We start from the raw sequence: 72,089 nt of genomic DNA, 5'->3' as shown, positions 1-72,089 counted from the left end.
GGGATTAGATCTGATAGACAGAGTGCCTGAAGAACTATGGATTGAGGTTCGTGACATTGTACAGGAGACAGGGATCAAGACCATCCTGGAGAAAAAGAAATGCAAAAAAGCAAAATGGCTGTCTGAAGAGGCCTTACAAATAGCTGTGAAAAGAAGAGAAGCAAAAAGCAAATAAGAAAAGAAAAGATATACCCATTTGAATACAGAGTTCAAAAGAATAGCAAAGAGACATAAGAAACCTTCCTCAGTGATCAGTGCAAAGAAATAGAGGACAACAATAGAATGGGAAAGACTAGAGATCTCTTCAAGAAAATTAAGAGATACCAAGGGAACATTTCATGCAAAGATGGGCTCAATAAAGGATGGAAATGGTATGGACCTAACAAAAGCAGAAGATATTAAGAAGAGGTGGCAAGAATATACAGAACTGTACAAAGAAGATCTTCATGACCCAGATAATCATGATGGTGTAATCACTGACCTAGAGCCAGACATCCTGGAATGTGAAGTCAAGTGGGCCTCAAGAAGCCCACTTGAACAAGCCCACTACAAATAAAGCTAGTGGAGGTGATGGAATTCCAGTGGAGCTATTTCAAATCCTAAAAGATGATGCTGTGAAGTGCTGCACTCAATATGCCAGCAAATTTGGAAAACTCAGCAGTGGCCACAGGACTGGAAAAGGTCAGTTTTCATTCCAATCCCAAAGAAAGGCAATGCCAAAGAATGCTCAAGCTACTGCACAATTCCACTCATCTCACATGCTAGTAAAGTAAAGCTCAAAATTCTCCAAACCAGACTCCAACAGTACATGAACCGTGAATTTCCAGATGTTCAAGCTGGATTTAGAAAAGGCAGAGGAACCAGAGATCAAATTGCCAACATCCATTGAATCATCAAAAAAGCAAGAGAATTCCAGAAAAAATCTATTTCTGCTTTTTTGACTATGTCAAAGCCTTTGACTGTGTGGATCCCAACAAACTGTGAAAAATTCTTAAGGAGATGGGAATACCAGACCACCTGGCCTGCCTCTTGAGAAACCTATATGCAGGTCAGGAAGCAACAGTTAGAACTGGACATGGGACAACAGACTGGTTCCAAATAGGGAAAAGAGTACATCAAGGCTGTATATTATCACCCTGCTTACTTAACTTATATGCAGAGTACATCATGAGAAATGCTGGGCTGGATGAAACACAAGCTGGAATCAAGATTGCTGGGAGAAATATCAATAACCTTAGATATGTAGATGACACCACCCTTACGGCAGAAAGCAAAGAAGAACTAAAGAGCCCCTTGATGAAAGTACAAGAGGAGACTGAAAAAGTTGGCTTAAAGCTCAACATTCAGAAAACGAAGATCATGGCATCTGGTCCCATCACTCCATGGCAAATAGATGGGGAAACAGTGGAAACAGTGTCAGACTTTATTTTTTTGGGCCCCAGGATCACTGCAGATGGTGCCTGCAGCCATGAAATTAAAAGACACTCCTTGGAAGGAAAGTTATGACCAACCTAGACAGCATGTTCAAAAGCAGAGACATTACTTTGCCAACAAAGGTCCATTTAGTCAAAGCTATGGTTTTTCCAGTGGTCATGTTTGGATGTGAGAGTTGGACTATAAAGAAAGCTGAGCACCGAAGAATTGATGCTTTTGAACTGTGGTGTTGAAGACTCTTGAGAGTCCCTTGGACTGCAAGGAGATCCAACCAGTCCATCCTAAGGGAAATTAGTCCTGAATATTCATTGGAAGGACTGATGTTGAAGCTAAAACTCTAATACTTTGGCCACCTGATGTGAAGAACTGACTCATTGAAAAAGACTCTGATGCTGGGAGGGACTGGGAGCAGGAGGACAAGGGGGTGACCGAGGATGAGATGGTTGGATGGCATCACTGGCTCAATGGACATAAGTTTGAGTAAACTTTGGAAGTTGGTGATGGACAGGGAGGCCTGTCATGCTGCAGTCCTTGGGGTCACAAAGAGTTGGACATGACTGAGCAACTGAACTGAACTGAGTTATATGAGATACAAACAAGTTTAGGTTTTGTCTGTGGTGAGGAAAAGGGATCTAGTGAATATTTCTTTATCTCTTATCCGTTTAGGCAAGATTATGTTTCTCTGCACATTAGGCTGCTGTAGTGTGTTGTAACTTATGTAGATCAGCTTTTCAAATTTCTCAGCTGATTGCATCTTTTCCATTCCAGTTGCCTTTTCATATATAGCCCAATACTCCTTCCATCAGCTCTTCAATCAACTGTTCAGTTGACATGTACCTAAATGTCTTCCTCACAGGGCAAATGCAGCTACCCTTCTGTTATCTTCTAGAAGATTAGACAAAAGAACAGAGGGAACCAGATCCCATTGAGAGAGACACCAGCTGGACTAGTGCTTTTCACAGGGAAGGGCCTGGGGTCAGAGCTGTGGAGCTGTCAGAGTGTAACCTCACATCACAGTGCAGGGGCTCTGCTATGCCGTGGGAAATCCCAGGAGCCCTGCTGGAGGTGAATGAGTCACTGGGAGCCTATTTCTGCTGCTGGAGTCCTGAGCTGTCAGGAAGTTGGTTGTCACGCAGACACGTTCCTAAGTGTCCATTGATGACTGAGCCCCACAGAGGACTCTGCCCTAAGTTCCTGTCACACAAGCCAAAAATAAGCTGAGGAACCATATCACAAACTATGTGAAAAATGCTTCAGAGAAAGCATTTGCATTTTTTGTTAGTAAATTGAATTAGAACCCAATCTCTGGCTTAGCTTTGACCCCAGCTGAATTCCTTGCTTCAGGGTTTCAGTGTCTCTGGCTTGATTACAGGAGAGAGAGATCATTAGAAGTTATCTTAGCAATGAGGGGTTCTGCATTTGCTTACACTGTATAGTCTGTCAAAGTAGAAAACAAAACTGTGTGTATTTTGGATTTCCCATCTATTCTTTCTCAGTGATCTGATATAAAGTCCATTTAAGAGTATTGTCCTTAGACTAGGGTTTAGTCTTAACCATCATTCTCAATACTCAAAGTAGCTAGAAAAGCTTCTTCTTTTCCTTACTTGATCCACTTGATCAACGTTAGCTGGTGCTTCACTCAGAGCAGTGGTACCCCATGAGGCATGAGTTGAAGACACGCAGATTGACCTTGGTTTTCCATTGTTTTGATGTATTGACAGTTAATGAATGATTTTGTTGATGAATATGTAAATGTTCACACTTTTGAATCCTACTGGTGTTCCTTTCCAAAACAATTATGGAAGAAATTGAACCTCAGATAACAGTAACATTAGATCCATTGCATTTAGGGGGAAAAATGGCGTAGGTTGTGCTGGGGTTGAGGATATTAAAAATAAATCAGCTTTGTCCCCACTTTCATAAAAATCATAGTCTACATCAGGTGGTATCATGTGAGTTGAATTTGTGGGTTGAGACATAAAAATAGTTAACCCTAGAACAAAGGAAGAAGCTGCAAACTAGATAATGGATAACCAAGCTGGGGGTTGATTAGACTGGATGGAGAAAGATTTTGAAGATGACTGAGAGGTGACCAAGAGACTGAATTTTAAATAATAAATGGGGTCCCATCACATAAGGTGATGAAGTGAAAGGAAAGAATATGAACATAAGCACATAGAACATGCATAAAACCTTTAGAGAACTATGAGCATTCAAGATTTACTAAGAACATGAGGTGTGACAGATGGAGATGGGACCAAAAACATCAGTGAGAACAAGATTCTGGCAGGGTTTCTATACCAGTACTTGGAATTTTTAAAAACATATATTTATTTCTTTGATTGTGTTTGGTCTTAGTTGTGATGCTCAGGGTCTTCGTTGTGCATTCAGGATCTTTTGTATCAGTGCAGAGACTCTAGTTGTGGCCCTTGGACTCCAGAGGGTGCAGGCTCAGTAGTTATGGTTAGTATGCTTAGTTGCTCTGTGGTATGTGGGATCTTAGTTCCCCAACCAGGAACGGAACCCATGTCCCTTGCCTTGCAAGGCAGATTCTTAACCATTGGACCACCAGGAAAGTTCCCAGTACTTGGAATTTTGAACTTCAACTTTGGATTTTAGGAAGGAAAATTTTGTAACACCAGCTGCAATTTCTATTGCTGACTTGCCATCATCAATTTTAAGGTAAAAAAAGACTAGAGCATGCATCTGGTCCCACCTTTCACTTTTCTCACATCTGAATGGGATGTAGAAACTGTGGGAACTCATCACAAGAAAATATAAAAACAGCCTTTCTAATATGATTTCCTACTCACTTATTTTCCTATCCCTAAAAAATATAAGCCAACTTTACTTCATTTGATAATACTGAGGCACTAACCAAAATTGATATTGACAACACTAGAGTGTACAGGCAGCAGGTGACCTCTATCTTCTCATTTTGTGGTTTCTTCCAACTTCACCACTGAACTATAAAAAGAAGTTGAGAGGCCACTTGATGCCAGAGGTAAAACTGCTGTTGGTGGAGACAGAACGGAAATGCAAAACAGGGCTCAACATTTCCCCCTCCCCAGGAAAATGCAGACAAAATTGTTTCCTTAAGACCTTTGATCTAAAGAGGGTCCAGAAGGCCCACCATGTGTCCTTGCCTGGTGCAAGGGAAGGAGCTCAAGGCCTGGAGTTGAGGCTGGTGTCCTAATACAGTTTTTCACATTGAAATGTATAAACTTGGACAAGTCTTTTGATTTTTTAAAATCTATGATGTTCTTGTATTTAAATTGCATGGGACACTAATTGCTCTACTATATAAGTTTGCCAGGGCTACTATAACAAAACAACATAAGCTAGGTGGTTTAAACAGCAAAATTTTAGTTTTTCTCACTTCTGGAGGCTAGAAGTCCAAGATCAAAGTGTTGACAGGTTTGCAGATGGTCACTTTATCATTGTATCCTCATTTGGTCACACCCCTCTGTCTGTGTCTCTGTCCTAATCTTCTCTTCTTATAAGGACACTAGTCATATTGAATTGAAGTCCACCCCAATGACCTCATTTAACATTACTCCTTTAAGGACGCTGTCTCCAAATATAGTCACATTCTGAGGTACTGGGTATGAGGATAACACGTGAATTTTAGGGGGAGGACACAATTTAGCCCATAACACCTGCTTACATTCTGGTGGTTGTTTTTAAGGGACCAGTAAGATGATGTCATTTGGGTAAGCATAAATCTTATTGTGAATCCAGAATATTTGTGATTATGGTTGCCTTTGGTTATAGCTCTACAGTTGACTGAGTCCTCCTTTTGGCCTAATGACCTATTTTCTTTACTATCCTAGAAAGCTGGTGGAGGTCTCTGGGGTTAATTTTTCCTTCAGGTATAAACCCACCTACTTTTGATTATGCACACATGCATGTTATCCATTCTCCTATTTTATTTTAACCTATGTTGCTAGATTTTACACATATTCATTTCTTCTCTGCTTATGAGCACATAGAATACTATACTTCTGAGTCCCTTTATATCTTCCCCACATTATGAAATATAATGTCATTCTAAGGAGATGGACAAACTTGTAAAGAAAGTAGTGAGCCTGATAGCCTTAGAGAAGACCATGCGTTAGTAAGAGGTTAGAAGAGATCACACGGTCCCACAATGGAAGTTTTGGACACAGGGTCCACAGCCACCACTCCTGGGATCTCAAGTGCCAGGAGAAGGCTGCCTATCTGTTCCTTTCATATGGCTGTGGGTGAACCTCACACATTGACTTTCTCTCTTTACCAGCTGGTATTTGTCACCTTCAGCTCTCTTCAAGCAGCCTCCTCTTGCCATCAGACACCACTCAGGCAATTCTGTAGTCAGTAAACAACTATTTGTAAAATCTGCCTTGCTCTTTAAATTCCTCTTGCAATTGTTATTTGTATTCATGGTCTATCTTCAGATTGTTGCCTAATAATTTCTTTATATTAGGGGACATATTCGTTGCATTATAGAAGGAAAATGCAGTAAAAATCTGAAACTATACACTACTGTTGGGTTGGGCATATAACAATACCCATTGAGGTGTGCAATAAGTATTAGGTAATTAGACAGTGGGTAAATGGTTATGTGGGGTCGCAAAGAGTCAGACACAACTGAGCAACTGAATTGACTAACTGAAATTGTTATGTAGATGTCACAAAATATTTTAGTAATACTGGGGGAAAGTGGTTAGGAACACAGGGTAATGTTTTATTCATATTTAAAGTAAAGAAGCATAGGCTCCTACTATAAACATTCACTAGGAGATTTTTAGGGATAGATTCAATTTGGATAGTAAGGGATTCCTGTATTCAACTTAGAAATTTAAAATTCGTGACCAACTTTGATTTTTCATAATGGTGTATGCAACTTGTTTATGCCAGGGAAAGAATAGGAGAGAATGCTCGTCTATCAAATATCTTTCTTATTTTCTCATTTTCTGAAGCATATTTAATAAGATTTGTGGTTGGAGAAAGGTGAAGAGAAGGAAGAGGATGGAGAATGGAACTGCTTTATGGTGTGTGTGCGTGTGTGTGTGTGTGTGTGTGTGTGTGTGCGCGCGCGCTCGCTCTGACTCTGCAATTCTATGGACTGCAGCCCGCCAAGCTCCTCTGACCATGGGATTTCCCAGGCAAGAATATTGGCGTAGGTTGCCATCTGAAGCTCCAGGGGATCTTCTCGACCCAGGGACTGAATCCACATCCCCTGTGTCTCCTGCATTGACAGGCAGATTCTTTAAAACATCCTCAAAATAACTAAGGACAGCCTTGACATTGTACATTGAAAAGGTATTAGTGGACAGTATATACAGTGGGTCCTTTTCAACAACTCAAATATTCAGCCTGATTTTATTATTCACTTTCTGCAATGAAACACACTGGCTTAGAAAGTATACTCTTGCAAATTCTGTTTGAGAACTTTATGGAGTTTATACTATTAATAGTCTCTATGCTTATTTTACTTTATTCTTTTCTGTGTATATTCCCCAGTCTCCACTTGTGGAAAACACTTATGGGAAAATATGACAGCAGTAAATATATTCAATGCTTCTCACATGACTAATAAGTTAATAGCCTATTTTGAGTAGCTGCAATTTTGAGTTTTGCCAAGGTTTTTCTTCCCTTTTCAGTCTTGCTTAACTTCAAAATAGACTTGTTTGACTTTGAAGAGATGGCCCTTTTGTCAGACTATAAGCTTCTCAGCTTCTCAATGAATGATTTTGTTGAATGTGTTTGAGGTCAGATTTTGTTTGTCTCCATTTCATTTGTTTTTGATTATTTTATATTCTACCTCAGCCTCAATTCTTCTCCGATTGATAGACTCAGCAACAACCTTCTACATTGCCCAGTATAGACTGTAGAGAGGAAGTCTGACATTACCTTAAGCAAATATCGTAAACGGCTCTCTGAGGCAAGATTTGTGGATAGGATAACTGGTTATTAAAACTCAAGCTTTAGAAGATCAGGTAGTTGCTTGGAAAGGAATATATAAAAGATTGGATCAATTTCCATTTAGGAAACCAACTTAAGAAAGGGTCCTTTGCCATAGGAAAGGGTACTTCTTGGGAAATTTTCCTAATTACTAGGCTGTTGTTCTGTTTATTACGCCATATAGTTAAGGAATCTTTGTTTCCAGTTCCAAAGAAAAAATTTTATTGAGTCAGAGGTGAAATAGTCATAATATGGAATTCTGTTTACTTTTCTCATACTATTTTCTAAGATATTTTATTTTTGTCATTCATTTATGAACCAGTTTGGTGAAGTGGAAAGAACATTGGACTTAGAGCCAAATAATCTACAAAAATCAGCTGATGTATTTTTCCCTGAAAATATGGCTCTTGAGGAGACAATGAGATATTGTAATTGCATGTACTTGTAGTTTTTATCAAGCTAGAAATTTCACAGATCCCTTTAAGCCTTGATATCTTTCTCCATAAAACAGAAGGGTAGGGTAACAACTGAGCAATCTCTGGCTTTCTCACTCTCACATTGTTTTTTGTTTTTTTAAACTGGAAGAGGTAAGTAGAGTCAGATGTGATATTGAGATTTATAGTAAGAAGTGTGTATTTGGTCTTCATTCAAGTTTATGGCACAGAGCTCCTAAAACCCTTGGAGTTCCCAGCACTGAGAGTAATAAAGGTGTCTTTTGTTATGTTAATGAGACGACTTCCTAAGGCCTGATCCAGTTGCCAAGGAAACCAACAAAGAGAATTAGGGGTTGGAACTTTCATTCCCTCCACACCCAACTTCAGGGAGGGGAGGCAGGCTGGAGATTGAGTTCAGTCACAACCAATTGCTCATGATTTAGTTAATCATGCTTCTGTGATGAAAGTGAAAGTGAAGTCGCTCAGTCGTGTCCAACTCTTTGCGACCCCATGGACCTGTAGCCCACCAGGCTCCTCCATCCAGGGGATTCTCCAGGCAAGAATGCTGGAGTGGGTTGCCATTCCCTTCTGCAGGGGATCTTCCCCACCCAGGGATAGAACCCTGGACTCCCGCACTGCTGGCAGACTCTTTACCGTCTGAGCCACCAGGGAAGTTATGTGATGAAGCCTCCATTAAAACCCCGTAAGATAGGGTTCAGAGAACTTCCAAGCTGGTGAACACCTGGAGGTACTGGGGAGGTGGCAACGTACAGAGGGCAAGGACGCTCCAAGCGCCTTCCCACATACCTTGCCCTATGCATCTCTTCCACCTGGCTGTTCTGGAGTTATATCCTTTTATAATAAACCAACAATCTAGTAAGTGAATTGTTTCTCCGGATTTGGTGAAAATTCATCAAACCCTAGGAGGTTCTATAGAGGTTTTCACATCTATAGCTGGTGGCTCAGAAGCACAGGTTATGATCAGGAGTTGGGATGGGCATCTGAAGTGTGATGAAGTGGGTGTTCTTGTAGGATTGAGCTCTAACCTGTGGGATCTAATGGTATCTTCAGGTAGATAGTATCAGACAAGTGAGTTAAATTGTAGGACACCCACCTGGTGATATCTGAGAATTGCTTGGAGGTGTGGAAAAAACCCATCCACTGGGACTGGGTGCAGAATCCCAAGATGGTATAAAAAAAAAAAAAAAAAAAAATCCTTTCACAAAAGAAGAACTGGAATAAAGAGGCAAAGTGAGTGGCCTGACTGACTAGAGATAAGAGATGAGCAATCAAACACTTTGCCCACTCAGCAGTGTTTTTCCTCTGGTGTCTCAGATGCTGGCAGAAGGAGCTTTGTGTGGCCCTCATACTTGGACAACCTTTCACTGAATGCAAATGATTTTAGGATAGAAAGCAGCAGGTCAGACCTCAGCTGTGTCCCAGAGGAGCTTAGCTTTTTTTTGCTGAGAAAAACTAGCAAAACAACTTCCTTGGGTATAATGGAAATGTTGGAGTTCTGAGCTGCTAGCACCTGTGAAGAGTTGCATGGGCAAGGGGGATTATCTTTCTAAGACTTGTTAATTGTTCAGGAAGTGGGTCTATGAGTTTATTTCCTTTTAAAACTAATGGTTCTTATCATTTTGATCCACGAACTGCTTTGAGAATTTCATGATGGGTAATAAAACTATTTTACAAAAATGCATTTTGAACCAACACAGAGAGTTTTTGTAAATAATCTCAGTGGGTCCAAAAAAAAAAAAAAAAAAAAAAATCCCCTGGTAGCCATACAATAGGTCTCTTAGGTCATTGGTCCTGAAAATTTAGTACACAAAGGAATAACACTAGGACAACATTCTCAAAAATTCTGATTCATTAGATATTAAGGAGCTGGTCCTCGTATCCTGAATTTTTAAAAGCCAGCAAGAGAATTCTGATTCAAGCCAACAGGACTCAATATTAAGAAACATTGTCACAGGGGTCCCTGGCTCTTAGTTAAGAGACACTGTGTCAGACTGTCTTAGAATTCCAGTGTTCCCAAATACATTCCCCAAATTAATATCATCTTTCTCAAATTCAATCTGAAAAAGGGAACCCAAGTCCCCATCAAATGAATTAGCCACACTGGAGCAAAACCCAAACACAAAGTAGATTTTTGTCCTGACTGAGCCACTTTGGCTGGCTTCCTAGTCGGGCATCAACCAGTTGTGTATTCAATTTCCAAGTCCCTAGGTGACAGGATGCCTGGCTTCATACAAGTATGGGAACTTCCCAGCTGCAGGGTACAGTACAAGAACTGTCACATAAGATTGGGCTGGCCTTGGTGAGACCATTCTGGGTTTACTCTGAAGCACAGCATCAAAAGAGTGGTTACAACTGAAAGTTGAGATCAGAACCAAAGAAGTGGTGATCAGCAGATCTCTGAGCAAGGCAATAAGGCAATTCTGTCAACAGAAGGTAAAGCAAGGTCTCAGCAGGACTGACACTCGGTAACAACATTTGAGTGGGATGGAGCAAGCAGTTCAGGATGGAGGCTGTGAACAAAATGAAGTTGTTGGTCTTATCACATCCTGACCAGCTTAAACTTCCCACTAGACTTGACTGGGCACAAAATATTCCCTGTGGACATTTGCTGATGAATGCTTCCTAACAGAGGTTCAAGAAATAAAAACCCTGTGGGTGGTAAAATTCGTCCCTCATCTTCTTTCTGATGACTGTTTCTTAAAAACGAATTTAGGCAGAAATCAAGAATAACTCTTTGTATGTCTTTTTCATTAGCAATCTTCTTTGTTAGGGTATTGTTTAGTTCAGGAGTTGGAAAATGTTTTATCTGCAGTGCCAGATAGTAAAATGTTTTAGGCTTTGTGAACTACAATACAGTCTCTGTTGTATGTGCATCATTTTTTCCTTTTCACAATCCCCTAATAATGTGAGCACTATTCTTGGCTCTCTGGCAGTACAAAAACAAGACATGGACTGGATTTGGCTCCCAGACTGTTGTTTGCTGACCCTCCACTAGATTGTCTCAGTGATAAAATAAGATTATTTTGTTTTTACAGGGCATTTGATATTTTCTGATAGTAAGTATAGTCAATGGAAAAAGTTTGCAGTTATCTGTTCCCCATTGAGAATATAACCCCTCCATTGTGTACTGATAGGAGAGCCTAAAGCCATATGTATGAGAAACAGTTTTCTACAATGAGTCCCCCTATAGCCACCTAATATTAAAATCTGTAAGGGAAGAGTTGAATTTTAACTGGGTTTCGCTTGACATAAAAATTCAGACTTGATAATCTGTTCCCTTTAGGCTCTAATTTTTAAAATTAACTCATATGATTTTGGTTCATTATATTTTAAAAATATATGCATATTATGAATTAAGTAGATGATTATTTCACTGTCTGAGTAATACCCTGAGATTTAAGTCCAAGTAGACGTTTGAGCATAAGATTATTTTGGTTATTAGCAGTGCTGCCTTAACTGTTGCCATGTAATGAGACTAAAACAAGGTAAATTTAGTAAAGGCCAAGTGATGTCACAGTTCTGAAGTCCTTTAATAGAGGAAAAATAGTTGGATATAGGATCATCACATAACATGTGGTATATAGTACCAAACTAGGACAGTCCTAGACAAAAATGTTCCATATCCTTGTTGGAGCAGAAGAGGTTCAGTTTCAGCCCTTTAGTATTTCAGTCACATTCAGTTACTGCTGTTAATTTGAATATTTGAATTTTGGTGACGATATATTTGTAAATTTGTATGTAACTTGTCCCTGTTATGAATATGTATGTATTCACTTTCAATATAGATCAATCCCAAAGGTATTAGGCTATTCCTGTAATCAGTATGAAAATGGGAAGAGCCAGGAACAAGGCAGGTGCAATCATGATGGTTAGAGTGAGTTTGTGCTGGTTGACACAAAGATGCCCTATTCTCTGGGCTGATACTTCCTGTGTTGGGTCAGTGATTGGCTGAAATTTAGCCTCACATGTCCCCTCTACTGGGCACTCGTGTTCAGAGGAATGCTCCTGCCCTGAGTGAAAGAGAATGAACTTGAGAGATAATGTGTCCATATAATCTTTGAGACCTGGTAGCCAATTAAATCTGGGGATCAAGTATTGCTCCCCACTTCTGGCTTTGGTTGGTAAAGAATCCGCCTGCAATGTGGGAGACCTGGGTTCGATCCCTGGGTTGGGAAGAACCCCTGGAGAAGGGAACAGCTACCCACTCCAGTATTATGGCCTGGAGAATTCGTATAGTCCATGGGGTGGCAAAGAGTCCAATATGACTGAGCGAGTTTCACTTTTGCTTCTGGCTTTGGTGACTATTGTTTTAAAACACTATCTGATTCATTGAATCCTTCACACCAGTCACAATAACTTAATATTGACTTTGGGAAAACTTTGGTGTGGTTGAGAAAAACAAAAACCCAGAAAAGAGTATTTAAAAAGGGAAGCACTGGCAGCAATAGGAAGGGACTAGATGTCCACTACAAAGTAGAAACCTAAGAAACTTAACTTCTTCTTTCCTGTGTGTGTTCATTAGGGGGTGTCATAGGCATGAATCCACAGTGTCCCCTACTGCCTCTTTCAGGGTCTGTGCCAACATGGAAGAGCGTGGTCTAGTGTCACCTGGATGGAGGATGTTTTAATGCCAACCTCCCTAGAGGTGGACTTAGAGCTGTGATGCTGAGAAACAGGACTCAAAGTTGAGAAGAACTGGAAGATGCTTCCTTGGGCATAGGGAAATGGGACACAGAGACTAAGCAGAATTTAGCTGATCATCCCTCTCTTCACTTCTCAACAGAAGCAGTTAGAGATAAGAGTTTTGTGCTGGACACTTCTTACATCTTGCAAAGGAAAGATGACAGTCATATAAGAGAACCAAAGGCAATATTCTTCATCCTTTGATTGAAAGTGAAAGTTGCTCAGTCGTGTCTGACTCTTTGCAACCCCATGGACTATACAGCTCATGAAATTCTCCAGGCCCGAATATTGGAGTGGGTAGCCTTTCCTTTCTCCAGGGGATCTTTCCAACCCAGGGATTGAACGCAGGTCTCTTGCATTGCAGATGGATTCTTTACCCGCTGAGCCACAATGGAAGCCCAAAGAGGCTTTAAAGGAGGATCAATCAGGTCCATTTTTTTTTTTTTCCAGTATGGAGAGGAGGAACCAGATATGCTTAGTGGAAAGGAAAGCAAATTCAGAGGCAAGAACAAACAAGTGGAGTTCAAACACAGCAGAGGTTAACAGCATCTCACAGCTGGTGAAATAATACTACTCTCTTAGTAAATGTTTCCATACCAGAAGCCCCAAAGCACCTACAGCCTAGAGGTGTCCTGCCCCCTTAGTGGGGGCTTCTTAATGTTGAGCCAGGCTTTTGTTTATTGAGGCCTGATTACTTTGATTCTTTTCATCTTGAGTTCACAGGCTTAGGCAAAGCTGAGCAGCTGGTATATATTTTTGTCCTCTTGTGATGGTGAGCACTTTAACTATTAGTCTTTGAAGCCTAAAAACACATGGCAGTAGCTTTTACCCAATGTCCTGGAGCCCTTAATCAAGTTGATGTTTTGTTTGGTTATGTTAGAATAAGATTTAAGGACAGTTTGCATGCCATCCTTGCCCTATAATTATAGTCTTTAAATGCAGCCCCAGACAAGGTGTTAAACATTCTTGGAGATGGTTTAGTGATGAAATACTAGGTCTTTCTGACATTAATGGTCTTTGGTGGGACTGACTTAGGAATAGCCATGTAATGGGTGACTTACGGCACTGAAATACTAAAAGGGCCAATTACTGCATGGAGATGGACAAACCTTTAATATAATGATATATCTGTCCCTTTGTTGTTTTCATATATATTAATGCAGAATACTCATCAGGGCAGTGGCAAGACTAGCTCAAAGTCATGTGACAGCTCTGCCTTAGACGATGACCCAGGCTCCATGGTGTAAGTGGGCCTGTGGGTAATGAGTCAGGTTGTCTGTTGGCATCTTGTTTTCACCACTGGTTGAACAACCTTGGGCAATTGATTTAACTATTCTCTGAATGTCGATTGATTCATTATAAAATTGGATCATACTGGTATGTTCTTGTTACAATGGGGATCATTGGAGAGAGCCATTTGTAAATTACATAAGTTAGGCATAAAGTAGGTAGAATATTAGTTTATTTATTGTTGTTGGACCTGTTACTCTCTTGCACTCTATCTGGATTTATTATTGTTTTTTTTATTTTTTTATTTTATTTTCATTCTATAATTTTCATATATATAGCATTATAATTCAACATGTATATACACTACAAAGTGATCACCACTACAAGTCTAGTTACCATCCATCACTGCACAGTTCTATTCCCTTCTGTCAGCCACTAACCTGTTCTTAGTGTCTGAGTTTGTTTTTGTTTTATTTTTCATTTTTCTTAGATTCCACATATGAGTGAAATCATGCAGTAGTTGTCTTTCTCCTTCTGACTTATGTCCCTTAACATAATACCTTCAAGTTCTGTCTATGTTGCTGCAAATAACAGGATTTCATTTTATTTTATTTTTTTAATGGCTGAGTTATCTGGAATTTAATACAGAGATAATGCTCCCAAGGAATATTTTAAAACCTGTAGAGCTGAGTTGTCCCTGGAAGACAGAGTAAAAGAACAGCATTTCTGAAGAATTAATACATCTTGATTAGAAATCTAGTATGTAAATTGGCTACTACCCAACACACATTCCATGTGTATCCAAGATTTCTTGCTCCACCTCAAGGAATATCTACATTTTGGAGGCCTTGGGTTGAATTGCCATCACCCTCTTGCCCAGGCCACCACTTCAATTCTAAACTCAGCCCCTCAACTCTTAGTCTGTAAATCTGACATAAATCCTTTTGGTAAGAGAGACATTTTGAGATGTTTCATTTGTTAGTTGCAAGCTGGGGCACTGACATGTGTCTAAGGCCTCCTCATTGAACAAAGGTCAAGCCTGCAATACATATTTGTTCATGCAGGTCAGACTATTTAAAGTAAAAGTTATTCTGGATAATTTAGACCGTATGGTCACATCCCACTCTTTTCACCACTGAAGCTCTGCATGCATCCATCAATGAGCAGAGCTTCATCCTCACACAGGCCAACCAGCTCTTCTCCCTGCCCCAGAGTTGACTTTGATCTCTTGCTGGTTCTGAATGTTTGAGGAGCTTGGCTTCAGCCTCTTAAAACATGAGCCCTGGAGCACTCAAATGTTAAGATGCCAGAAAGCTAAGGAGGAAGCAGCAAAGAGGACAGAGAAGGATCAACCAACTGATGTAGGATGATGGTAACCAATGAGGGTGTGGTTTCCAGGAGGCCAAGTGAAAAAATATATCAAGGATGCGGGAGGGGCCCTTAATATCAAATACGATTAGTGGATGAAGTAGATGAAAACTAAAAATTGATCATTGTATTTGGCAATGTTGATTAGATTAGTTTTATGGATGAATTTCCTTCTCTCCTAAATTGTAAAATCTCTATAAAGGTAACTATTTTGCATTTTTTGCAAACAACCTGAGATTCAGGATACATCATCTGTGCAGATTCACACAGATAGAAAGTGGCAGAATTGAGGCTTGAACCTAGTTTCCTGATCCTAAATCCCATTATCTCTCCTGTCAGATATTATATTTACATTTTCGTTTGACTTTCAGTTATGAGTTATCTTTTCCTAAGAACTCACATTTACATTGTGGCTGTAACATTTTGTTCCACTTCTATGAATTTTAAGTATTAGTAATTTGGTGGGATAATCTTTTTAGGAAACTCCTGTCTAGGAAAAAATCCAGACATGAGCATGGCTACCTTTAACACAAGCCTCTGAACATTCCTCAATATTGTGTAGAAAGGAGAATGGGAAGAGGAAAATGTTGAGAGAGAGAGAGGCCCCATGCATCCTCACCTGAATCCTTTCCCTGAAGGCAATTAGCTGCTAAGTGTATATTCAAAGCATAATGCGCATGAAAAGACTTGGAGTGAGCATCTGTGTACAGTAGTAAAGTACTGGAATTCAGGCACTAGCATCAAGTGGGTCTTTTGCAACTCGATGAAATCCAAGAAAATGGAAAACTCACATGAGAATGTGCTTGTGGCTTTGGAACAAGGTGAATAGGACTTCTATGATAAGAGACTAATGAATATTTTTGTCAGTTCATGGGCCCAGATGGTTGGGTACACTGAAAAATGCCATAGATATTAATTACTTGAGGATTAAGAGAAGAACAAGGGGGAGATGGCTTTGACTGACTCATTATTCTCCAATTACTTTTGTCCAACATAGGAATTTCTAATTGTTCATTTTTTCTCACTGAAAAAAGAAGTCAATAGTAATTGTAGAAATGTGGTAATGGTACAAAATGACAGAAAAAAGCAACTACAGTTAATTGGTGTATGCATGGAAGTGACTTGCTTCTCACAGTTATCAAATTCACAGTTACCCACCAAATAATTTTAGATCTGAGGTCTTCTTTGTGTATTTTCTTTGCTTTTCCACAAGCCACAAAGGGTAGCTGTCATCATGAGTTTTATCAAAAGCTGAAAAAATTCATACTCAAAGCTTGGCACCATAGACCTCAACAGTAACTTTTAGGATATTCAAGACTGGAAAGAATCTCTTCATTTTAAGACATAAGATAGCAAAATTCTAGAATTTCAAATTTCTAACAAACAGAGTTTACTGAAAACCCAGCATTAATTAAAACAATCCAAGTCATGAACTGCTTCAAAGTTTTACAGGGTTGTTTTGATTAGTTTAAAAACAGAGACTTATGCTAAGTTGAAGTGCCTGGTCCATCCAGAACCCTGTGAGTGTCCAACACAGCCGTAAAAAGGTTGAAGGGAGCCTTTGATCTTGAATTCAGAGCCTGAATGACTGTGCCTATTGTTTGTAAATGTGGTTGGAAACTAGAGCACGAACCTGAAAGGAATGAAACCTGCCTGATAAAGAAAACAGCTTCCAGAATGGTAGGGACTCAAACAGATTCTTTAGGATTGTGAAGACTCCAGCATGTGAAGTTTATGGATGGATGTTAGGTAGTTGATTTGCTAGTGCTTCACGTATTGGTCCAGGGCAGGTGGGGCAGAATGTAATGGCATCAGCTCAAGTAGAACCAGGAATTCACTCACCATTCTGCCATTAAGTAGCTGCTCATCATCTTGGCTCACTCTGAATCTCTCAGTGGTTTTTCCTTATTGGTAGAATACAGAGAGAATGATAGTCACTGCCTCTCCCAGGATTAATGAGGTGGTATTCACAAAAAGCATTGTATTCTTAGGAAGGAGTGCTCTGTGGCAAGATGTAATAGGGCAATAATGTTAAACATGTTTAAAACATGTGCCTGATGTTACCAAATGGATGCCACGGCTGAATAGTCTCGTATCTCAAATATAAACCAATGCATGTGGAACTGCTTACGGGTAACAGATGACAGGCTGGATAAGTGAAAGAATTGATCATTATACGGAAGGTAGTTCTTGCTTAAAAACATGCTTTACGCCTACTACTTCAGCCTTAATACACTGAAGACATACTTGAGAAATCCCATTTAGATAATCACTGGCCATTGATGGCAGAAATTAGAAATGGAGAAAAGGATTGAGTCACTGAGTCTGTTTCCTGGGAGACAATATGGAAGAAGAAACCCCAGAAAACAATGCCTGCATGTTCCTGCTGTGTGTCAACTCAGCTTCACAAACTTGCCTCTGCAACCGTGGCTGTGATAAATGCCAGACTGAGTCCAGGAGGGCTCCCCCTGGACTCACTCTTCATGGTTGCCTGAGATCTTTTGTACAAGGACCACATTGCAAATCTGTGGGTTCCATAAGTAGATAGCAAGGCTCTGAATCAGAGTGGCGCCTGTGACTGCCCCACCATGCTTGTGCTAGTTATTCAGATACATTTCCATCATCAGGGAAATAATATGCCAGATGATTACTCAAGAGCATCTTTCCCAGTATTTGGAGGTTCTAGGATTCATTTCATGAATAATTTGCTGAAATCAGATAACTTTATTCCCTTAAATCCTCTAGTGAATTCCCATTACCCTTAGAAAAGAGATCCCATCTTTTTACCACTGCTTCCAAGGACCTGTCCACGCTGGCCTCCAACCTCCTCTTGGACCAACTGTCTTATTCACTATGATGTGCTTCAGGCTCATTTACTCCCTGACCTGCCCTTGCTGTTCCTTCAGGTGAAAGTGCTCTGTCCCAGGTTTCCATATCCTGGAAGTTTCACATTCTCAGCTCAACTGTCACTTTTGCAAAGACACCTTCCAGGACCATCTGATCTAACATCCTACCCTCCCCTTCCAATTTTTCTTCATCTTATCACCTCATCAGACTATTTTTAAAAGCACTAACACCAACTGCAATTATTGTACTCATTTGTCTCTTGCTTATTGTTTCCTTCTCATGAAAATAGAGAGCTTGACAGTCTTCATCAGTCTTAAAGCCCTTGTGCCTGGGAAGCACATGGGACATAGTAGATTCTTACTAAATATGACTTCAGGGGATGAATTCATGGGCAACATTCACAATTTAGATTTCCAAATTCTTTATTTGTCATATTAGTCACTGTGAATAATTCCTCAGGGTGTTATGCTTGCTCTGATGAAGATTTTTGTCTCATGTGTAGTTGAGATAGTCTGAGATCATTCTTTTTATCATGACTTGGCTTCCAGGGCAAGAGGGAACTTGCATAGTATGGGATCGAGAGAAACAGCTATATTTGGAGTGATTGAATGTGAAAAGACTTCTTATTACCTAGCTTATTTTTAATTTTCTAGATAGAGGATGGAACAGGAGATCTGAGATCAAATTTCAGATCTCATTCTTATGTGCAGAAGGTTGGAAAGAAACTCCATCGTTCTGACTCTGTATTCTCATATATTGCCTTGACTATTCTTGTAACTAGTGGTTCTTATCAGGACCAAGTGAGATACTGTGGCTGAAAAGGCTCTGGGACCTTTCAACTGCTATTTAGATATAAAACATCAGTGTTTACACATAAGCATCTTGACTTCTGTCTTCCTGACAAAGTGATGACATTTTCAGTTCAGTTCAGTCTCTCAGTCGTGTCTGACTCTTTGCGACCCCATGAATCGCAGCACGCCAGGCCTCCCTGTCCATCACCAGTTCCCGGAGATCACCCAAACTCATGTCCATCGAGTCAGTGATGCCATCCAGCCATCTCATCCTCTGTTGTCCCCTTCTCCTCCTGCCCCCTAATCCCTCCCAGCATCAGAGTCTTTTCCAATGAGTCAACTCTTCACATGAGGTGGCCAAAGTATTGGAGTTTCAGCTATAGCATCAGTCCTTCCAAAGAACACCCAGGACTGATCTTTAGAATGGACTGGTTGGATTTCCTTGCAGTCCAAGGGACTCTCAAGAATCTTTTCCAACACCACAGTTCAGAAGCATCAATTCTTTGGCACTCAGCTTTCTTCACAGTCCAACTTCACATCCATACATGACCACTGGAAAAACCATAGCCTTGACTAGATGGACCTTTATTGGCAAAGTAATGTCTCTGCTTTTGAATATGCTATCTAGGTTGGTCATAACTTTCCTTCCAAGGAGTAAGCGTCTTTTAATTTCCTGGCTGCAACCACCATCTGCAGTGATTTTGGAGCCCAGAAAAATAAAGTCTGACACTGTTTCCACTGTTTCCCCATCTATTTCCCATGATGGGACCGGATGCCATGATCTTCGTTTTCTTAATGTTGAGCTTTAAGCCAACTTTTCTACTCTCCACTTTCACTTTCATCAAGAAGCTTTTTAGTTCCTCTTCACTTTCTGCCATAAGGGTGGTGTCATCTGCATGTCTGAGGTTATTGATATTTCTCCCGGCAGTCTTGATTCCAGCTTGTGCTTCTTCCAGCCCAGCGTTTCTCATGATGTACTCTGCATATAAGTTAAATAAGCAGGGTGACAATACACAGCCTTGACGTACTCCTTTTCCTATTTGGAACGAGTCTGTTGTTCCATGTCCAGTTCTAACTGTTGCTTCCTGACCTGCATATAGGTTTCTCAAGAGGCAGGTCAGGTGGTCTGGTATTCCCATCTTTTTCAAAATTTTCCACAGTTTGTTGTGATCCACACAGTCAAAGGCTTTGGCATAGTCAATAAAGCAGAAATAGATGTTTTTCTGGAGCTCTCTTCTTTTTCCATTATCCAGCAGATGTTGGCAATTTGATCTCTGGTTCCTCTGCCTTTTCTAAAACCAACGTGAACATCTGGAAATTCACGGTTCATGTATTGCTGAAGCCTGGCTTGGAGAATTTTGAGCATTACTTTACCAGCATGTGAGATGAGTACAATTGTGCAGTAGTTTGAGCATTCTTTGGCATTGCCTTTCTTTGGGATTGGAATGAAAACGGACCTTTTCCAATGTTGTGGCCACTGTTGAGTTTTCCAAATTTGCTGGCATATTGAGTGCAGCACTTCCATAGCATCATCTTCCAGGATTTGAAATGGCTCAACTGGAATTCCATCACCTCCACTAGCTTTTTACTCTTCTCCATATCTCCAGTGCCATTGTGGTAGGTATTCAATACATTGTCAAATGAGTGAATGCTATTTTAGAAATATAGAAAGGAATTACTATACCTGCCATTTTCCTCATTATCTTTTATTTTCTCATGGTAAACATCATTGACTTTGTGTCTATTTTTCATCCTCTCTTTTGTAAGCTATTTGCCATTAAATAGAACAGTTTCGTAGAAATATCTCTCATTTAATTTGTTATTACTGTCATTGCATATTGTCTGGACATGGGTTTTAACATCCCAGGGCACTATAAAGGAGAGAGGGCATCTGTCCAATTAACAAAGTGAAAGGCACAGATCCACTGGCCATGACCCTATGGGGTAAAACTGAGAATACTTGAGACTTTTATTAATCACAACTCCAGCCCACTCCAATCTATGTACTGTAACCATTGAGGAAATTGAAGTCAAGACCTCAGTGAATCATGTTGTAGTCTGTTGGGCAATACCTTTATTTTGGGATTTGGGCTATTTGTAGATTGCCCTTTTTTGGTATAAATGAGGAGGACTGTTTATTTCCATTTTGCAATAAAAAGCTACTGGCTATTTAGCCAGAAAGCAAATATTTTCACTCTGAATTGCTTTCTGGACATTTTTTCCAACAGCGCTTGATTTGAAGCTGTGAAACACATTACTCCTCTTCTCTCCTAGAACCCCCACCATTTCCTTTCAAGTGGATCAAAACCAGTGCTTTAAAAAAAATAAAGCCAGTATTCTTTGATTGCTTCTTTACCATATGAAAGGATCAGAGAAGCTGAAATAAATGCCTTTTTGGTCCTCAAATGCTGCAGTCAAGGATAGTCTGCCAGCCAACCAGGTGTTCCAGAACATCTTGCCTTAAGCCAGCCTGCCCAGAGACTGGCAGTGAAGTATGTCTGGGCTTTGGTATTTTCTGTGTAGCTTAGAATGCTATCTTTGGGCACATTTTATTAGGCTGCACAAGAAATATTGTACGATCTGCATAGTGATGAAGTTATGTATGTCTTAGCCATGTTCTCCAGTCATAGAATATTCCTTTTGCAGGCCTTTGGATCCCTTAGGTTGTTTTTAAACTTAATTTTAATTTTCCATCTGGATGCTCTCTCCACTCCACACTTATTTGACTAAAAATTTCCAGCCTGTTTGTTTCTGTACCATTGAAAACCTTACCTCCAAACCTATGCCCTTTACGTAACCCACATACACACTCACCCCAAAACAAATTTTAAAAACCTTGAATTTAAGAGTTTAATTTCATTACCAGCTGTAATTTACTTCAGTAGCCTGGCTGTCCTTTATTTTAGTCATTTCCACCCCTGCTTGTTTCAGCTCAAGGCACTCAATCCTGATTGACTCATTGTCTAGGTATTTAGTAGATTTGTATCTTTCCTTTTTATTTTGGTGACACTGCCTAGGTATGCCCTGCCATTCTTGACATAGCTGATATTGGGAAGCCTTTGAAAGACATTTTTCTTACTTGTTAGTGACAGCAAGTGACAGCAATTGAATAAAATTAAAAAGAATAAAATACAAAAATAATTTTTACCTTTATTTGTATTTTTATTCTTCATAAAGGATCTGCATGAACAAAATAGCAAATTTTCAGAAATGGCTTGAGTATTAATATTTCACATTCCTCAAAATTAGATGAACTATTTTTTTCTGAATTTTCCATAGCATCCTTTAAGTACTCTATGAATGCTCTACTATTGCTCTATTATTATGGAGGGCTGACTCAAACATTCAAATATTTTGAGTGGTAGGAAAAAAATAAATACAAGTCAATTTTATTTTATGAGTTAAAAAATTGTTTAAGCCCCAGGGAAAGAGCCAACTGGACCAAACCTGCTTTATCCCTCCTGGATCCATAATACACTTTGGCAAGGTGAAGACTTTGAGGAATCCTATAGTAAGGAATCCTATTTAATTTGGTATTTCCTGAATTGGGGAGAGCATGAAAAAAATAAGAATCAATAGGTTATAGAAAGGTTCTGATCATTCTAAAGGTAGAGGGTGGGTGTTTTGGGGGCAACAACTCTGCTGAATGATTAGCTGGAGAGACAGAATCAAAAGCAGCAGCAGAGTTACATGGCCACAGACTGAAAACTTGGGATGAGAAACCAAGATGTGGTCTTGAGTGGTGGGCCTCTACCCACAGAGAGGCCAAGACTAAGAGGGAGAAAAGGAGCTGAGATTACCATAGACCCTGAGCAGATATTCAGACAGGCTCATCCTTCAGGTTAGTCAGGCTTTTCCAGCTTAGTTGGATATTTGAATCATATAGCTGTTTTATCTTGCCTTGAAGACAATTGATAATTTCTCTTTTCTAGCATACATGGAGAACAAACCTCTTTAGTCATTAATAATTACTCAGTGTATCCCTGGTGAGTATTCATAGTCAGATTTTTAAAACAGGCTCAAGTCATTTGTCATTGTTTTTAATTTAAGCAACATCAATTATACACACACACACACACACATACACACACATGCACACACTTCCCCTCCCAGCCCCACCCCCACATATATGTTTTTCATTCTGTGGGGACATGTAATGAAAGGTTAGTGTGAACTTAGGCTACACAAGACAGCTGCCCTGCAGATGTTCCAGAATTGCATTAAATGCTCTACACATTAATGTTGCCTTATAGGAGTCTGAAGCTCTCACCCCAATCCCAAGAACTTTAACTCCATTCCTCTTCGATTTATTTTCAAACTGAGTGATTAAGGGACAATATGAAAACCATATGTAGCATGACCACTAAATAGTCTTTTCTTATTCATACATAAAAACAATGGGTTGGAAAGCCAAGCTTACCAGGGACATGAGAGAAACTTGCCAGTACATGGATCATGTTTGAAGAGTCAGATCAAAGAAAGAAATAGGAGTGTCAGAGCCTGGCATCTCCTGGGTTTGCATGTCCAAAGCAATTTTCATTCGTGGTCCATGCTGCATTTTGTGTTATTCTTCTCATCCCCAAATCTTCAAAATGGAAAGGCATACACTCTGTGTGAACAGACACAAGCTATCATCACATTTTAAAAAAACAGAACTGTCAACTAGTCTTTTTAGATGCCATTTGGGGTTCATTGATCCCTAGAAGATTGAAATCCTTGGTAGTGAAGTATTTCATGTCCTTTACCATGACTAAGGATATCCTCTAATTTCATTTAACTTCTAATTATTTTTTCTCTGATTTTCCAGAGTCCCCAAAGGGATAATTGTCTATATCTTTATACCCCTCTTGGAGGCAGTGAGGGAAAGGTCCAAAAGGACTCTCTGGTGAGACGGAGCGTGAGAAATGGACTAAATACACTACTGGCCTAGACTTTGTATCTGCTGAGATATTAATCACTTACTTGTGTCAGCGTATTCAAGATAGTACAGGGACTTCTGGCAAACCTGTAATCTTCTGAAGTTCCAAATGAAGGCATAGACTTCTCTTGATGGCAATATTTCTTGGAGAGTGTGACTGATGTTTGTTCTCCAAACTCAAAACCTAGCAAGGAGCTTGAATGTGATAAGATGGAGAGAAAAAAAAAAAATCTGTTCCTTGATCATCTATGAATTTTTGTCCTTCTCTTTGAATAAGTCGACCCACTTCATTTTGACTTCCACAGCTCTATTTTCCCCTCTGTTTCTGTCCTTCGAAGATTCTGTGAATTTTCTAAGTCTGTTAAAAAAGATGGACGCTACATGTGTTTCTGACTTTGATTCTTGTCATAGCATTCCCCAAGATTTCCAAAAGGCCAACATCTTGAAGAAGTATGTCAAACAGCTTAGTATTTGTTTTTTGAATGTTTTAAGTGCTAGACACAACTTTGGTTCTGGATGTGCATTTAGCATTTAGTTGGAAATCAGTACAGTGATTCTCACTTTATTTTCTAGAAGAAGATTTAGTATTAGATAACCGTGTGGAGCTGGGGTGACTTTCCAAAAGGGAACATACAGCCAAGGTTTTGCTTCTGCTTAAATATTGAGGCAAAGCTGCCCTCATACAAAACGAGTTGTGACAATTCAATTTCTGGCTGCATATTTGGATCCGGGACATCATTTCCCTTTGTATTTCACGATTCTGTCACTCCAGAGTTGTAGTCACTCAATGTATTACTATCTTAGATTTCAGTTTCCATAATGGGTTCATCAGAATTCCAGAATTAAAATTCTTTTTTTCCTGGGAAGAAAACACAAAATCGTTTGTTTGACCCCTTGAATTGTCAGTTCATCAGTAGGCCAAGCTCTGTGCTTTGGGGCAGTTCAACAAATCGTTTTGCCACTGACCACAGAGTTGGATGGAATGATCCCTTTCTGTAGAGAGCACGGGGGATGGTCCAAGCCAGGGCATATGGGGAATGACTTCTCCTGCCATCTGCATTTTGCATAGGATCATGTAACCACCAGACCAGCAGGACCACTCATTCACCCTGTCAACTCCAAATAGAGCAGATTTCAGAAAGAAAAAAAAAAAAAAAAAATTGCAGCTAAATCCAAACAAAGAAACGGCTTATGTTTTCCCTTATCTTCACATCTTTGGATCTTAGGCACTAAAAATATATCTTTTCTTTTTTAAGTCAGAAACCTCCTAAGAGCTTTTCACTTTAAACCCTTTCAAAGCTTGCAGTGTGGCAGCAGAGAGCCTCCTTATATGTTTTTTGTTTGTTTGTTTATTTAAGAATTTAAAAAATAAAAAATTCTCTCCCTACCCAATTCTGACTTTTTATTGTGTTAAGCTTTTGTTATTAACCTTTTCACTAGGCTTTATTTAAATGAATCCTTAAAGGTTTGGAGTAAAATTAATTAATACATGTATATATGTTGAAGATCACATCTACATAAAATTTGGGGAAGCTGTTTTGACCAAATATATGAAACTACTCAGTAAATGGAATGGAAGTTTGGAACTCAACAACCAGTTATTTGTGGATGTATATCTTGTTCAATCTTGTGAACAAAACCTCTACCTGCTAGGTATTCTGTCCTGTAGATAAGTAAACAAAAGTAAGGACTTAGGAGAAAATTCTGAGAAAAGTTATACATATTTTAAATGACTACGAAACACGGTATGGTGACAAATTTTTGCTGTACTCAGTTCTTATTTGTGTTTCTTTTTCTTCATAATGCCTACCACATTACTCTGATAGATATTCTATTCATTAATATTGCACTTAGTGTTCTAATCAATTTCTTTGAAATTCATTCTTATTTTGTTGTTATAGAGCCCAAGCTCCTACTGCTTGCCACCCAACAGGCTAATAAATTGAGTTGTTAGGGGAAGGAGCAGTGACTCTGTTCAGAAAGCTGGCAAACCGAAGAGATGGTGAGCTCATGTCCCAAAGAGCCATCTTGCCTGAGTTAGGATTCAGGCTTCTTCAAACATATCCTGGTCCCCATCAGCCTCCAGAGGGGATGTGTTAATTTCTTCCTTTCTGCAGTCATTCACATATGGTCCTGGTCAGGAACTTTCCTGTAAGCTAAACAAAGGTATTTTAGCTTAATTCTCATTGCCTGGGAGGCAGGGTTCTCAGAGATAGGTCATTATGTGTATTTTAAGTTTATAGGCAACATCACTTTAATGATTAACTTATAGTAGAATACAAAGCTGCTTCCATGTTACAATACTGCCCTTGGTGTTTTAATTGATTCCTTTGGAATTCATTCCCATTTTGTGACAATACTGACTTCTGCTGGTGGTGGCTGACACTGTGGGAAGAATGAATTTTGCATCTAATCTATAATTTATACCTTCATGTACTCTAATGAGTCAAAGTATAGAAGAGTAAGGGGCTTCCTTCATAGCTCAGTTGGTAAAGAATTCACCTGCAATGCAGGAGATCCCAGTTCGATTCCTGGATCAAGAAGATCTATTGGAGAAGGGATAGACTACCCACTCCAGTATTCTTGGGCTTCCCTGTGGCTCAGCTGATACAGATTCTGCCTGCAATGTGGAAGACTTGGGTTTGATCCCTGGGTTGGGAAGATCCCCTGGAGAAGGGAAAGGCCACCCACTCCAGTATTCTGGCCTGGAGAATTCCATGGACTGTATAGCCCATGGGGTCGTAAGGAGTTGGACATGACTGATTGACTTTCACTTTCATGTAGAAGAGTGATGGGAAACTAGAGGGAGTGGGAAATATTAGTAGAAAGTTTCCTGCTGCTGCCTCTGTCTAATGTCACATTGGTGGCCAGGGATTTTAAGTGATGCTTCACTTGTCAGAGTGGAAAACTTTAGCATAAGCATCCTCTCAGAAATCCTAGAACAATAGCATCTCTTTACTTGTTATTTTCTTGGGAAGTTCCAGAAGAGAGGATAGGAGAGAAGGCTGGTTTTGAAAAGGAAAAAGAAAGCCAGTCTTTTTAAAAAAAATTATTTTATTGAAGTATAGTTGTGTTCATTTCTGCTGTAGAGCAGCATGATTCAGTTAGACATAAATATACATTTTTATATTCTTTTCCATTATTGTTTATCACAGGCTATTGAATAGAATTCCCTGTGCTATACAGTAGGACCTTGTTGCTTATCCATTCTATATATAATAGTTTGCATCTGCTAATCCCCAAATTCCGATTCATCACTCTCCTGCACCTCATCCCCCTTGGCAACCATAGTTTGTTCTGTTTTTGTGAGTCTGTTTCTGTTTCAGATAGGTTCATCTGTGTCATATTTTAGATTCCACATATAAGTGTTATCATGTGGTATTTATCTTTCTGACTGACTTAGTGTGATCATCTCTAAGTCCGTCCAGGTTTTTACAGATAGCATTATTTCACTCTTTTTTTACAGTATTCCTTTGCATATATGTAATATCTTCTTTATCCATTCATCTGTCAGTGGGCAGTTAGGTTGTTTCCAGTTTTGGCTATTGTGAGTAGTGCTGCTATGAACATAGAGGGGCATGTGTTCTTTTGAATTACAGTTTTGTCCCAGATACGTGCTCAGGCATGCGACTGCTGGATGATATGGCAACTCCTTTTGAGGAACCTCATACTATTTTCCAGAGTAGAAAGCCCATCTTTACATCTATATCAGCACAGCAGGTATCAGCTGTAGTCTGTACCCTATAACCTCAGGGTCTCAGCAACCATGTACTTAATAATATTAAGGACTTGATGAGTTACAAAAGTTAAAGCCAGGTCTATAGTCAATGTGCATCCATCCTTTCCTGGAGATAAGACTGTTGGGAAAATATTTGTGCTTTGTTATCTCTAAATCTTGCAAGAAGCTTAATAGTGAAATAATGATAATACTAATAATACCAGCAGCTGACAATCATTGAGTGTTTACTAGAAATCAAGCAATATACACTTTATAATGAAGCACTTTATAACTATTATCTTACTTAAGCTTGATTACGATTGGGCTTCCCTGGTGGCTCAGATGGTAAAGAATCTGCTTGCAGTACAGGAGACCCAGGTTTGATCCTCTGGAGAAAGGAATGGTAACCCACTCCAGTATTCTTGCCCGGAAAACCCCATGGACTAGAGCCTGGTGGGCTCTAGTCCATGGGGTTGCAAAGAGTTGGACATGACTGAGCGACTTCCACATGATTCTACAATATTGTAATTAGTATCCCTACCCTATAGATAAGGAAATTGAGGCTTAAAGGTGACACAGCAGGTCACACAGCTGGTGGAGTGGGAAAGATGGTAGTTTCAAAAAGATATGTCCAAGTCCTAATGCCCAGTACTTGTGAATGTGACTTTATTTAGAAATAAGGTCTTTGTAGATGTAATTAAATCAAGGATCTTGACATGATTATCATCCTAGATTTAGTATATGTGCTAAGTCACTTCAGTTGTGTCCGGCTCTTTGCGATCCCATAGACTGTAGCCTGCCAAGCTCCTCTGTCCATGGGATTCTCCTGGCAAGAATAGTGGAATGGGTTGCCATGCCCTTCTTCAGGGGATCTTCCCGACCCAGGGATTGAGCCCGGGTCTTCTGCATTGCAGGCAGATTCTTTACCATCTGAGCTACTTAGGAAGCCCCCTTGATTTAGGGTGGACCCTGAATCCAACAACCATCCTCCTTATAGAAAAAAGGAGAAAGATATTTGTGTCTCACACAGAGGAGGCCATATGAAGATGGCAGCAGAGACTGGAGTGCTGCATCTACAAGACAAGAAACATCCAAGATTATTGGCCATCAGCAGAAGCTAAGAGGCACGAAATGGATTCGCCCTCAGAATCTCCTGAAGAAAGCACCTCTGGCAACACCTTGATCTTAGACTTCTGGCTTCTAGAGTTGTGAGAAAATAATTTGTTATATAAACCACCCCATTTGTGGTAATCTGTTACAGCAACCCTTGGAAACAAATACAGCTAGCAAGTGATGGAATCAACACTTAAAACCAAACACCAAAGCCCATATTTAGAGCCCTATTCTTTATACCTCTCCCATATTGAATGTAAATATCATTGTGGGTTTATAGTTATTTGAAAAAAGCAAATGGATGAATTTTTTGTTTTTCTTTCATCTCTTTGGAAAAATGTTAGTGAAAGAATACACGTGTGATAAGAATGGTTGTGCTGTTGGTGGACAGCTGTTGGGAAAAACTGTGAGCATGCTCCTATAACATTTCCCTTGCTGCTGCTAAGTTGCTTCAGTCATGTCCGACTCTGTGCGACCCCATAGACGGCAGCCCACCAGGCTTCCCCATCCCTGGGATTCTCCAGGCAAGAACACTGGAGTGGGTTGCCATTTCCTTCTCCAATGCATGAAAGTGAAAAGTCAAAGTGAAGTCGCTCAGTCGTGCTTGACTCTTAGCGACCCCACGCACTGCAGCCTACCAGGCTCCTCCGTCCATGGGATTTTTCCAGGCAAGAGTAGTGGAGTGGGGTGCCATAATAGCAAGTCATTGTAAGACCAGAGATGTAGTATTTTAGATTCTTTGATTGGACATACTGCTAAGATTCTCCTAAAGTGATAAGGGCATGTATTTAATGAATATATCTTCAAGTCTCCTAGCCCAGGTCACCCACTAAGTCAGTCTCAACACAGAAAAACTGTCGAGGAGCATCCCTCCTCAGTTCTTTTCTTTTCTTCAGTAGACATGATTATCTTTATTTATAAGCTTTTCATTTTAATTGTGCTTGTGGTTTACTCTGCAGAAATGTCAAGAAGTGAAGAAAGGTAAGGGTGAGTGAGCTTGGACAGGAAAGAGATATTACCCAGGACAAGAGGACAGATGTGAGGAAAAAGAATTACCAGGAAAATCACTGAAGGAAAAATACGTGACTCTGGCGGTGCACATTTGAATAAGTTAGTTGATTTGTACTTTTCTGCCATCATGGTTAAAAGAGTAGATATTAGAGGACATAGGGTAGAAGCGTGGATTGTTCTTTTTTTCAGTTCTCGTTAGGTTTTGGTTTTGTAAGAAGTCTTCTTTTCCAACCCCCTTTGTCAGCACAATCCAGTGGCTGCAAACGTCTAACAGAAAGGTCATTCCTGAAGTTGCTAACCTTTGAGGATGCCCAGTGAAGACTCTCCAGTCTCAGTATGCTAAAACCAATGGCTTTCTCAGTGTAGCATTATTGAAATGGCAGGACATTTGTACAGTTTTTTTCTCCCTAAACCATTTTGTCTCCTTCTTGTAAAGATTATTCCTTGTTGGATCTTCCTAGCATTGGAATTACTGTCCCTATCTTTTGGAGGAAGAATTGAGACACAGGGATGTTGAGTAGCTTGTCCTAGAACATGTGGTTCTCAAAGAACCCAAGGGTCTCGGGATATTTCATGATCTTCTCCTAAGTGGAGGATATTTGGGAGTTGAGTCTCTGCTTCACCACTCTGCAGGCCATTCCAGGCCAGTCTAAGTCTGGTGCTATTGCTGACAACTAGCCGTAGAAATGCTTTAAGACTTGGATGCAACAGTAGACTAAAAGCACAGGGAAGGAAAATGGATTAAACATCCATTTCATTCCAGGAGAGTTATATGTGTCTAGTTATAGAAAATGCCCTGGAGTTGCCAAGGTTGAGTTTTTTTTCTTTTTCCCTCCGTCTCCTCTGGGGCAGATTAAACTAGAGATTTTTTTTTTTTTTTTAATGCTGTTGACATCGTTAAATTCTAAACCTCCCTCTGCTCATACCAGGAACTTTCCAATAGCTAAATATGAGCAATTTAGACCTGGGTTCATAAGACAAAGTGAATCCACTAATATACAGTTGTCCATTTTCCCAGCTGTTAAAGTGCAGATTTCCAGGAACTAAATTAAAATTGACGATTGCCAGCAACTATTTCCAACCAACTGTGTCTTGGTGCTTGAATTTAAGGAGGATGTGGTTAAAGAACTGTAAGAATATTTTTAAAAGAGAAGTGTCTCTTGAGAAATATAGATAAAATACTTTATTCTATTATAATTACCTTACTCTTTGTCTTTATGATTTTAATATCATTTTCTTCAATTAAAAATTATCTTAAATCTGCGTAAAATTCTTTGGTGTATATGAACACAGAAAAGCCTAAGAGGAGAGAATATAAATTACTTGTAACCCCACCATTCAATGATAGCATTTTGAGGTATAGCCCTCTAGTGAGTTTTTGTATGTGTGTGCATATATGAAAGCACATGCTCGTGGGTGTGTATGATTTTACAAAATCAAATCCACTATTTTAAAATATGCTTTTTTACACTTAGCCATATATTATGAACATTTTTTTCCATACCTTTATTCTATGGCATCCTTTTAAGTGGCTTTATAATATTTACTTAATTCTTATTATTGATTTTTACTTTTGAAGTATAAATAATGTGATTAATATTTACTATATAAATCTTGAAAAATTTATGATTAACTTTCTTAGAGGACTTTATGAGTAAAGGAGTATACATGTATTGGGGCTCTGGATACATCTTGTCATGCCATCTTCCTAGAAAGTAGGAAACATTTGTACTTTTCTCCAGTAGTAGTTTGAAGCCCCCATTTTCCTGCACCTCAGTTATCCTATTTTGTTTCAGTCATTGCAGTTTGGTTAGCAAAAAAAAAAGTGTTTTCTTGTCTAAATTTATATCTACTCCTAGAAAGGATAAGAATTCATCTTGTTATCTAGTCTTTTTATTTTTTTTCTGAATTGTCTGTTAATTAGGTTGAACATATTTTTAGGTCTTTTGTTATTTCTGTTGCTGATTTTGAAGTGCTTTATAGTTAAAAAAAATCTTTTTTTTCTGTAATGAATTTTCTTTTACAATCTGTGTGTGTATGTGAATTTTCCATTTGCTTTTAATTTTTGTGGGTGGCATTGTTGACATTCAGTGGTTTGCTTTTTCTGCCAGATCTGTCACTGTTATTAACATATTTTATTGATTCTATATTTAAATATTTGAGAACTTCTGTGTCCCAAGATCTAAAAAATGTTCATATTTTCTACCAGATTTTTAAAACAGTGCTGTTGTTTAGTTCTTGAGTTTGTTTGGGATTTAACTTCATGTGTTATGAGGAAAGAAAACATTCTTGTTTACATCTAGCTAAGTATCTAAATAAGCCATTATTTCTCTAGTGATTTGCCATGATCCCTTTCATATACCATATTTTATATGAACTTGCCTTTGTTTCTGAACTTTAAATTCTGTTCACTTTATCTATTTATTGCAAGCTTTCCACCACTGTTTAAATTATTATTGTTTCATAATATGGTTTAATAACTTGAATGAATTCCCTCTTATTGTTTTCATCTTTATCTTATTATTTAAAACTCTTTTCTTGGATATTTTAAAAGATCATTCTTTCAGGAAAATTTTAGAATAATTGTAAAAAAAAAAAAAAAAAAAAGAATGTTCCATTGGTATTTTGACTGAAATTGCAATTACATTTAATGTGTTAACCTGGATGATTTGATACCTTTCCAGTATTTGCTCTTATTCAGACTTGCTCTTTATTTGGGAGTGTACATCCTCGACAGACATTTCCTGAGGTCATAGCAGATACTTCTAATTCTCCACAGGGTGTAGACATCAAATGTTCCAAATGTACCTCATAATTTGACCTAGAGGCTGCCTAAACATTAGCATTACCCTGTGGTCTGGCCAGTTAGCAAAGGCGAAGCACGCAGGCTAAGCTCACACTGCTTTTCTTTTAAGTAAGGAACTTGAATTTGATTAGGCAAGGAAGGAGGAGTAGCATGATCAGTGACAGGAGAGCAGGTGATTTTTTTGGCCCCTTCTTTAGTTGATGGAGAGATCAATTACCACAGAGTAGGAGGTGAATTTCCCAGTTTAGGAGAACTGTGCAAAGATTGCTTTTGTTGCTAAAACAATTATAAGAAAAATAATGTGCTTTGTCAGTAGGGAAGATGCATGTATCTGTGCACCTCAGGTTTGGTGTTCTGCTCTGATACTCTATTCTACACTCACCATTTGCTCTTGGGGTGATTACAGAGTAAGAACACAGGTAAGAACAACATCTCTCATGAACAAATTCCATGAAAAATTTTGTCTCAACTTTCACTTTGAGGAATACAAACAGATTAGCTGTTTATTTGAGGAAGGTTCTAGGAAAAAGTAAAACCCTACAGAAATGAGTGAGGAGGCGGGTGGCGGGTTGGGCCCTGTTCCTTTGTCCACTCTAGGTTTTATATAACCTTGCATTTTTGATGTTCATGATATGGCATAAAACACAAATATTGTCTTTAGTATGTTTAGCCTCTAGGTGCTGTTTTTTTTCTCTTTGGATTGGAATCTGCTTTTGTAAAGAGTTTATTTGGGGTCAAGAGTGTTCAATACTTGTAAGAGGAGTTGATCATGAGGGATACAGGCTGTAGGAAGGACACTTTTCTCTGTCATAGAGTCAGCGGGTGAGAATAAAATAAGCATCCTTGAATTGCTGTCCTTCTGGGTTAGAGTCCTGCTTTTGGCTTTCTGAGATGGATAGAGGAATTTTTGCTTGATTTCCCGAGTTATGAGCAACTCTCAAAAAGAGGACTTTGTATTTTTGATCTCTGCAATGTCTCCAGTACAGCATGAGGCAAAATAATGTCAGGAGACATGAAAAATGTGTTTCTCGAATGGCCAGTCCAGGTTTGATGCATGATACAGGGTGCTCGGGGCTGGTGCACTGGGATGACCCAGAGGGATGGTATGGGGAGGGATGTGGGAGGGGTGTTCAGGATGGGGAACACGTGTACACCCGTGGTAGATTCATGTTGATGTATGGCAAAACCAATACAATATTGTAAAGTAATTAGCCTCCAATTAAAATAAATAAATTTATATTAAAAAAAGAAATTTTACACCCCCCCCAAAAAAAAAAGAAAAGAAAAATGTGTTTCTTTGGAAAATTCTAGATGTGAAATCAAAGAACAAAACAAAAGAACACCTAGACTATTGGTTTAAACAAAAAGCCTTCTTGAACAAAGGATAATATGAATTTGGTTTCAACCAAGTCTTATTTCCATCTGTCCTATTTTATCTGGGATCCCCAGAAGTATTTATGTGTTTCTGCTGGAAAAAGGAAACAGATGTGAAATTAACTAAGTATAAGAAAAGGGAAGATGGATAGGTACAAAATAGAGGGACAAATAATATGCTGCAGAGAGTGCAGAAGTAGGAACAATTCATTCTTATTGTGGGGAATGAGGGAGAATTCTAGAAAGGAGATGGCATTTGAGTCAGACTTAAAGTATTTAAATTCTTTGAGAATTGGAGGAAGTGGGAACATTTTAAACTGAGGGAGTCACATAAACACCAGCCCAGAAGCATGAAAAAGCTTCCTGCTTGAGAATGTGCAGTTTCCAGAGGCATTGACTGCAGGGGGAATATCACAGGGAGTGCCCTTGTCAGACCTGACTTAAGAGCAAAATATGCTGATGTACAGCGAAGTAGCTTCTTAAGTGCAAAATCAGGTTCAGATTACTATCTGAGGATGACACCTTGGAGTCCCAGGACATCATAAGAAATAGGCATTGACTGAAAATGAACAGAAACCTGGGAGGGGAAAAACACTTCAATCAGTCTTTATGCTGTCATATAAATGGGTTTTTCAGACCACTTGGAATCTTAGAAGAGTCTTTTTATTTTATTCTGAATATAATTCACAGAGCTTTAAATGAAAAATAAAATTTCTTAGAATCTATTCCATATGGAAAGAAGCACCTTTTGGTGGTTAATAGTGACCATGACTTGTCACTGATGTGAATTTTCTGCACTGGGAATACCAAACCTTCTCTGCTGGTTAACATTTTACTTAAAGCAGGTTAAGCATAGACCCAGACTAGACAGAGTTGCTCTGGAGAACAGGTGAGTTGTAACAGCATCCCTTGCTTTATGGTTCTATAATAGAAGAACCAAGAGACATTTTACCAGCAAATGAAAAATCTACCTTATGGCATCCAGATGTCATTCTTATTTTACAAGGATCTGTATGTGAAAATTTTTGCCTTCTTTTTTTTTTTTTTGATATATTCATTATCTAGCTATTATCTTTGTGGAGGCACAACATCTTTCTTGAAGGTCTTCCAAAAATAGCAAATGAATTGGGGAAAAGAAGAGTTGAGAAGTGTTTTGTGTTAATCACTTAATTGTGTCAGCATTTAAGTACTGATGCATTCTGGGTCAGGGAGAAATATTGAATGCAGAAGTTAAGAAGCAAGATGGGAGAATACGGACAATGAGTGCTCACTTATGTGAGTGCAAAGAAGTGACTACTTACCTTCCCCAGGTGATGGTCAAAATCTGAGGAGCAGAAGTTCAGCTGAAAGGCAAATGAAAATGTGTTCATCTCCAAATTTCTCCAGAAATCAGTGGCTAAAAGAAAATCCTACTTCTCTCATGTAGTAAGGAATAGGTTAACTGAAGACACCATTTCTACTGGTGATCACTTCTGAAAGAGCTGAAAAAATCCAAATGTATTTGTCACAATAACAAAGCTGTTCCTAATGAAACTTCCCTGGTTGATTCAAAAGTAGTTTAAGCTGATGGTCTTGCATTGCTATAGAGCCGTTATTGGGAACATTACAACAGTTATACTTGAAAAATGAACACATACTTTTTGATGGAGATTCCCAAAGGAGGTTTAATTTTATTGACATAAGTCATAAGGACAACTTAGTTCAGTCGCTCAGTCATGTCCGACTCTTTGCTGCCCCATAAGCTACAGAACGGCAGGCTTCCCTGTCCACCACCAACTCCCAAGCCTACTTAAGCTCATGTCCATCTAGTTGGTGATGCCGTCCAACAATCTCACCCTCTGTCTCCCCTCTTGCTCCTGCCTTCATCTTTCCCAGCATCAGAGTCTTTCCTAATGAGTCAGTTCTTCACATTAGGTGGCCAAAGTACTGGAGTTTCAGCTTCAGCATCAGTCCTTCCAGTGAATATTCAGGGTTGATTTCCTTTACAATATACTGGTTGGATCTCCTTGCAGTCCAAGGGACTCTCAAGAGTCTTCTCCAACACCAAAGTTCAAAGCATCGATTCTTCGGTGCTCAGCTTTCTTTATAGTCCAACTATCACATCCATACATGACTACTGGAGAAACCATGACTTTGATTAAATGGACCGTTGTTGGCAAAGCAATGTATCTGCTTTTTAATATGCTGTCTAGAGTGGTCATAACTTTTCTTCCAAGGAGTAAACATCTTTTAACTTCATGGCTGCAATCACCATCTGCAGTGATTTTGGAGCCCCCAAAGATAAAGTCTGTCACTGTTTCCATTGTTTCCCTATCCATTTGCCATGAAATGATGGAATCAGATACCATGATTTTAGTTTTCTGAAAGTTGAGTTTTAACCCAACTTTTTCACTTTCCTCTTTCACTTTCATCACAAGGCTCTTTAGTTCTTCTTCACTTTCTGCCATAAGGGTGGTGTCTTCTGCATATCTGAGGTTATTGATATTTCTCCCAGCAATCTTGATTCCAGCTTGTGCTTCATCCGGCCCAGCATTTCACATGATGTACTCTACATGTAAGTTAAATAAGCAGGGTGACAATATATAGCCTTGATGTACTCCTTTCCCAATTTGGAACCAGTCTATTGTTCCATGTCCAGTTCTAACTCTTGCTTCTTGGACTTCATACAGATTTCTCAGGAGGCAGGTCAGGTGGTCTGGCATTCCTATCTCTTGAAGAATTTTCCACAGTTTGTTGTGATCCACATAGTCAAAGGCTTTAATGTAGTCAATAAAGCAGAGGTAGATGTTTTCCTGGAATTCTCTTGCTTTTTTGATGATCCAACGGATGTTGGCAACTTGATCTCTGGTTCCTCTGCCTTTTCTAAATACAGCTTGAACATCTGGAAGTTCATGGTTCATGGACTGTTGAATCCTGGCTTGGAGAATTTTGAGCATTACTTTGCTAGCATGTGAGATGAATGCGATTGGTGGTAGTTTGAACATTCTTTGGCATTGCCTTTCTTTGGGATTGGAATGAAAACACCTTTTCCAGTCCTGTGGCCATTGCTGAGTTTTTCAAATTTGCTGGCATATTGCGTGCAGCAATTTCATAGCATCATCTTTTAGGATTTGAAATAGCTCAACTGGAATTTCATCACCTTCACTAGCTTTGTTCGTAGTGATGCCTCCTAAGGCCCACTTGACTTCACATTCCAAGATGTCTGGCTCTAGGTGAGTGATCACACCATCAAGGTTATCTGGGTCATTAAGACCTTTTTTGTATAGTTCTTCTGTGTATTCTTGCTACCTCTTTTTAATATCTTCTGCTTCTGTTAGGTCCATACCATTTCTGTCCTTTATGAGCCCATCTTTGCATGAAATGTTCCCTTGGTATCTCTAATTTTCTTAAAGAGATCTCTAGTCTTTCCCATTCTATTGTTTTCCTCTATTTCTTTGCATTGATCACTGAGGAAGACTTTCTTATCTCTCCTTGCTATTCTTTGGAACTCTGCATTCAAATGGGTATATCTTTCCTTTTCTCCTTTGCCTTTCACATCTTTTTTTTTTTTTTTTCTCAGCTATTTGTAAGGCCTCCTCAGACAACCATTTTGCCTTTTTTCATTTCTTTTTCTTGGTGATGGTCTTGATCACTGCCTCCTGTACTGTCATGACCCTCTATCTGTAGTTCTTCAGACACTCTGTCTATCAGATCTAATCCCTTGCATTTATTTGTCACTTCTGCTGTTTAATCATAAGGGATGTGATTTAGGTCATACCTGAATGGTCTAGTGTTTTTCCCTACTTTCTTCAATTGAAGTCTGAATTTGGCAATAAGGAGTTCATTGTATGAGCCACAGTCAACTCCCAGTCTTTTTTTGCTGACTGCATAGAGCTTCTCCATTTTTGACTGCAAAGAATATTATCTGACTTCAGTATTGACCATCTCATGATATCCACGTGTAGAGTCATCTCTTGTGTTATTGGAAGAGGGTGTTTGCTATTAGCAATGTGTTCTCTTGGCAAAACTCAATTAGCCTTTGACCTGCTTCATTCTGTACTCCAAGGCCAAATTTGCCTGTTACTCCACGTATCTCTTGTACTTTTGCATTCCAGTTCCTATAATGAAAAGGACATCATTTTGGGGTGTTCGGTTTAGAAAGTCTTGTAGGTCTTCATAGAACCATTCAACTTTTGTTTCTTCAGCATTACTGGTTGGGGCGTAGACTTGGATTACTGTGATATTGAATGGTTTGCCCTGGAAATGAACAGAGGTCATTCTGTCATTTTTAAGATTGCATCCAAGTACTGCATTTCAGACTCTTTTGCTGACTATGATGACTGCTCCATTTCTTCTAAGGGATTCTTGCCCACAGTAGTAGATATAATGGTCATCTGAGTTAAATTCACCCATTCCAGTCCATTTTAGTTCACTGATTCCTAAAATGTTGACGTTCACTCTTGCCATCTCCTGTTTGACCACTTCCAATTTGCCTTGATTCATGGACCTGACATTCCAGGTTCCTGTGCAATATTGCTCTTTGCAGCATTGGACTTTACTCTATCACCAGTCACATCCACAGCTGGGTGTTGTTTTTGCTTTGGCTCTGTCTCTTCATTCTTTCTGAAGTTATTTCTCCACTCTTCTCCAGTAGCATATTATGCACCTATCAACCTGGGGAATTCATCTTTCAGTGTCCTATCTTTTTGCCTTTTCATATTGTTCGTGGGGTTCTCAAGGCAGGAATACTGAAGTGGTTTACCATTCCCTTCTCCAGTGGACCAAGTTTTGTCAGAACTCTCCACCTGACTCGTCTGTCTTGGGTGGCCCTACAGGGCATGGGTCAGAGTTTCATTGAGTTGTACAAGGCTGTGGTCCATGTGATCAGATTGGTTAGTTTTCTGTGATTGTGGTTTTCATTCCCTCTGCCCTCTGATGGAGAAGGATAAGAGGCTTATGGAAGTTTCCTGATGGGAAAGACTGACTGAGGGGAAAACTGGGTCTTGTTCTGATGGGCGGGGCCATGCTCAGAAAATCTTTAATCCAGTTCTGTTGATTGGCAGGGCTGTGTTCGGTCCCTGTTGTTTGACCTGGGGCCAAACTATGGTGGGAGTAATGAAGATAATGGTGACCTCCTTCAAAAGGTTGGACAAAATTCAAGGACAACTTGAATTTGGTAAATGCTAATCTATATCAAGTTTAAAATTTACCAAAGAATGAAAGAAAGTGAAGTTTCTCAGTCGTGTCCAACTCTGTGACACCATGGACTGTAGCCTATCAGTCTCCTCTGTCCATGGGATTTTCCAGGCAAGAATACTGGAGTGGGTTGCCATTTCCTTCTCCAACTCTCTCTCTCAATTTACTTGAATGAATGTCCATCATTGGTTAGTGCTTAAGAGAGGAAGTATTATCTTGTCAACTCAGAGATGAAAGAAATTTAAAATCCTTTTTCAAGTGTTTTGCAATAAACCTAAATTAAAAAAAAAAGTATTTGAATTCTTATTGATTCAGAGAATCAATCACAAAAATTCCTTATCTCTAAAAGAATCTGGTATTAAGTTTGTGTAGCACAGAGTACAAAATTTTGCTATCCATTTTTATTGATTGAATTTTATGTCAACTCTCTGGGCTCCATTTCATAGATAAGACTTGGGGAGATTAATAATGGAACCACAATTAGGTGGCTATTAAATGACAAGATGGACTCTGAAACAAATATTCTCACTGCAGATGCCATCCCTTTTCTGCTAAACCAGATGTTTTAACCTTGACCCTTCATTTCTTCAAAATTTTTCAGCAGAAATTTGCAAAATTTTAAAAAGCTTTCCAATAGAAGATCTTGAGGCAAGTTCATGGGCTCTGAGGGAGCCATCCTTTATTTCCTGTTTCAGCTGGGATTTTTGGTTCTAAATCTCCCCCTTCTCTGTTTTTACCTACTCTTCCTCTTCACCGTTTTTCATTTCCTCCATTGGCTTCATCATCATCATCATCGTCATATTTCATCATCAAACTCAGCTTGCAAACGAGGCAGAGGCTGTGATGACAAAATAGGAATAATTTTATGCTACCTCTCTCTCTATTTGTGCTGAAATTTATCTTGTTATTATTGACCAAAGGAGGGAAAAATATAATTCTTTCCTTTATTCCTTCTTTCTCTGTCTCTGTAAGACTCTTCTCTTTTATTTTATTGTTCACTTTACTCTTTACATCTTCCTCATTGTATTAGCTCTCCCCCAAGATCCTAACCACAGAAATTCCAAAGCAGCTGTTTTTTTGGACAGAAAAGCCATCTGTCTCCCTGCTTGGGCACCACCCTTACATACCAGGGATGGACAGGCTGTTCTCATCTCTCTGCCTCTGAATCTAGTTCACCACCTTCATAGGCTTCATTCCACAGGCCACACATCAGCTTGTGGCTTCTGTAATATGTAAGATATATTTGTTAAATTTCAGATCAGGAGCAGAAACCAGTATATTTTGCCCATGTGGGCATTACCAACCTCCCTCCCCCAAATCACTGTCAGCTGTATCAACAAAGAGAGCTTTAATTTGAAATCCAAACTCTGAGATCATAGTTTCTTAACTGCAGGAAGTCTTCCCCTAAAGTGAGCCATATCAAGTCTGAGATGCTCAGAGTGGCATGTGGGGATCTCTCTGGATAGAGAAATGCATTTCCCCCCAGACGTGGGATTTCCCTTCTGGTCTATTCTAAGTATCAGAAAGCCTCCATATAAAAGATAATTTTGTTTAGGCAGTGGAAATTCATCTTTCAGAAAATCACAGATATGCTATAAACAGCAGCAACAAGAACAGCGGTAAAAGATGCTTTAGTTTAATTTTGGCCATGTAGTCATTGGTCCCTCTTAGGGAGAGGTTCAGAATCTCTGTGGCTATAGGAAAGAGCTGGTGATGCTCTGCTCAGAACCCCCTTCAACAATGAGGGACTCATTCTTCCAGCAGCTGGAAGGGTGGCAGCTGAATCATTGATTCTCCTATAGGAATTGCCCTTGGCCATCAATGCTACCATGCTCAAGGCCACGAACCTTCCCCAGGGACAGCCTGCACCTAATGCCTTGTCCTCAAGCTTCAAGGCAGGACGAGCCCCAGAGCTCCCCATAGGACTAGCAGGGTTCGTGCTAGTCCTCTGTGCACGCATTACAGCTAGTCTCTGTCTTGACCCAGTCCTAAAAGCTCTCCCTAAAGACTCTTGCATGCAATTTCAGAGCTTCAGAGTCTTTTCCCTGGGGAACTTGACCTACCACAGAGTCTTCTGAAATAGTTAAAATATGTTAGGACTTGCTGGGATAAAAAGCCCCTGGATGTTTGCCACAGCTATTCTCCCATATTCCAGGGAATAAAATCAGAAGCTTCTCACAAAGAATTCTTAGAACTTCCCATGTTGTGAAAGACACCAACTCTATCTCCAGTCTGCCCACAGAGCTGAGATGCAAGCTGACCCACCAGGTATAGTAGCGATATGTGTCATTTCACTCTTGTTACCAGTTCCTTTAAATGGGGGGCATTTTGATCACCAGATTCTGAGGAGGAGTCAGAAAACCTTCTCTTATTACTAGCTGTAGATCACTAATTAATTATTTTATCATATGGTCTAAGAATCATTTTCTCAAACATATGACAACTGTATACATGTGATATACAAAGTGAAAGTGAAAGTCTCTCATTCATGTTGACTCTTTGTGACCCCATAGACTACACAGTCCATGGAATTATCCAGGCCAGAACACTGGAGTGGGTAACCTTTCTCTTCTCCAGGGGATCTTCCTAACCCAGGGATTGAACCCAGATCTCCCGGATTGCAGGCAGAATCTTTACCAGCTGAGTCACCAGGGAAGCACAAAGCATAATCATTTAAGAAAATTCTTTACATTAAAAACTGGACATTGATAAAATTTTATCCCCAAATTACTTTTGTTTCTGAGAATTGGATACTATACTGAGAAAAGGATACTATAATGGTAGTTATCATTTATTGAAAAATTATGCAAGTACCTTATATACCATTAAAAATATTAAAGAGAACAATTCAGATGATATGGACAAATTTTAATACTTCATGAAGTGAACAGTCAGTCTCCTTTCAGAGAACTGAAAAGTGAAATGGAAGGCAGGGAGCTTTTATAGAATAAAGAATAAGAAAACAAGGAAGAGAAAAATAGAAAAATATCTGATTGGCTGGCGCTACTTAGCCAACTTTGTTTGGGGTGAAAAGGCCCAGAGTTGGTTTGCTGTTCAGAGATGGGCTGACTAGATATACTGTGCTTCTGATTAAGCAGAGCACTTTATAGGGACAGAAATGTTATCTAAGTTTTGATTTGCTGATACGGTACCCTGGGCAGGACCACCTCCATCTTGGGCCTGGAAAGTTATTTTCAACAGTCTGATCATTCACTTTTCAATTCAAATGGTTTGATCAAAAACATCCATCTTAGCATGACTCGGCTACCATGGCCTCTTAGGTCTCAGTGCGGTATTCACAGTGACCTATCATGCTCCTGTTCTTCAAGCTGGTTACATTATTCTGTTCTCTTTTGTTGTTCTAGTTAGAGACCATCAGTTGGCTGGTCAATATTAGAGAATATAGCATGTAAAGGAGATAATACTAATTATTAGCAACAAAATAATGTCCACAGTTTGGAGAATGCTTCTGAGACCCAAACCAGCTAGAATCATGAAAGTCAAGAAATGATCCTATGGAGATAGGGGTGGATGTCTGTGCGTATGTGTGGTTACTTCTTTAAGCCAGTTGACTTGTTTATGCATTTTGTGTAACTGTCTCCACTTCCCTAGAAATATGTATCCAGAAAGCTTATTGCAGAGAAATTGAGGGTTGTAAATTAGGGAGAAGCTTATGATGGACAGAAAGAACTACATGATTACCAGCATCATAGGAAATTCAACAGTTGGTTGGAGTTTGGATTACCCTCCTTTTTAATGGCCTGAGATATTTGAAAAATGTTTCCGGGCCAGGGAGAGACAATAAGTGGACAAAAGAATCATAAAGACTCTATACGAGTTAGGAAAAGTAGGTCAGAGCGAAGAGGAGGAGTGAAAGGAATGTTCCTGATCCTCCTGAGCCAGTGTCTTGGGAAGAAGCAGTCTGCCTTGATGTTTGCTACTTTTGTTCCCAGTCAATTTGATATCCAGGTCTACAGTGTCTGGGGCTTCCCTGGTAGCTCAGATGGTGAAGATCTGCCTGCAGTGCAGGAGACCTGGGTCCGATCCCTGGACTGGGAAGATCTCCTGGGGATGGGAATGGCTTACCCACTCCAGTGTTCTGGCCTCAACAGTTCCATGGGCAGAGGAGCCTGGCTGGCTACACTCCATGAGGTCGCAAAGAGTCAAACCCAACTGAGCAACTTTCATTTTCAGTGTTCACTTCCCAGGAAGTGCTAGTGGTAAAGAACCTGCCTGAAAAGGCAGGAGACATAGAAGACATGGGTTTGATCCCTGGGTTGAGATGACCCCCTGGAGAAGGAAATGGCAGCCCACTCCAGTATTTTTGCCTGGAGAATCTCATGGACAGAGAAAACTGGCAGGCTATAGTCCATAGGGTCACACAGAGTCAGACACGACTGAAGTGACTTAGCACAGTGTTTGCATAGACCAGATGTCAGATCAAGCCTTCCTAAGTTGTGAAATACATACCCAAGTTGTGACACCTGGTAATTTGGCAGTGATGTCAGTTGGTCAAGCATTTTGGGTAGAGTCCTTTTCTTAAATCTCACTTTTGCAAAAGCATCAAAATAAAACTAGAACCATCTGTAGATAACAAAAGACTTTAAAATGCCCATGGTTAAAGATCTCATGAGAGCTTATTACAATGAAATTGACAAGCAAATTGGTTATTTCTGTGAAATAACATTTTAAAATAAGTGGGATTACGCCTGATAGCACCATACTATGACATATCATATTTTTAGGAATTTTATATAATTTCTGGAACATTTATTAATAACATATACCCATACAAATATAACCTTAGAAGTTTAAACTTCACTTCTTAATTGATAATACTTCCAATGTGATTTTACATGTCAATTAGCTCAACATGTCTATCTTTATAAGAAGAGACAATAATCTTTTTGAAATATTCTGGTGGCCATCTGGAAAATCCCAAAGTTAGTTTGAGATCAAAAAAACTTCATTTAGAATTTCATTTTTTGGAACTAGTCAAATGTCAAAGCTTTTATCGTTTGACTAAACAGCATCAAGGAAGAAATAATACTTAATTATTTAAAGTTACTATAGACGATTTTAAAGGTAAATACAGAAGACTGACTATTTGTGAATGAAATAGCTACTTTTAGTACTGAAAAGACTGGGTTTTCTTAAGTAATCAAAGGCCCAATAAAGACAGTGTGGAGCAGAGTCAATCTTTTAGGTAAGACACAAAATCCTTGCTTTCCCAGAAGATTACTTAAAAGGTAAAGGTGAATCCTGTTTACAATATTTTTTTTTAAAAGCAGACCAATAATCTAAAGAAAAGTTTGTCCTTTTAACAGAGAGAAAACCAAAATCTAATTTTGCACCAATATACTTTTGTTATTAAAATGCATTTTTAAAGAAAGCTTAAATCAAGCCATTCTAATCTTAGCTAGATTAACCATATATAAAATTTAATATCCTAAGATTCCTTTTCCACAAACCTCTTGTAACTTTTTAATTCAGATTTTGTCTTATGTTTTCCCCCCTATTGCTCATTCTGAAACAATCAGTTGTTTTACTTTAAGGACAAAATTACTCTTTTTCCCTTAACAAAAACACATTCCACACCTCATCTATTTTTGTACCAAAACCACACGCTACTTTCCTTACAAAGAGATTTTTCCCTTATTATTTCTAGGGAGTGAAAGTGTTAGTTGCTCAGTTGTGTCTGGCTCTTTGTGACCCCATGGACTGTAGCCTGCCTGTCTCCTCTGTCTGTGGAATTCTCCAGGCAAGAATACTGGAGTGGGTAGCCACTCCCTTCTCCAGGCGATCTTCCCAACCCAGGGATCAAGCTGCAGGTATCCCACACTGCATGTAGATTCTTTGCATCTGAGCCACTAGGGAATATATTTTTTTCTAGTAGTTTTAGTTACATATATTAATTAGAATTTTTAAATAATTAATTCCTAGTAAAACTAAAAAGTAAGAAGTTGTACACTGTTACACTTAACATTCTGCGAACTGACAAATTTGTAAATACATTTTGCAATTTCTAGAAGTATATACTTCTTCATAGTAAATTTTTCAATGTGAAACAAAACATTTGCCAGTAAACCAAATATCTTTAGTTCTTTTGCAATAGGAAGTCAAATGTGAATAAACCCATATTTAGTAATTAATGTTTCAATATTTTATGTTATTTGGAAATGATGTAGATATTCAGCAAATGTTGTCTACTGAAAAAAATTTCACAGTGTAAAAGCTGAGAGCTATGTTTTATTTTGTTGACAAAACTGAGGATTTCCTCAGAAGTAAGCCTCTCAGCGGGCGGGTCATGGTGGAGAGATTTGACAGAATGTGGTCCACTGGAGAAGGGAATGGCAAACCACTTCAGTATTCTTGCCTTGAGAACCCCATGAACAGTATGAAAAGGCAAAATGATAGGATACTGAAAGAGAAACTCCCCAGGTCAGTAGGTGCCCAATATGCTACTGGAGATCAGTGGAGAAATAACTCCAGAAAGAATGAAGGGATGGAGCCAAAGCAAAAAGAATACCCAGCTGTGGATGTGACTGGTGATAGAAGCAAGGTCCAATGCTGTAAAGAGCAATATTGCGTAGGAACCTGGTCCATGAATCATGGCAAATTGGAAGTGGTCAAACAAGAGATGGCAAGAGTGAATGTCAACATTCTAGGAATCAGCGAGCTGAAATGGACTGGAATGGGTGAATTTAACTCAGATGACCATTATATCTACTACCGTGGGCAGGAATCCCTCAGAAGAAATGGAGTGGCCATCATGGTCAACAAAAGGAGTCCGAAATGCAGTACTTGGATGCAATCTCAAAAATGACAGAATGATCTATGTTCGTTTCCAAGGCAAACCATTCAATATCACAGTAATCCAAGTCTATGCCCCAACCAGTAACGCTGAAGAAGCTGAAGTTGAACGGTTCTATGAAGACCTACAAGACCTTTTAGAACTAACACCCAAAAAAGATGTCCTTTTCATTGTAGGGGACTGGAATGCAAAAGTAGGAAGTCAAGAAACACCTGGAGTAACAGGCACATTTGGCCTTGGAATACGGAATGAAGCAGGGCAAAGACTAATAGAGTTTTGCCAAGAAAATGCACTGGTCATAACAAACACCCTCTTCCAACAACACAAGAGAAGACTCTACACATGGACATCACCAGATGGTCAACACCAAAATCAGATTGATTATATTCTTTGCAGCCAAAGATGGAGAAGCTCTATACAGTCAGCAAAAACAAGACCAGGAGCTGACTGTGGCTCAGACCATGAACTCCTTATTGCCAAATTCAGACTGAAATTGAAGAAAGTAGGGAAAACCACTTGACCATTCAGGTATGACCTAAATCAAATCCCTTATGATTATACAGTGGAAGTGAGAAATAGATTTAAGGGCCTAGATCTGATAGATAGAGTGCCTGATGAACTATGGAATGAGGTTCATGACATTGTACAGGAGACAGGGATCAAGACCATCCCCATGGAAAAGAAATGCAGAAAAGCAAAATGGCTGTCTGGGGAGGCCTTACAAATAGCTATGAAAAGAAGAGAAGTGAAAAGCAAAGGAGAAAAGGAAAGATATAAACATCTTAATGCAGAGTTCCAAAAAATAGCAAGAAGAGAAAAGAAAGCCTTCTTCAGTGATCAATGCAAAGAAATAGAGGAAAACAACAGAATGGGAAAGACTAGGGATCTCTTCAAGAAAATCAGAGCTACCAAAGGAACATTTCATGCAAAGATGGGTTCGATAAAGGACAGAAATGGTATGGACCTAACAGAAGCAGAAGATATTAAGAAGAGATGGCAAGAATACACAGAAGAACTGTACAAAAAAGATCTTCATGACCCAGATAATCATGATGGTGTAATCACTGACCTAGAGCCAGACATCCTGGAATGTGAAGTCAAGAGGGCCTTAGAAAGCATCACTATGAACAAAGCTGGTGGAGGTGATGGAATTCCAGTTGAGCTATTCCACATCCTGAAAGATGATGCTGTGAAAGTGCTGCGCTCAATATGCCAGCAAATTTGGAAAACTCAGCAGTGGCCACAGGACTGGAAAAGGTCAGTTTTCATTTCAATACCAAAGAAAGGCAATGCCAAAGAATGCTCAAACTACTGCACAATTGCACTCATCTCACACGATAGTAAAGTAATGCTCAAAATTCTCCAAGCCAGGCTTCAGCAATATGTGAACTGTGAACTTACAGATGTTCAAGCTGGTTTTAGAAAAGTCAGAGGAACCAGAGATCAAATTGCCAACATCCGCTGGATCATGGAAAAAGCAAGAGAGTTCCAGAGAAACATCTATTTCTGCTTTATTGACTATGCCAAAGCCTTTGACTGTGTGGATCACAATCAACTGTGGAAAATTCTGAAAGAGATGGGCATACCAGACCACCTGATTTGCCTCTTGAGAAATTTGTATGCAGGTCAGGAAGCAGCAGTTAGAACTGGACATGGAACAACAGACGGGTTCCAAATAGGAAAAGGAGTACCGTCAAGGCTGTATATTGTCACCCTATTTATTTAACTTATATGCAGAGTACATCATGAGAAAGGTTAGACTGGAAGAAACACAAACTGGAATCAAGATTGCCAGGAGAAATATCAAGAACCTCAGATATGCAGATGACACCACCCTTATGGCAGAAAGTGAAGAGGAACTCAAAAGCCTCTTGATGAAAGTGAAAGTGGAGAGTGAAAAAGTTGGCTTAAAGCTCAACATTCAGAAAACGAAGATCATGGCATCCGGTCCCATCACTTCATGGGAAATAGATGGGGAAACAGTGGAAACAGTGGCAGACTTTATTTTTCTGGGCTCCAAAATCACTACAGATGGTGACTGCAGCCATGAAATTAAAAGACACTTATTCCTTGGAAAGAAAGTTATGACCAACCTAGATAGCATATTCAAAAGCGAGACATTACTTTGCCAACAAAGGCTCGTCTAGTCAAGGCTATGGTTTTTCCTGAGGTCATGTATGGATGTGAGAGTTGGACTGTGAAGAAGGCTGAGCGCCAAAGAATTGATGCTTTTGAACTGTGGTGTTGGAGAAGACTCTTGAGAGTCCCTTGGACTGCAAGGAGATCCAACCAGTCCATTCTGAAGGAGATCAGCCCTGGGATTTCTTTGGAAGGAATGATGCTAAAGCTGAAACTCCAGGACTTTGGCCACCTCATGTGAAGAGTTGACTCATTGGAAAAGACTCTGATGCTGGAGGGATTGGGGGCAGGCGGAGAAGGGGACGACAGACGATGAGATGGCTGGGTGGCATCACTGACTCGATGGATGTGAGTCTGAGTGAACTCCGGGAGTTGGTGATGGACAGGGAGGCCTGGCGTGCTGCAATTCATGGGGTCGCAAAGAGTTGGACACGACTGAGCAACTGATCTGATCTGATCTGAAGCCTTTCAGCTATCTCTGAGAGACTGCTCTGAAGAGGTAAGGATTGTTGTTGCTCAGTTGCTCTGTCATGCCCAACTCTTTGTGACCCCATGAACTACAGCACACCAGTCTTCCTTGTCCTTCATTGTCTCCCAGAATTTGTTAAAACTCATGTCCGTTGAGTTAGTGATGCAGTCCAACCATCTCTCCTCTGTGGTCCCCTTCTCCTCCTGCCCTCAATCTTTCCCAGTATCAGGGTCTTTTCCAGTGAGTTGGCTCTTTGCATCAAGTGGCCAAAGTATTGGAGTTTCAGCTTCAGCATCAGTCCTACTGATGACTATTGATGGTTAATTTCCTTTAGGATTAACTGATTTGATCTCCTTCCTGTCCAAAGGACTCTAAGGGAGGAGCCAGGATATACAGGAGTTTTTGTAACAAAGACCAGATAGTTGGAACATCAAAAGATTACTGTTAATTGAAAATCAGATATCTCAAGTTAAGGAATTTACCACTTTCTATGTATGGGGAAATCCAAGAGTCTGGGCTTACTGAAATCATTCTTTTGATGTACACCTCAGTTCTCTCTATGACCTATTTTCTGTGTTTTCTCACCCTGAGTTTGCACTGGCGCGGCTGCAAAGTCAGGTGGTTTGATGGCAGGCATTATGATTCTACCCTGAATTCCCTCAGGGCTCACCATTAGGATATCTATAATGTGATGGCTTGATAGCTTCAACATCCTTTGTTTACGATATAGCAGGCAATATATTTCATTCATAATATCCATCATTTAACTTATTTCAGTATAACTTTGAGGTTTCAAATTACCAAAAAGTTCTCAAAAACTATTTTTAAGTAGACATATCATGAAGCAAAGTTATCATTGAAAAGTTCATTTATAAACTTTTACCTTCAATACGCCTATTTAATATAGTTATTCTGTTGTGGAATCCAGAGTCACGAAACACCTCAGAGGACACTCAAGACAGTAGAATACAGTTTATTATGCCAGCGAGTCCAAGGGAAGTCAGTTCCCAACAAGGACCCTGATGTTTCTGAGAGGCCCAGTTTTATACCCCCCACTACATGACTGGTTATATATTAGCAATCTCTTTGTTGTATATGATTAAGTTTTACAATAATTAGGTGCTAGGAGAACAAACAATTAAGGTTAAAGGCGGGGAAATGAAGGTTATACATCAAGGGGGGATGTCTCCATGGTTAATCTAACAGGGGCAGCCTGACCTCAACTACAATCTCTGTCTGTCATCTGTAGGGAGGGAAGTCTCCAGGAGACCTGGTTTTCACTAGCAATGGTTTCCTCACTCTAGGTCAAGGCTCAGGCCCAGTTCACATCCAGTCTTTAAGATGGATGACAGGCTTCAGGATGGAGTCTCTACTGCTTTTCTCACACTGGTCCCAACATTTCTGCCTCTTGATACTCATCTTATCTTTAATGATGGGCATCAGTCATGGGTAAGTACTGCACACGGGGACTATGTAACTGCAGCAGGGCTGTCAGTCTGGAGGTTACACATCGAGTTATACACTGGAGAATACAAGGCCCCCAAATTAACAATATAATGATTAACAAAATAATTACAAAAAGTTTTTCCACCAATCACCAAGCCAAGAAAATACTAACATCTAAAAAGAAGGATTATCATTAGACATCACTTCTACATGGTTTATCATGTAGTCTAGAGTGGCTGATATATTGCCACATAAATCATGGACATGTACACAACATTCAATTTTACTTATAGCACAGGTCCCTCCTTGGCAGCTGTAAGCATGTCTAAAGCCATCCGATTTTGAAACATTGCCTTTCTCATTTGTAATTGTTCTTCATTTAAAGCTTGGATTGCCTTTGCATTGTCCAGGAGGGCCTGTTTCATGAAGTTAGTTAGAGCTTTTATTTTAATCATCACAGACTTTGCCCACCCAACATGTTCAGTTCAGTTCAGTCCCTCAGTCGTGTCCGACTCTTTGCAACCCCATGAGCTGCAGCACGCCAGGCCTCCCTGTCCATCACCAACTCCCAGAGTTCACTCAAACTCATGTCCATCGAGTTGGTGATGCCATCCAGTCATCTCATCCTCTGTCGTCCCCTTCTCCTCCTGCCCTCAATCTTTTCCAGCATCAGGGTCTTTTCCAATGAGTCAACTCTTCGCATAAGGTGGCCAAAGTATTGGAGTTTCAGCTTCAACATCAGTCCTTCCAATGAACACCCAGGACTGATCTCCTTTAGGATGGATTGGTTGGATTTCCTTGCAGTCCAAGGGACTCTCAAGAGTCTTCTCCAACACCACAGTTCAAAAGCATCAATTCTTGGGCACTCAACTTTCCATATAGTCCAACTCTCACATCCATACATGACCACTGGAAAAACCATAGCCTTGACTAGACAGACCTTTGTTAACAAAGAATGTCTCTGCGCCCAACATGTAAATAAGGTGAATTTACTGGGGCTTGTTGTAAAGATGGTTTAATACTTCCATGAGCAAAGGCAAATCCTAATGTGCAGTAGCTGACCCCACCAACTGGAAGCCAAGGCCATAAATTTGATCCACACAGCCATTGGGTGCCATTAGGGGCCACCCATTGGATCCCAGGGTTGTACTTCCAGTCTGAACCAGGCCAGTGAGCTGGTAAATCTGGGTGATAAATGTCCTCTAATATTTGTTCACGTTGCTCAGAGGACAAGTATCCCACATATTTTAATTGTTTTGGATCCAAGGAATGGTCACCAAATCCAACTTCTTGTTCCCTTTGTTCCCAACAGATTGGGGCAGGGACAATAAGTTGGCTTTTTTCTGAAGTCATCCAAAAATACTCATCCCATATATGGTAAAATTGTTCAGAGTACCTGATGGATTGCCCTTCTGACTAGCCATTGAGTTCTCATTCTTTTTTTTTTTTTTAAGTAAAAAGTATAGGCTTTGGTCACTTTTGTAAGGCTTGCGTTTACCTCAAATGTCACCTCATGGCCTTAATCAATTTGATTAAAGTCCAGGTTACAGCAAGTAAGAAGTGACAGGTTGTAGTTATCAAGGAAGCAAACGCCTCTCATTGCTGTCTCAAAAATGAGCAGAGGGAGCTAAAGTCCGCTCTGCATACGGGAGACACCCATGAAGGAAGTCCATCCATCACTGACAAAGGCATGGCCCCACAAGCCTAACAGTTAGAAGTATTATGGAAGTTTGTATATGAGTGGGCCCAGGACAGGAACACATTATCCTGAGTTTGCAGTCCTGGAAGGGTCATCCTGCTGATCAGGAACAGCAGAATTATTCGCAGCGGCTACATCCTGAATCTGTGGCCACTGATGGAAGACAAGTCGGGTCTTCAGTGATTCCTTCAGGTCAGGATGGACAGTCCAAGGTCCCTTTTCCTCCGCTGCTATCTTGAGCTGGGTGTGGTGAATCTAGGGAGTAATACCTGCAACTTTAACTGCAGTGGGAGTGGTTAGTACAGTAGTGTATGGCCCTTTCCAGGTGGGGGATAATGTCTGCCATTTTCAATCTTTTATGCATACTAAATCTCCTGGTGATTATGGGTGTACAGTAGTACGTAAAGAAAAGGGAATTCTTTCTTTTTGAACATAAGGGGTGATGCCATGGATCACCTTCCCCAACTGTTCCAGTTGCCGTGACACACCTCCATCCCTCCTCTTTGTAATAAATTTCCCTTTACTTCCTGAATAAGTGGGGAAGGCCTCCCAAACATTATCTCATAGGGAGAATACCTGTGTGGGGGTTATTCTGGTCCTCATTAACACTAATGGCAGCACATCCATCCAGGGGGGTGCGTTTCTTGCACCCCTTTTGCCAAAGTCACCTTGATGATCCGGTTCATTCTCTCAATCATTCTTGAGCTTTGTGGCCTATACGCTGTATGTAGTTTCCATTTAATGTTTACTGCTTTGCAGATCAGTTGGAGTAATTCAGCCACATATGAAGGCCCATTATCTGATTCTATACTCAGATTCTATACTCCAAACCTAGGAATAATGTCTCTCAGCAAGAATTGGGCCACTTCCTTAGCGTTTTCAGTCTTGGTGGGGTAAGCTTCTACCCATCCTGTAAAAGTACATACCATCACCAGCAAATATTTGTATCCTCAGCATGGGTTTACCTCAGTGAAGTCCACTTCTAGATGTTTAAATGGAGCAGTCCCCTTTAATTTGTATCTCAGAAGGAGCGGTCTCCTTGGGAGACAGGTTATTCTTGGCACAGGTTAGGCATCAGTGGCTTACATCTGCACACAAGGCTATTAGACATGGTATGACAAAATAGCAAGCTAAAATCATGCTCAGTTCATGCCCAGGTGGCTTTTTTTCCTTGTCATAGACTGGGACCATTTGGGCGGTTAGTAGGCTAGACACCACAGGCGTCACCCTAAGTTTTGTTGCTCTGTTGTCCTGGGTGGCTGCTTGCTTTGCCGCTCGGTCGGCCAGTTCCCTTTTGCCTGAGGTGTGTCCGACCACTCGTGGCCCCTGCAGTGGGTTCCCACACTGCTTCCAATAGCAGCAGAATTTCCTCTTTATTTTTTATCTTTTTGTCAGGTGCAATTAATAGCCCCCTTTCCTTGTCTACAGAGAACAGCTGGTAGTAAAGAGAAGGGGAGCCAGGGTGAATGTGCCAGCCTGACCCCACCTGTGGTGCTGCTTGGACTTCCTTAAGAGGCATCTGCAAAACCACTTTCTCTTGAGGTTTCTTTGTAGACCTCAGCCGCCTCTGAACAAGGGCTCTCACTTTTTTCCTTCTTCTGAACCGGGGAGGGGGAGTATAATGCTGGTGCAGTCGCTCCCATCACACTCGGTGGCACAATAGGAGGGAAAGGAGCCTCCTTCACCGGAGGAAGTGAGGGAGGAAAATCTCCCTCTTTTCTTATTTCCTCCTCCTGCCCTGGGACTCCCCATCGTGTTCCCCAGTATGGGGGGAGGAAGTGGGAGCTCCTCTTCCTCTGGATCATGATATATTTTTTTCCAGCTTTTCTTGCGTGGGTTCTGCCTACACCAGCAAAATCTTGCGTTCTCTTTTTTTAACATAACATACCTGGGCCCAAGGGGGTGGGTTTTGTGCAATTAGTAGCCATGAGTCAATGTGCAGAAACTGACCTGGGTGGCCTGGATGCCTGGTTACCACAGAGTACACAGCCCGAACTTTGTCCAATTTTAGGGTTCCCTCTGAGGGCCATCCTACCCCAAAGCTTGGCCAGTCTATCTCACAAAAGGTGTTAAGCTTGTCTAGGGTGAACTTTATGCCGTAGTCTCCTCCAAAGCCCTTTCTGAAGTTTTTAGTCATGCATCCAAGAATGGTAGGCTTGGATTCTCCGCTACCCATCCTGCTCTCACTTTCCTTGTATAATACCTCTTGTGCCCCTCTTGCTCTCTTGGTGGCCAACCAGATCCAATAAATTAAGGCCTCCACCTACTCTTCTCTGCACAAATCTGATCCTTGTGAAATCCAAGACTGTCTTATCACTGGTTGGTGCAGGCAAACATGTGTCCAAAACCACAGTTCCCAATCCAACCCCAAGCAAAGCTCGGGAGGCCCCTGAGTCCCGAGGCAAAGGGGACAGGCCCTTGGAAAACAAAAGATACGTTGACAGTCAGTACAGGCTTAGTTAACAGAGTATCACTTACTTCAATAAACAATTTCCCACTGAGCCTATGAGGACGCAGCTGCCGTAGACTCATCTAGCCTCAAGGGGTTGGTTATCAGGCCCCTTTTTCCACTACTATAGTGGGACCTACCTGCACGCTTCCCTTCTGTTGCCCACAGTCTTGTGAAGTCCACCTGGAAGGATAAGTCACTAAAACAAAGCTGATCTGGAGTGGGAGGCACCTTCTCCTCCCAGAGGCTCTCATCCCAGTGAGTGGCAGGCAGAGGCTCAATGGGCCTGTCTCTCCAACGGCTTCCTGGCCGATGCACCAGAAATGCTGTGGAATCTGAAGTCAAAAACACATGTCAGAGGACACTCAAGACAGTGGAGTACAGTTTATTATGCCAGTGGGTCCAAGGGGAATCAGTTCCCAACAAGGACCCTGATGTTTCTGAGAGGCCCAGTTTTATACCTCCCAACTACGTGACTGATTATGTGTTAGTAACCTCTTTGTTGTATATGATTGAGTTTTACAACAAGTAGGTGCTAGGAGAACAAACAATTAAGGTTAAAGAGGGGGGAAATGAAGGTTATACATCAAGGGGGGATGTCTCCATGGTTAAATCTAACAGGGACAGCCTGACCTCAACTACAATCTCTGTCTGTCATCTGTAGGGAGGGAACTCTCCAGGAGACCTGGTTTTCACTAGCAACGGTTTCCTCACTCTAGGTCAGGGCTCAGGCCCAGTTCACATCCAGTCTTTAAGATGCATGACAGGCTTCAGGATGGAGTCTCTCTTGGTTTCCTCACACTGGCCCCAACAGTTCTTAACAATTATGCTTATATTACTCTTAGAAGTGTCATGAAACATCAAACATCTAACCATCATCTTAAGCTATCTTTTTTTCTGGCAAATCTGTGTCAGAGATAACATCAGCTCTTTTAGTAAACCTAGGTAGAATGACACTCCAGTACTCTTGCCTGGAAAATCCCATGGACGGAGAAGCCTGGTGGGCTGCAGTCCATGGGGTCGCTAAGTCGGACACGACTGAGCGACTTCACTTTCACTTTTCACTTTCATGCAACCCACTCCAGTGTTCTTGCCTGGAGAATCCCAGGGATGGCGGGGCCTGGTGGGCTGCTGTCTATGGGGTTGCACAGAGTCGGACACAACTGAAGCAACTTAGCAGCAGCAGCAGGTAGAATGAAAGTTTCATGTCTGCATTATTTTTAACATTGATAACTCTAAAGAATACCTGTTTTAATCAGGCCAACAAACTTGTTTGTTTTCTCCCAAATTATCCTAGATCACATGACCTTGAATAACATTTGGCTTAATTTCTATATTCCTCAGACTATACTTAATTTATGCAAATACTTTACTCTCCTTAAGTCAGTTAAATAGAGCTCTTTATATGGGCTTTCCAAGTGGATCAGTGGTAAAGAATCCACCTGCCAACGCCAGAGACATAGGCTAAATCCTTGGTCCGGAAGATCCCTGGAGAAGGAAATGGCAACCCACTGTAGTATTCTTGCCTGGGAAATCCCTTGGACAGAAGAACCTGGGGGAAGGACAGTCCATGGCGTCACAGAATCTGACACAACTGAGCGCCTGAGCATACACACACACAAATTAATTATGACAGTATCCTCTGAAGGTCGAAAACTATCACACATCTGTGACATACATACGTAAACACACTAATAATGGGCAAACAGATCTTACAGCTTTCATTTTAAAAATTTAACCATAAGTATGATAATGAAAAACTCACAAGTTTGCAAAAGAAGAGTTGGATTCAAATGTTGTTTTTGGCAAATGGAATAAATTAAGCTTACCTGCTCTGATGGCTTAAACTTTTTATTAATATTTATTGAGAAGACTTTAAAGATTTTCCATTTACCTAGTTTCCAAATAGACCCTCCCTTTTTTTTACTTCTGATAAGAATTTACTTACTTGAAGTTTGCATTTCAAAGTGGTGGCTCTCTAGGGAAAACCGGTAGACTATTTACATCTCAAAGGCTCAGAAAGAAAAGTGAAGTCTCTCAGTTGGCCACCCCATGGACCTTGGTCTGCCAGGCACCTCTGTCCATGAGGATTCTCCAGGCAAGAATACTGGAGTGGGTTGCCATTTCCTTCCCCAGGGGATCTTCTCAACCCATGGATCGAACCTGGGTCTCCCACATTGCAGGCAGATTCTTTTCTGTCTGAGCCACTGGGGAAGCCCTGATTTCTGTTACTAAAGAGAGCAGAGAAATGAATGTTGAGACCATTGGTGGACTTTGTCATCTTTCCCATTTGTGGAATCGAATGGCTGACTTCTCTTGCATTGCAGGCAGATGCTTTACCATCTGAGGCACTAGGGAAGCAATAAAGACTCAGAGAAAGAATATCAATTCCTTCAGGAAGGACTTTTATTTTCTGAGGCCAGAATTTTTATAATACCTATAAGCCGTTTGAAATGAATAGGGGGAGGTTTTGGAATTGGTACAAAGGAGAGGTGGATATTTCCTATTCTTGTAAAGATTCAAGCTGCTATATAAGTTCTACCAGTTGTAGGACAGTTGCCTTTACTTTCTCAAAGAATTGGGTTGCAATCTGAATGATATCAAGGCTGATACCCCACCACCCCCAATCTAGTTACATTATCTTCAAATATGCTTTCCACTATCAGGGAGAAAATCGTGAACTAAAAAGAAGCCAAAAGATTCTACCTACATTCCAGAGTTAGAGCTGTTTGTCTCTGGAATGGTTTTCATTCACTTTGGGTACATAGTTTAATTTTAGCTTAGAAGAGAAGGCTTTTAAAAAGTTCCTTTCAGGCTTTTGGGAGGGAAGTTTGTGAGAGGAGAATGGATACATGTATGTATATGGCTGAATCTCTTTGCTGTCCATCTGAAGCTATCAGGACATTGTTATCTGCTCTGTATGCCTGCTAAGTCACTTGGGTTGTGTCTGACTCTTTGCCACTCTTTGGACTATAGCCCACCAGACTCCTCTGTCCATGGAATTCTCCAGTCAAGAGTACTGGAGTGGGTTACCATGCCCTCCTCCAGGGGATCTTCCTGAGCCAGGGATCAAACCCACATCTCTTATGTCTCCTGCATTGGCAAGCAGGCTGTTTACCACTAGCACCACCTGGGAAGTCCCATTTTCAGCTATACTCCAACATAAAATAAAGAGGATTAAAAAAAAATTCCTATCAAGCTCTGAATATCAACTTTCACTTTGGCCAAATTCTGACCATTTGAGCCACATTTGGGGAAAAAAAAATTCCTTTCAAATATCTTGTCTGTTCTGATTTATCTGCCCAGATTGATTTTGCCTGTGTGCCTATTTTTGAATATCGCAGAAAGGAATCATGCACTATGGACTCCTGTGTGTCTGTCTTCCCTCCCACCTCTTCAATGCACTGTCCTTGACATTCATCCATGTTCTTGCATGAATCATAGTTCATTCCTTTTTGTTATTGTCATTTGGTCATATTGTGCTGTATAAATATACCAGAATTAGTTTATTCATTTTCCTCTTGTTTTTGGGTCTCGGCTATTATTAATAAAAGTACAATGAATGTTCATGTACAACCTAATTTGTGGACCTATGTTTTCATTTCTTTTGGGTAAACACTGAGAATTGCAGGATTATAAGTAATATTTGGCATTTTAGGCTTTTTAATTTTAACCACTGTAGTAGGTGTGTAATGGTGGTGGTTTAGTCTCTAAGTCATGTCTGACTCTAGCAACTCCATGGATTATAGCCTGCCAGGCTCCTCTTTCCATGGGATTTCTCATTTTGGTTTTAATTTGCCTTTCCCTGATGACTAATGATGTTGAACATCTTTATATCTTCTTTTGTTAAATGTCTATTCAAATCTTTGGCTCATTTTTAGTGGGTTGTCTTTTTAAAAACTACTTAATTGTAAAAATTCTTTGCATAGCCTGCATACATATCCTTTCTCAAATATATATATTTAAATATATTATATATATTAAAATATATAAAATGTCCTATTGTGTGTCTTCTCTTGACCTTTTATTTTCATCTTTTTACTTTATCCTTCAGTATTTGCTCAAGGGTCTATAATATATGTACGTAACTAACAGCATATCTGGAATTGATGTACTATCTCTCTATGTATAATGTAAGGTTACAACATTTTAATTCCATTTGCCTTCCCTGTTCTTTTTTCAAATTACTGTCATATAATTTGCTACTATATACATTATAACCACTCAAATACAATGTTCTTTACTTTTACTTTAAGCAAATATATTTCAAAGAAACTAGAAAAAAGCAGTACTATATATTTACCCATCTATTTACCATTTCAGCCACTTTTAAAACATTCCTATAGGAACAAACCGGAGAAGGCAATGGTACCCCACTCCAGTACTCTTGCCTGGAAAATCCCATGGATGGAGGACCCTGGTAGGCTGCAGTCGCTGGGGTCGCTAAGAGTCAGACACAACTGAGCAACTTCACTTTCACTTTTCACTTTCATGCATTGGAAAAGGAAATGGCAACCTACTCCAGTGTTCTTGCCTGGAGAATCCCAGGGACGGGGGAGCCTGGTGGGCTGCTGTCTATGGGGTCACACAGAGTCGGACACGACTGAAGCGACTTAGCAGTAGCAGCATAGGAACAAATTGCCAGTTTCCAAAGTGGTATCATTTTACTTCAGCCTGAAGAACTTGGTTTAGCATTTCTCACACTGTAGGTTTGTGGACCCTGGATTCACTCAGCTTTAATTTGTATGAAAACATCTTTATTTTGCCTTTATGTGGAAGGATATTATTACTGGATATATAGAGTATTAGATTAATGGACTTTTTTTTTAAGTAGGACTACATTGTTTTTCTTAAAAAGTCAGCCTTCATTTTTCTTGTTATATCTCTATATATTATTCAGCTGTTTTTATGATATTTCCTTTATCTTCCTTTTCCAGAATTTGTTACTATATGCTTATAATGTGCAGCTAGGACTCCTGCCACAATCCTTGTGTCTTTAGAAACTCTGTTTCTCTATATATTTGACTGTTTGATACTGTCCCATAGGTCATTAGTGCTCTGTTCAGTGTTTTCTACTTTTTTTTTAAAATTTCCTTTTAGATAATTTCTTCATGTGCAAAATCCAACATCAGGGCCCACCATGGAGAGTGGGAAGGGATTGTCATCAATTCCCAGGTCCCAGAGCAGAAGTTGGATTGTCTAGAGACCTTATTGACTTTTTACTAAATTTTTCCTAGGTCTCCTGTGACTTTTTTTTTTTTTTTCTCTTTTTTTAGTATAAGGCTGCATTGGGTCTTAGTTTGCAGCATGTGAGATCTTTAGCTTTGGCATGCAAACTCTTAGTAGCACTACGTGGGATCTATTTTCTTGACCAGGGATCAAACCTGGGTATCCTGCTCAGAGTTACTGTTTGTGTGTTTTGTCTCTCACCAGATTTCAGATTTCAGGTTGGAGCACGGTGGTCTTTCTTCTTCTGCCATTAATCCTTCAAACCCTACCTTCCCTATTTCCCTGCAGATTCAGCTTTTAACATCTAGTGTGGGCTCGTTGGGCCAGTTTTATCTATCATTCCAAATATAATACAAAATATTCTGGCAATTATCAAATGTAGTGTTTCTCAGACAGAGCCTCTTATTAGAATCACTGGACAAGTTTTTTAAAATGGCAGTGTCCAGGCTGCACTTTAGACTGATGAGATCAGACTCTCTGAAGATGGGATCCAGGGAGCTCATGCTGAAAAACAAAGCTCTCATGGAAAGTGGTACCTTTATGTAGCACGCTAATATTTGTCTTAACTTTTTTATCTTAAACCAACATTTACCACATCCTTGAGGCACACGTTGGAATATTCGTGGGCAGAAAGTGAAGCAGAAACTGGATTATATCACGATTTCATCTCAGTGTGTCAATACGTCTGAGGTCATGTTGGCCAAATGCCCGTCAGCGTCCTGGTATTCATTCAGCAGCCTCTTTGGTGGCTGGCAGCCTAAGAGAGGCTTACCTCGAGAGAGCAAACAAGGAAAAAAACCAACAACCTGTAGGTATGAAAGGTGTCAGGTCTCATAGACGACTGGCCCATTATGTAAAATGCAGTGACATATTATTGCAAATATTTACCTTCACCTTTCTCTCAGGGAGTCTTTGTTCTTTAAACACCCAATGGCCATTGATTTTTTTTCAAAGGGAAAAAGGAAAGTGGTAAATCTTTCACTACCTTTTTCATAAGAATTGTCCTTTTGAGACTTGGATTTCCTCCTCTGGCTTTTTGAGATGACAAGATTGCCTCTATATCAAGTGCCTTGGTTCATTTCTCTAACCTGCAAGACAGGTGCAGCTTCTTCTAGGTCATGAAAGGTGGCTGGGAAAAAAAAAAACAGCAAATATTTGCCATAGATATTTGTTGGATCCCAAACCTGTACAAACCAACTTCTGAGTTTTCTCCTTTTAAGGAGCAACTGAGTAGAGGACTGAGGTTACATTTTAAGGACCTGGAGGAATGCTTTCAGCACTGAGTCATCTGGTGCCCAGAAAGGTGCCGGCCAAGTATGAGACCATGGATACTTGTGGGGAGCCTGAAACTTTGTGCTTAATGGAACCAGCCTCTATTTTTAATAGAAGATGGTAATGAGGGTAGCAATCAGGAAGGATTTCCTGGCGTGAAAGAGGTTAGAGGCAAGAGTGTATCATTCTGTAGAATTTTTGCAGTTCCTTTTTAGGATTATGTTTTGAGGGAGAGATGGTTTGCTTTTTAAAGAAGGACTAGGGTGGTTTCTTGTTGTGTGACATTATTCTTAAGACAAAAATGTAATAACTCCTGAGGATTCCTGCTAGGCCTGTAATTCTTGAAGACATCATACTCAGGGCAATTTAGAAGAAAAACATTCAACTTTCCTTATTTCCAGACTTTACAACCATTCTAAATTTCCTCATATTTTACAAGTTTGTCAGGTATGGGTCTCTAGTCATTGGAAAGAATAAAAGATAATTTGTAGAAGAAGGCTCAGGGCTACCACCTATGACCTGCAGGTTGTGTGCACTTCCAGCACTGTGGACCCTGTTTCTGAAACTACTCTGTGAGCTGAAGTCCCTGGAACTGTGAATTCAGTGGTCCTGGGAAGGAGGCTGACCTTCATGACAATCATGGGAGGGTAGAATCACAGCTGGTGTTCCCATCCCTGCATGCAGGGTGTTTTCAATCAACTATGTATTTAAGGTTATTCAGTAATTTTAAAATTTGGTTTATATATTGCTAATTTAGTTCATGTTAGGGGAGATAGCAGAGAGGTAGGAGGAAAATCCACATATCTAGTTTTTAAAAAAGATGTTCTGATAACAGGCATCATCTTTTTTTTCATGCTTTTTTTTTTTTTGGAGGGGTGTTTATTGAAGTGTAGTTGGTTTATAAATGTTACAATGTCATGTTAGGTTCAGACATACAGAAGAGTGATTCAGATATATATATATATATATATATATATGTGTGTGTGTGTGTGTGTGTGTGTGTGTGTGTACATGTGTATTTGCACACACACACACACACACACACACACACATATATATATATATATATACACATATATATACATACATACATTTCAGATTCTTTTCCTTTATAGATTTTTATAAGATACTGAATATAGTTCCCTGTACTATATAGTAGGTCCTTGTTGTTTATCTATTGTGTATACAGTAGTGGGTATATGTTAATCTCAAACTCCTAATTTCTCTCTTCCCACCCCTTAGGTAACCAAAAATTTGTTTTCCATGTATGTGAGTCCATTTCTGTTTTACAAATAAGCTCATTTGTATCCATTTTTTAGATTCCACATAAAAGCAATATCATATGGCATTTGTCTTTGAGCAATAATATTTCCAGGAGGAAGGTCAGTGGATACCTTTGGACATTGTCTGAAACTGTGTTCTTCCAGTAGATAGTGCCAAAGGCAGGAGGGCTGTGGAGTGCAGTTATTTTCACAGTGGAGGTCAGAAATACAGTTAGCCTAACAGAAAAACCTCATCCTGAAGCTATTATTATTATTGTCATTTCTTGTTGTCTGGCCTGTCGTTCCCATTGTGAAATACTAGCTCAGTACTTCCCAAGAGTCACAATCAAGTGGAGGAATTGCTTGGCTGGGTCTCTGGGCTGAACATCATTTGCTGCTGTCAGACCAAGGGTCATCTCTTAGTCTGCTCACCTGGACTGCACACGGTTCTGAAATCTGAGTGCCCTGAGACTCTCCTAGAAGGACCTCTGGAGAGAGGATAGTCCCAGGACACGGCCAAGCTGTGATGGTGTAGAGAGGGAGGGTGCTGGCTGTTAGGAAGTAAGCTGAAGATTCTCAGACTAATGGGCTGCTCCACAGTCCTGTCTGAGATTGTTTACTCATATTTAATGATTTGTAAGTGTCTACAGCCTTCAAGGGAATGGACTAGGTGAGGAATAGAACTAAGACACAGAGTTCCTCATTCCAGAAACTTACAACTTTATTGAGGAGAACAATCTGCATTAAACTGTGAAGCACCAGCATATCGGAGGATGTCCTCTGTGTGGTTTGGAGTGATCAGGGAGATGCTGGGAAGGAAGCAGGACTTGACTTAAGCCTTGAAACTTGTATAGAGCCTCTGTAGGTGGAAGGGAGGGAAGAACATTCTGAGTTGTGGTAGACTGCAATAGACTGGACCAAACCCAGGTTTCAGAGTTTTGGAATCACGGTAGTGATTTCTACAACATGCGTTAGGAGGAGTTAGCCGCTGTTGTGCTCTGTGGTCTGTTGTACTCTGTGGTCTGCTCTGTTGTGCTCTGTGGTTTTGGACTTTCACTAGAATATGTTTTCAGACACATATTAGGTTCCTGCTAATATGTTGGATCAGCACTCAGCTGAGGGCTGGATGTTCTGGAGCATAAATGGCAACAGACAGAAGTACAGAGCAGTGCATGGGGGGCTACCTGCATTGTTTATTACAAGTCTTAGTATCAATGTTCTGCTTACTGTTAGGCTTGCCAAGTTTCTTTTGAGTTCTATGCCTACCTATGGGTTGAGGATAATTTGTGTAGCTGCTGCTTTGTTGAGTTTCTCCTTCTCTTGAGTAAGAAAACATAATTTAGAGTTCAGCATAGTTTTCTGGATTAATGTGCAGCTGTAGCTCAGAGAGTCAGGCTGCCTCCTCAAGGCTGATTCCTTACAAGGCTCTTTTCAGAGCTGCTGTCTCTGCTGTTTAGTCTCTAAGTCATGTCCAACTCTTTGCGACCCCATGGACTGTAGCCCACCAGGATCCTTTGTCCATGGGATTTCCCAGGCAAGAATACTGGTGTGGGTTGCCATTTCCTTCTCCAGAGGGTCTTCCCAATCCAGGGATTGAACCCACATCTCCTGCTTGGCAGGTGGATTCTTTACCACTGAGGCACCTAGGAAGCTCCTTTTGAGAACAGAGCTTCTGTAATTGTAATGTGTATAAGACTCTTGTTAAACAGGTCCTGCTTCATTAAGCCTGAGATGTAGCCCAATATTCTGCATTTTCAAAAAGCCCTGTTGCTGGTGCTGATGTTCTGAGAATCACACTTAGCCTGGAAACTCAAGGCATGGTATGGATGCTTATGGAAACAGAGTGACCCAGGAAGATTGAGTGTGGGAGGAAGCAGGATGGAGCAGAAATACTTTTCATATGAGATGATAGCCACCCGGGCTCCCACATAGGCTTGACAATGACTCACAGTCACTATCCACCCAGACCCTTACTGCTCATTAGAAGGGGCTCCCCCAGGACATGCCCACGCTAAAGCCTCAGGAAGACCATTCTTTTCCCATCAAAAGCCCAGTGCGGAAGCGTATGACTTTCCAGCAGTGAAAGATACAGGGGTAAGCTCAATGCCCAGTTGGTCTTGCCTTTTCTCCTTATCAATCACATTGCAAGTTGGAAGGTGAATCTGGTGATTTGTTCTACTCTGTTCAGCTCAGCAGGTGCTTGTCAAATGTCTGCTCTTGGCCTGACATTATGTTATGTCTGTGGGTTGCTGGTGAAGGGTGAAAAGTGGTCTCTGTTGTTTAGGGAATAACTGTGTTATTAGGAAGAAGAAAGCAGAACACTTAACAAGCAATGAAAGGAAAACTTGTGAGGGCGGGGATATAATTATGTGCTAAGTTGAATATAATCAAGTGCCAAATCTATGACACAAGCAATAAGGGCTGTGAAAACTCAGGGAGGGTTTGGATGTTGACTTAGCTTGCTGAAACCAGAGTTAGAGTTTTTAAATTGAGGGCTCTATTGTTTGACTTGTGATGGGATTTTGGAGATCTTGTGAATATAGAGTTTGAAACTACTGGACAGGAAAGGGAAAGGCAGAGTCTAGCACAGAAACCCAGTTCACTTGTTGCAGATACTGAAGCTCCACGATGAATGCAAACCACACCTCCCATCCCAGACCTCCCCATTCCTCCAATGAATGAAGCATTTCTTTAAATGAAGCCAGCTCTAGAGAATGAGATCATTGCAACATTGTACTGGATTTGACCAGGCACTCCTACAGCTTACTGGGGATTCAGACCTCAAGTGAGTTCTTTCCACAAAACATGAATAATCATGGCGATTAATGGAAAAGGTCATCTCAGAATCTCAGGGCAGATACCTTATAGTTTATAGATGGGGTGGACAAAAGGAGAAGGGATTCTGGGAAAAGGCTTTCAGAGGCAGAGAGGGAGCTCCTATCTTTTATCTTGCCCATGAGAGCTCTGTGGAAGAACAATGCCATTCAGTACTTATATAGCACTTTCAACTCTGTTATAGAAAAGTCACATGACATCCCTGGAGAACAAGTGTGCATGGTCTTTCCTGATCTCTGAGAGTGGATTATGGGGACAGAGCCTATATGTGTCTGGTGAAAACTCTCAGGTATCCCTTGACCTTCCAAACTGAGAGAGTAGGCAGCCAGTCTCTATGGGGCCAAATCTATCAGGGGGCTCAGCTGTGTCATGTATGGACCATGTGCCAAGCCTCTGCATCTACCAGGATCTCTAAATTGTCCTGTGGAACATCCAGCTCCCAATCAGTGCTGAAGGAGAAGATGGCCCTGTTCCTCCTCCCCACCCTGCCAGTGGGGTTTGGAGACTCACTCCCAATTCCCTTCAGAGAGGTTCCCCTCAGGTGTGTTGTACTGTCTGCTTCTGTGTCTTGGTTTTGTATCCTTTTCTGGCTGTGGTAAAGAATCCACCTACCTGTGTAGGAGACTCCGGAGACGTGGGTTTAATCCCTGGGTTGGGATGATATCCTGGAGGAGGAAATGGCATCCCACTCCAGGATTCTTGCCTGGAGAATCCCACAGACAGAGAAATCTGGCAGGCTACAGTCCACGGGGTTGTGTAGAGTGGGACATGACTGAGTAACTGAGCACATACACTGGCCAAGTAGACCAAGAGTTGCTGTTGTGTAGTTGCTCAGTCATATCCACCTCTTTTGTGGCCTCATGTACTGTAGCCTGTCAGTCTCCCCTGTCCATGGGGATTCTCCAGGCAAGGTTGCTGGAGTGGGTTGCCATTTCCTCCCCCAGGGGATCTTCCCGACCCAGGGATCGAACCCTTGTTTCCTGCATTGCAGGTGGACTCTTTACCTGAGCCATCAGGAAGTGCAGCCCAAGAGTTATAGGACCTCTTTTACTGCTTCCTGTGTGGCTTTCCATATGAGGTCTGTTTCCTGCTCTCTTTGGTTTCTGAGACCTGCCTCAGTCTGTTTTGAGGCAGGAAGTGTGCTTCTGCACCTTTGGAAACACCATCATCTTCTCTCCATCAGTGAACAAAGGCTGACAGGACACTGCCAAAATGTATCTGCAGGCTAGACTTGAAAGGAGGAGACCTTTCCGTGTGCTGGTCTTACTATCTCTATCAAGAGCAACTGGAATCCTAGCCAGTCTCCAGCTGGTGGCCAGGAGGCCAAATCTAGCCCACAGATGCATTTTCTTTAGCTGGTCTTGAGGTTTGTAAAAAACCTGAATTTCTTTTGAACATTTTTAAATGAGTGTGTTTTATATAAAAATTGGAATTTCTGGCTGCTCTTGAAAAGATTGTGAGTAACTGGCAACCCTGGGCTTTGCCTGTGCTAGGTAGGAAATGTTGATCTGAAGCTGAGGAGTGGCCCCACTCCTCACTTGGTCCCTGGCTCCCTCAGCTCACTGCACTTGTTTCTTCACTAGCTGGCCTCTGCTGGAGTTTTTGACCTTGACGAGTCACATATACAGGCTGCACTGATTCCACCAGGGTAAATTTGGGTGGTGTGCCTAAGACAGAGAAGATGGCACAGAGGTTTGGGTAGGTGTGGTATAAGAAAAGTAGAGTGCTGATTTGGGAACTGCTTAGAAATGGTCCAAACTGGAGGCAGAGAAATAATCTGTGAGTGCTTCTTAGATCATCTCTGGAAAAGGACCAGTTTGTTTTTCAGTTTCTAATCCATCACAGACCTCTACTTTTGTAAAATACAATATAGCATGAATTCATATAAAAATAAAAGGAATAAAAGACATACAAAGTGCAAGCCAGCTTTTATTATTATATTCTACAGACATAAAATTATTTTAATAAACATGGTCAAAATGAACATAATATAGGAAAAAAAGAAAATAACTATAAAGCTTATATTGTTCATATAATGTATGCACATAGGCTATAACCATAGAGAATCAATGTTATAGCTTCTGTCTCTGCACTATAAACTAATGAAAATTATGAATAAAATGGCAGTTTTATATATTAAATACCTATATAGACACTTTTAATTTATTCTATGAATTTCCTGCTTATAAATATTTTTATGATGAAAAGTAAAATTCAAAACCTTCTGTAAAATCTCTAAGAGGCATTGCAATAACTTTGCAAATGTGTAATTTCAGGATCATCATTTACCTTATTATTCAGTTCAGTTCAGTCACTCAGTTGTGTCTGACTCTTTGTGACCCCATGAACCGCAGCACACCAGGCCTCCCTGTCCATCACCAACTCTGGGAATTTACCCAAACTCATGTCCATTGATTTGGTGATGCCGTCCAACCATCTCATTCTCTGTTGTCCTCTTCTCCTCCTGCCCCCAATTCCTCCCAGCATCAGGGTCTTTTCTGTGTGAAGAGTCAGCTTTTCTGTGAAGAGTCAGCTCTTCACATCAGGTGGCCAAAGTATTGTACTTTCAGCTTCAGCATCAGTCCTTCCAATGAACACCCAGGACTGATCTCCTTTAGGATGGACTGGTTGTATCTCCTTGCAGCCCAAGGGACTCTCAAGACTCTTTTCCAACACCACAGTTCAAAAGCATCAATTCTTTGGTGCTCAGCTTTCTTTATAGTCCAACGTTCACATCCAAACATGACTACTGGAAAAACCACAGCCTTGACTAGACGGATCTTTGTTAACAAAGTAATGTCTCTGCTTTTTAATATGCTGTCTAGGTTGGTCAAAACTTTCCTTCCAAGGAGTAAGTGTCTTTTAATTTCATGGTTGCAATCACCATCTGCAGTGATTTTGGAGCCTTATTATTAGTTATTGTTAAATTACAGGACAATCAAAACTCTGGAAAAATTCTGTCTAATCTCACATTCTTTTTGCCTTTTGATCTTGTCTATCATTGAAAACATGTCACATCATTTATTTGAATGGAAGTATTAAGTTCTTTAAAACAGCAAATGATAAAAAAAAAACAAATTAGCGTCACAAACTAACTCATATCTCTGAAATGCTGAAACTAATTCTTATTGTGCAGGAACACGATAGGTTTGTCCAGTAGTTCAAATATTCCTGATAGAATGTTTTTCCTCAGTAACCATATCACAGTAGTTATTTATAATCAGCTTCTATACCATTACAAGCAAAAAGAATGCTCTCAGATTTAGTGCATTAGCTTTAATGTAACTTATACTAAGTGAACTGTTTAGTTTAGTCAACATTTTGGTAATACGATTTTCTTGATGAAGGAAGCACTTCATTGATTTGCGCTGTGGCACAGCTCTTCCAAAATGCTTTCCATAAATCCATCAGAGAGTACTCCTAAAATTTAAACTCTAAATCACATTTGTTGATTAACCCTTCATGGTTCTATATAGTTTAGAACTGGTTGTGTTTTGCAAAGAACATTTAAGAAACAATTCTTCCTTATATCACCATCATGCTCAAACCTCATGTACATGAAAAGAATTGCTATTTTAGAAATAATTGTACATCTGTCTAGTTGCAATAAAAATTACTAGCTTTGTTTGTTTTATATTTGATCCTGCATAACATTGAGCTTTAGTATCCCCGGAAAAAGGCAGTTGAACTACCTTGTCTGACAAGATCCTTTCAACATTTCCAAGCAAGCATCTTTGATTTGCAGTCTCTCATTAATATTTCAACAAATATGTGGGTTTTTTGATTTAGCAACTCGATGTTTTACTTTTATAAGAAGCCCACAAAGCACCTTTACTTCTGGTAGCTGTTTGATCTGTCCTTAAAAAAAAAAAAATTCTTCTGGTTTGGATTTACTTTTTGTGATTTGGGTGTAAATATTTCTTAGGTCTTAATAATTTCATTGATTGATTAGCCAACCCACCTCTTCAGATAACACACTATTATTTAACTCTTAAACATCAATTATGGATGCAAAACTCAACACAGTATGTGAAGAATCATACTTTCAAATAAAAGTATAAAACTTTTCAGTATTTATTTCTATGAAATCTTATTTATTGTCATCATTTAGTTAGTATAGCAGCTGTGATCATAAGAAGTTAGTATTTTCTTGATAAAAATGATCAGTAAAGCTTGTTTTTATCTGTAAATGTTAAAATTAGTAATACCAATTTCAATTCTCAAATATATAAATTTCATTTGTATATATGCTTATATATGTATTTATATGCTTATACTTTCTCAGATGTCTATCAATCTATCTATCTGTCTCTGTAGATATATGTGCTTATGAATATGTTCTTATACAGTCTCAGATTTTTAAAACACTTTTGCTGACAGCTGACAAGATAACCTTTAAAGTGACATATCATAAAGTCCATGATTAGCAGGCAGTTTGGATTATATGTAACTCACTAGGAAAGTTCAAACATGTTCACCTCATTCACTGAGATAAGTCAGGCAGTGTGAAACTGCTGCAAAAGTTTCTAACTTCTTATTTTCAAATTCTCTAGTTATCTTGTCATGGACTCATAACAGATAGCATGTGGATTGTCACTGGTCCGTGGATAACATTTTGCATAGCCCTTAAATAGATGCCTCTTCAAAACTCTTATGAAGCTACTATAAATACTTTAATACTTACTGAGTAATATCAGACCAAGAAACTATTCCCTCAGTCAGAGAATAAAAATAGAGATTACATTTGGCCATAAGTATCAAAACAAAACAAAGTAAAATAATGCAACTTATATAAGATTGCAGCTATTTGTTTCATATTAAAGGAGTCTGGTATTGGGGAGTGATGTAGTCAGTGACCCTTTGCATCAGTGATCCAGGCTTCTATCTCATTGTTTCAGTGAACGTGGCTTATTTTCTCAACATACCTCATGACACAAAATAACTGCTGGAACTCCAGCTATTATGTCAATATTCCAACCAGCTAGAAGGAGCAGGACAAGGATTAGAGGAGCAACCCCTCCTTTTAAGGCGCTTCCTGGAAACTGCATGCATTGTTTCCACATACATTTTATTGACAAGAATTTTAGTTGTGAAGCCACTCATACCAAATTTAAAGAGATACTCTGAAATGTAGTAATTATTGCAGGAAGTCATACTCACCTAAAAGGAAGATGGAGAAGAAAGGATGTTGGAGATTATCTGGTTTACTCAGAGATACTTTCAGAACCTCAGGGTATCAGTTAGAAATGAATGTGAGGATTCCATTAGCCAACACAAACTGTTAAGAACTTCCAGTACAAGAGAGAATGTAATTCACCCCCTTCAGTGACAGGGCTTGTTCAGGACCTATAAAGATTTATCCAGTTTTACATTTTGTAACCAATCTGTATTTTTTTAAATATAAATTTATTTATTTTAATTGGATTTTAATTACTTTACAATATTGTATTGGTTTTGCCATACATCAACATGAATCCGCCACAGGTATATGCATGTTCCCCATTCTGAACCCCCTCCCAACTCCCTCCCCATACCATCCCTCTGGGTCGTCCCAGTACACCAGCCCCAAGCATCCAGCATCATGCATGGAACCTGGACTGGCAATTCATTTCATATATGATATTATAAATGTTTCAATGCCATTCTCCCAAATCATCCCACCTTCTCCCTCTCCCACAGAGTCCAAAATAGTGTTCTATACATCTGTGTCTCTTTTGCTGTCTCGCATACAGGGTTATCGTTACCATCTTTCTAAATTCCATATATATGCATTAGTATACTGTATTGGTGTTTTTCTTTCTGGCTTACTTCACTCTGTATAAGAGGCTCCTGCCTTATGACCCAGCAATCCCACTACTGGGCATACACACTGAGGAAACCAGAATTGAAAGAGACACGTGTACCCCAGTGTCCATCACAGCACTGTTTATAATAGCCAGGACATGGAAGCAACCTAGATGTCCATCAGCAGATGAATGGATAAGAAAGCTGTGGTACGTATACACAATGGAGTATTACTCAGCCATTAAAAAGAATACATTTGAATCAGATCTAATGAGGTGGATGAAAGTGGAGCCTATTATACAGAGTGAAGTAAGCCAGAAAGAAAAATACCAATTTGTATTTTTAAGCAACTGCATATTCATTGTGTACCGATTTCCAGTCCAGATGCTGGATGGATATGTTTTCCAAATTAAAACAACAACAACAAGAACTGTGGAAAATGACTAACAGGAAACTTGATGGAGAAGGTCCAAAACCTTCAATAAGGTGTTGTCCCTGAGACGTGGTGGAGACAAGGCAGGGGACAAGGCAATGCCTGTCATCAAAGAGCTTCCAGTCTAGCAGGGGAGATAATGAGTAAACAGATAATGGCAGTGTGGTAAGAAATGAGCTCTGAAAGATATTGGAGTGATTTCAAAGCAAACTGCCAAACTTCTAATTGAAATCGGAATCAGTCCATTCTTGTGAAAGTATTATGTCCTGCAGAAGTTCTGCTGATTAGCTAAAAATTACCCGGAGTCACATGAACTGGCCTTAGATATGTTAATATAAAATTGCCAGTTTGTTTCCCCTCAATATGCCTCAACAAGTCTTGTTAGGAACCCCTAGTATTAGAGAAATTCCATGTCTTAGAAATCCTAAGAAGGAGCCTCTCTGTAGTACCATGTTGGCAATCAGAGTTTCTCTCTCTTTTCTTAAGGGAAAATAAGCCACAAAAAAAGGATTTTTACTTTCTTTTTTAAAGCCACAGGATGTGCTTTTATCAGTAGAAGTTAGTCACCTATCTAGAAATGTGTCCCCTTGTTCTGGTTAATAAATTAGAGAATAGACTTATGGCCATGGGGAGAGGGGAGGAGAGGGTGAGATGTATGGAAAAGAGTAACATGGAACCTTACATTACCATATGTAAAGTAGATAGCCAATGGGAATTTACTGTATGGCTCAGGAAACTCAAACAGGGGCTCTGTATCAAACTCGAGGAGTAGGATGTGGTGGGAGATGGGAGGGAGGTTCAAAAGGGAGGGGATATATGTATACCTATGGCTGATTCATGTTGAGGTTTGACAGAAAGCAGCAAAATTCTGTAAAGCATGTATCCTTCAATAGAAAATACTTTTTTAAAAAACACCACAAACATCACAATAAATCAGGTCACACAAATGTTTTTGGTGTAAAAAAAATAAAAAATAAATAAGGATGAAGAGTTCTGCAATATGCGAGTGTGGGTAAATACACAGACTGTTGCGTATAGACTTAGATTTTGAGGTATTTTTGCTGATCTTGGTTGAGACATTTTTCGTTGTGCCTGCAACCCTGCTGCTGAGAGCTGGGCATCAGATTTTAATAAGCAAAACAACAACCTTCATGTACAGCCAACTATCAAATTTCCCAAATAGGAAACTTCTTAGGTTTTTTAAACTTTGTTTTCATGTATTTTATCTTGTTTTCTCTCAAATATTTCATTCTGTTTTCATGTGGTTAGATTTTTACAGATTGCTGTTTTTGAAATCTGCCTCAGAAAGGAAGCTAGCATAGGATCATATATTCGTGGTATCACCTAATATATCTTTCAGAAGATTTTCTCAGTCATTTCAGAAAAAAT

General features: G+C 40.0%; 1 long non-coding RNA gene across 5 annotated transcripts; it reads right to left on the bottom strand.

The window, feature by feature from the left end:
* Nucleotides 1-12,864: 12,864 nt before the first annotated feature.
* Nucleotides 12,865-54,358, bottom strand: LOC113900070. 5 transcript variants are annotated; one of them, XR_003513062.1, is made up of 6 exons: nucleotides 54,026-54,358; nucleotides 39,997-40,092; nucleotides 34,996-35,037; nucleotides 23,175-25,828; nucleotides 21,903-21,934; nucleotides 12,865-17,020 (listed from the first exon to the last, which is right to left on the bottom strand). It is a non-coding gene; the product is annotated as an uncharacterized LOC113900070 (long non-coding RNA). The 5 variants fall into 5 exon arrangements; XR_003513063.1 differs by lacking the exon at nucleotides 12,865-17,020 and adding an exon at nucleotides 20,276-20,405; XR_003513064.1 differs by lacking the exon at nucleotides 12,865-17,020 and having other exon boundaries at nucleotides 21,902-21,934.
* Between the last annotated feature and the right edge of the window lie 17,731 nt (nucleotides 54,359-72,089).

The sequence above is a fragment of the Bos indicus x Bos taurus genome, chromosome 10 (assembly GCF_003369695.1).
Source record: "Bos indicus x Bos taurus breed Angus x Brahman F1 hybrid chromosome 10, Bos_hybrid_MaternalHap_v2.0, whole genome shotgun sequence".
Lineage (NCBI taxonomy): Eukaryota > Metazoa > Chordata > Mammalia > Artiodactyla > Bovidae > Bos > Bos indicus x Bos taurus.
The sequence above is the reverse complement of the archived record's forward strand: the minus strand, read 5'-3'. Positions and strand labels throughout refer to the sequence as shown.